At 47.2% G+C, this 71,609-nt stretch overlaps 1 protein-coding gene across 1 annotated transcript; it reads left to right on the forward strand.

Annotated features, from left to right (window-relative positions):
• Nucleotides 1-30,620: 30,620 nt before the first annotated feature.
• YWHAG (tyrosine 3-monooxygenase/tryptophan 5-monooxygenase activation protein gamma) lies at nt 30,621-59,710 on the forward strand (the record flags this gene model as incomplete). The annotated part of the gene is made up of 2 exons (XM_080704291.1): nt 30,621-30,707; nt 59,054-59,710. The coding sequence occupies 2 exons, from the start codon at nt 30,621-30,623 to the stop codon at nt 59,708-59,710; spliced, it is 744 nt and encodes a 247-aa protein (XP_080560417.1).
• Between the last annotated feature and the right edge of the window lie 11,899 nt (nt 59,711-71,609).

Here is a 71,609-nt window from a genome sequence, read left to right on the forward strand (position 1 = left end):
GAGCGCGGGCTGGACTTGGCGGGCTGGGGGCTGTTTAGCAGAGTGGCGGCCGCCTAGATGGAGGAGGCAGGCGGCCCCGGCAGGGGGGTCTAAGCAACGCCAGGCGCGGAGAAGACATAGGCGCGCAGTGTGGCGCAGTCCGCGGGCGGCGCGGTCCCATTCCAGCGGCGGGCGGTGTGGGCAGGCGAGAATGGCGGTTTTAGGAGGTCCAAGCAGCAGGCAGAGGTCCTGGCCCGTGCAGGAGGTCAGCAAGTAGAACAGGTGCCAGCATCACCCAAGGAGCCTGGCTCTGGGCGGGTGGAACTAGCAGCCTGGCGGCCGGTGGAGCCTGCACGTCCCGGCCGTGGTGGCCGCGGAAGATGGCCGCCGGCGCTCCGGAAGAGAGCACATGGGCGGGAAAAGATGGCCACCGGCTCTCAGCAGAGCTTGGGGCCAGAAAGATGGCTACCGGCTCTCAGCAGAGCGCGGGGCCGAAAAGATGGCCGCGAGCTCTCAGCAGAGCTCGGAGCTGGAAAGATGGCTGCAGACTCTCAGCAGAGCGCGGGATCAGAAAGATGGCCACCGGCTCTCAGCAGAGCTCGGGGCTGGAAAGATGGCCACCGGCTCTCAGCAGAGCTCGGGGCTGGAAAGATGGCCGCGGACTCTCAGCAGAGCCCGGGGCGGGAAGAAGGCCGCCGGCTCTCCCGGAGAGCGCGGGGCTGGGGAAGAAGGTTTACGGTCCAGGCAGGCACGGGGCAGCAGTGGCGGCAGTGGCGGGAGCAACGCCTGCAAGCGGAGCGCTGGTGTGGGACCTCACAGTCGAGCTGCTGGCGGGTCAGAGAGTCCGGGGCTCAAAAAGAAAGTAAAAATAAAAGGAGAAAAAAGGAAAAAAAAAGAAAAAAATGGGGAGGGACCCAAGAGTTCTCCCGGTTCGGCACCAAATGATAAGTAAAATAAAAAATTAAATGCGAGTAAAATAAAAATAAGTGAGTACGGCGGAGTGTGAAAAACACGAGAGAGGTCCGGTACACGTGGCATGTAAAGTTTTAATGGCACGGCTCTCCCGGGGATCAGGGCGAGGCACCATGGGGCCCGCGCGCCTGTCCGAAGCTAGAGGACGCGGGCTCTCCTTTTAAAGGCATGCATCTCGCGAGATGGGGGTTTTACTCGTGGGAACGCCCAATTCTCGCGGGGGGTTTCAGCCCCTCCCTTGCCCTGCAGAGGTCATGTGACACAAAGTCACATGAGTGCAGGACCCAACTTAACACTTGGGTCCTTTGCAACTCAGTGAACCCTTTTTCAGAATAAAAAAATAGGAGCCGAGCATGGTGGCTCATGCTTGTAATCCCAGCATTCAGGAGGCTGAGATCAGAGGATCACGGTTCGCGGACAGCCTCAGCTATTAGTGAGGCCCTCTGCAACTCAGTGAGACCCGGTTTCAAAATAAAGAATAAAATATAGGGCAGGGGGTGTAGCTCGGAGGTTAAATGCCCCTGGGTTCCATCCCCAGACCTGCAAAAAAAAGAAAAGAAAAAAAAGAAAAGAAAGAATAAAAAATAGGACTGAGGGTGTACCTCAGAGGTGGATTGCTCCTGGGTCCATCCCTAGTACATCAAAATAAATAAGTAAATAAGTAAATAAAATAGAAAGTAAAATAGGGCTGGGAGTATAGCTGGAAGGTAGAGTGCCCCTGGGTTCAATCCCCAGCACCACACATACAAAATAAAATAAAATAAAATAGGGCTGGGGGTGTGGCTCAGAGGCCTAATGCCTCTGGGTTCAATACCCAGCACCACACACACACACACACACACACACACACACACACACACACACATCTGCAAACTGGCTGGTTGGCACATACCTGTAACCCCAGCTACTAAATAAACAAAAAGTAAATAAATAAAGTTTTTCCTTCTCTTTCTTTTCTTTCTCCCTCCTCTCCCTCATTTTGTGATTCTGGTATGTATACTAAGCAAATGCCCTACCACTGCCCTACGTCCCCAGCCCAGTGACAGTTTTATTGAGCTATAATTTACATATCATAAAGTTCACCCTTTCAGTGTGCTACTAGTCAGGTGGTTTTTCGTATATCCACAGGATTGGGCAACCATTACCACTGCACAACCCCCTCACCCCCAAACCTTCCTACTCATTAGCAGAGTTCTCCATTCTCACCTCCCTCTAGCCCCTGACAGCCACTCATTTTTCTGTTTCTGAATTTATCTATTCATTGAAATGGGATTATACATTCAGGCATGGTGGCACACACCTAAAATCCCAGTCCTTGGGAGTCTGAGACAGGAAGATTGCAGGTTCAAGGCCAGCCTCGACAATTTAGTGAGGTCATGTTTCAAAATAAAAAATAAGAGCTGGGCTTAGTGGTGCATGCTTGTAATTCTAGTATTTGGGAGGCTGAGACAGGAGGATCACAGATTCGAAGCCAACCTCGGTAATTTAGCAAGGCTTTCAGCAATCTTGTGAGACGCTGTTTCCAAATAAGAAATAAAAATCAGGCTGGGGGTATAACTTGGAGGTATAAAGCTTCTAGGTTCAATTCTCATAACCTAGTTAATTAATTAAAAAATAAGATAAAAATAAAACAAAATAAAAAATAAGCCAGGTGTGGTGGCCTACATTTATAATCCCAGAATTTGGGAGGCTAAGACAGAATTGTAGGTTCAAGGACAGCCTCAGCAAGTAGTGAGACTCTCATAAACCTAGTGGAGCTCTGTTTCAAATAAAAAATAAAATAGGGCTGGCTGAGACTGTAGCTTGGAGATAGAATGCCCCCAGTTCAATCCCCAGCATCACAAAAAATAATAATAATAAATAAAAATAAGCCGGGCGTGGTGGTGCACGCTTGTAATCCCAGCATTTGGGAGGCTGAGACAGGAGGATCCGGGTTTGCCGATAGCCTCGGCTACTTAGTGAGGCCCTCTGTAGCTTAATGAGACCCTGTTTCAAAATAAAAAATAAAATCAGGCTGGGGATGTAACTCAGAGGTAATAGGCCCCTGGGTTTGATCTTCAGTACTGAAAAAAAATTTTTTTTTAATTAAAAAAAAAAAAGGATTTATGGTATAGCTCAGAGGTAGAATGTCCCTGGGGTTCAATTCTCAGTAATACACACATAAAGAAAGAAAGAAACATAGAAAAGTGGAAAGAAAGAAACAAACAAACAAACGGAATTATATAATGTGTAGCCTTTTGTGTCTACTCTTCCATTGAGCATGTTTTCAAGATTTGTCCATGTTCTAATGTTTATCAGTACTTCTTTTCTTTTCTTTTCTTTTCTTTTTGGTGGTACTGGGGTTGGAACCCAGGGGCTTTCTACCTCCGGGCTATACTCCCAAACCTATTTTATATTTTATTGGGAAACAGGGTCTCACTAAGTTGCTGAGAGCCTCACTTAGTAGCTGAGGCTGGCTTCGAACCTGTGCGATCCTCCTGTCTCAGCCTCCCAAGCTCTGGAATTACAAGCGTGCGCCACCACGTCCGGCTAGTACTTCTTTTCTTTTTTACAATGAAATAATATTCCACTGTATAGATTTACCAAACTCTGTTTATTCACTCAACTGTCAATAGATACTTGCTAGTTCCCGAATTTATTGCTTGCTTGATTGATTGATTTTTGCGGTGCTGAGGATGGAACCCAGGGGCATTCTACCTCCGAGATAAACCTCCAGCTCTATTTTTTATTCTCTATTTTGAAACAGGGTCTCGCTGAGTTGCAAAGGGCCTCACTAAGTAGCAGAGGCTGGCCTTGAACCCCGATCCTCCTGTCTCAGCCTCCCGAATGCTGGGATTACTAGCCACCACGCCAGGCTCCGAATTTATTTTTTCTCTTTTGCTGTACTCAGGATTGAACCCAGGATCTGAAGCATATGAGACAAGAGTTGTCCCACTGAGCCCCCTCTCTAGCCTGCACCTTTTGATTATGAATAGTGCTACAATAAACACGCATGTACAGAGTGCATTTGAGAACCTGTTTTTGTTGGGGTGAGTTCTCGGCTCAGGAACTCGGGGTCTGCAGGGTCCTTGCTAACGTGATGGAAAAGAATTTGAGCACGGCCAGTTAAGAGACATGGACAGAGGTTTATTGGGGAAAAGGGGAGGAAATACACATTCAAGAGAGAATGCGGCCCCTCAAGATGAGGAAGGCATTTTGGGGAGTTCAGGGTTCTCTTCTTCTAGGGGACTTTCGTGAGGGGTGGGCTAGAGAAGGTATGTGAGGATGAGCTCAGTCCGGTCATCCCAAGGCGGTTTATGGTGGGCAGGTGGTCTGGTCGGCCTCAGGGTGGATGAGCTCAGTCCAGTAGTCCCGAGGTGCTTCCTGATGGTCTTTGGTCTGGCAGCCTTAGGGTGGATGATCTGGGGTTGATTGGGGTCCTCATTAGTTGATTGGCGGAGAAGCTGGGATATCCTAAATTATAGGTTTTCTCAGAAGTATTGTTAACTCTAGGATCTTCAGGTTTCCCAAGAATTTATGGTAGAGTCAGGTCTGGGAAAGAGAACTGGTTTGTGGACTAGAGGCAGAAGCACTTCAGCTCCAGGTTCTTATATCAAAGTTATATTTTTTACTTTTCCTTCCTGTCTGTCTCCTTTCTACCTACTTATTCCTTCTATCCTACGTCATTTTCAATTATCTTAGGTTGTAATTAAGAGTGGCACTGCTGCCAGGTGTGGTGCCCCATGCCTGTAGTCCTGGTACTTGGGAAGCTGAGACAGGATGGCAGGTTTGAGGACAGCCTCATCATATAGTGAGATTCTCATCAACCTAGCGAGACTCTGTTTCAAAATAAAAATAAAATAGTGCTGGGGATGTAGTTCAGAGGTAGAATCTCTGAGTTCAATCCCCATTAACACACACACACACACACAGAGGCATTGCTGGCTCATGTACCAAGCCTGAGTTTCTGTGTTTAACACATTGAGAAACTATTCTGGGGGAAGAAATGTCTTTGGAAGAGGGTCCTGAGGATAAAGAGAGTAGGATAAAAACTTGGGACCAGCAGGGTTTCAGGGTTCTGTGTGTGAGTGGTGCTTGTGTTTAGTACTGAGGGATTGTGCTCAGGGGCATTCTACCTCTGAGCTACACCCTCAGCCCTATTTTTATATTTTTATTTTTGAAACGGGGTCTTGCTAGGTTGATGAAAGTCTCATTTGCTGAGACTGTCCTCGAACTTGCAACCCTCTTTGTATCAGCCTCCAAAGTACTGGGATTACAGGTGTGCATCACCAAACCCGGCTCAGCAGGGTTCTTGACATACATAAGGAAAAAGAATGTCAGCATACATATCAGAGGAGGCACGGATAGAGATTTATTTAGGAGAGCAAGGGATACACGTTAAAGGGAAGATGTGAGCCATTTTCAGAGTAAAAGCTATTTTAGGGGTCTGGCTCTTCGGTTATTTCTTTATTTATTTTGATACTGGGAGTTGAATCCAGGACCATTCTACCTTTGAGCTATATCCCCAGCCCATCTTCTTTTTCAAATTAGGGGCCTCCCTAGGTTGCTGAGGCTGGCCTGGAACCATCGATCCTCCTCTCTCAGCCTCCCAAGTACTGGGATTGCAGGCGTCCGCGACCATGCCCGGTTCAAAACTGTTTTTCCTCTTTGGGATTCTGCAGCTAACTGCGAAACCAAGTCCTTTTGGTTTTCCCCTGCATTTGCGAACACCATCTCTTTACACCTGCCCAACAACTTAAGAGATGGGGCTAAACTTGTTTCTGATTTTACAGATGAGAACTGTGGTATTTTACTGGCCAAAATCTCACACATTGAAAGGTCAAACCCCAAAGCTCCAGACTAGCGCCGTCGGGTCTCCTGATGCCCCGCCCGATATACAGGAGAACTAAAGGACAGAGAAGGATCGAGGGGTTTTCTGGGTCACACGTAAAAACCCAAGGCCAGGTCTCCAACCTCTAGCCTTAATAACATTTCCCTAGCCCCTCCCTGCCATAAACCCGGGACAGGCCTGGGCAGGGCAGGGCGCGGCGAGGCTCGGCCCTTCCGGCCCTGGTCGGCCCGCCTTCCCGCTGAGTCACCGCTTAGACTCGCCGAGGCGCGGAGCTGCAGGGGACCCGCAGGGACCTGGAGACCCGCCCTGCGTGGGAGCCGAAGCCCCACCCCTAGCTCCGCAGCAGCCTCCTTATTGGAGAGTTTGTGAACCGACCCAGCCAATCGCAGCAAACCTCAGAGCGCTCGTAGGGCGGGACCAAGGGTGAAGACACCGCCCATCCCGCCGCGCCCCTCCCGGCTTTCGGGAGCATCCCTGGCTTTGCCAGAGGAGGGGCGGGGCTGGCGGGACCTTGGGAGCTGAGTCTTGGTGCGGCTTCCACGAGGACCGGAAGAAAGGGTCGAGAAGGGTCTCTAAGGGCCTGGAATGTTTGGGACCTTTTCTAGTCTGTGTAGCGGTTCGCAGTTTACAAAAAACGTTCGACAACCCTCCCAACCTCCGGCTGGGCTGGGGTGTTTACTCTTATTTTCAGAGTGCATGATTAATCCAGAGAGGCCTATTTAAATTGCAAAGCCAGCCGGGGGTGGTGGCGGGCTTTTAATCCCTGTACTAGGCAGCCTGAGTCATGAGGATCACAGGTTAGAGGACAGCCTCGGCATTGTAGCTAGACTCTCAGCAACCTAGCAAGACCCTGTTTCAAAATAAAATAAGCTAGGTATGGTGGTTCATGCCTGCAATCCTAGTACCTGGGAGGTTGAGATGGGAGGGTCACAGATTCAAGACCAGCCTTAGTAATTTAGGGAGACTCCCAGCAACCTAGTGAGACCCTGTTTCCAAAACAAAATAAAAAGGGCTGAGGTTGGAGTATAGAGGTAAAATGTCTGGGTTCAATCCTCAGTACCACTTTAAAAAAAATGAAAGAGAGATAGCCTAGGGAAGGAATAAAATATGAGGTCAAAATGAGCATGGGGCCAGTGTGGTTCTGAGCTGGCCCGGATAGTCTGATGGGTTATTACTACTTCGTGGCAGAGGGGGAAACTGATGCTCGGAGAAGGTTCTGTTTTTTGTTTGTTTTGTTTTTGTTTTTGGTGGTACTGGGGGTGGGACCCAGAGGCTTTCTACTTCCGGGCTATACTCCCAGACCTGTTTTATATTTTATTTGGAAACAGGGTCTCACTAAGTTGCTGAGAGCCTCACTCAGTAGCTGAGGCTGGCTTTGAACCTGCGCGATCCTCCTGTCTCAGTCTCCCAAAGGCGGGGATTACAAGCGTGCGCCACCACGGCCTGGCTACGGAGAAGGTTCTGACTTGCCCAAGGTCACCCGCTGGAACAGAGGCCAACTTGGAACCTAGATAGGACTTGGAACCTAGATAGGCGGGCTCTCACTACCACTCTGGAGGTCCACCTTTGGGTTTTTTCAGCTCAGAGGTTCCCTCCATCACTATCAGGTCGGATGAGAAGCTGCAGACAGAGGGGCACCTGCTCACTGCTTCTTTGAGTCTCAGGATGCATATCACAGCCCACATCTTCACAGAGCATTACGGAATTGCTTGCCAGGGACTTTGCACACAGTATCTCTTTTGATCCATCTGGCCACAGTGAGAAGTGAAAATTATTATATCCCCACTTTACAAGTGAGGAAGTGGAGACTGAAAACTCTAATGGAGCCAGGCATGGTTGCATAGGCTCTTAATCCCTGTACTTGGGAGGCTGAGACAGGAGGATTGTAGGTTCAAAGCCAGCCTCAGCTACTTAGTGAGGCCCACAGCAACTTAACGAGATCCAGTTTTTCTTGCTTGCATGCTTTTTTATTTGTTTGTTTGTTTGTTTGTTTTTTGAGGCTCTGGGGATGGAACCCAGGGGCATTCAACCTCTGAGCTACACCTCCTGCCCTATTTTTTATTCTTTATTTTAAAACAGGGTCTTACTGCATTGCAGAGAGCCTCACTAAATAGCTGAGGCTGTCTGCGAACCACGATCCTCCTGTCTCAGCCTCCCGAAAGCCGGAATTATAAGCATGTGCCGCCACAACCAGCAGCTTTCTTGTTTGCTTGCTTGCTTTCTTTCTTTCTTTCTTTCTTTCTTTCTTTTTTTTTTTTTTTTTTTTTTTGAGGTACTGGGGATGGAACCCAGGGGCATTCTACCTCCAAGCTATACCCCCAACCGCATTTTTTGTCCTTTATTTTGGTGGTACTGGGGATGGAACCCAGAGGCTTTCTATCTCCGGGCTATACTCCCAGACCTTTTTTTATGTTTTATTTGGAAACAGGGTCTCACTAAGTTGCTGAAAGCCTCACTAAGTAGCTGAGGCTGGCTTTGAACCCGTGCGATCCTCACGTCTCAGCCTCCCAAGCTCTGGAATTACAAGTGTGCGCCACCACACCCGGCTTTTTATCCTTTATTTTGAAACAGGGTCTTACTGAGTTACAAGGGGCCTCACTAAGTAGCTGCGGCTGTCCATGAACTGTGATCCTCCTGTCTCAGCTTCCCAAATGCTGGGATTACAAGTGTGTGCCACCAAGGCTCTTTCTTTCTTATTTGTTTATTTATTTATCTTGTAGTACTGGGGTTGAAACCCAAATGCATTCTACCTCTGAGCTGTACCCCCAGCCCTATTTTATTCTGCTGCAAACCTGCGATCCTTCTTGTAACACAGGATTACAAGTGTGTGGCCACCATGCCTGGCTGTGAGACCCTGTTTCAAAATAAAAAATAGCTCATGCTTGTAATCCCAGCATTTGGGAGGCTGAGACCAGAGGATCATGGTTCACAGACAGCCTCAGCTACTTAGTGAGGCCCTTTGCAACTCAGTGAGATCCGGTTTAAAAAAAAAGAATAAAAAATAGGAGCCGGGCGTGGTGGCGCATGCTTATAATCCCTGCGCTTTGGAGGCTGAGACAGGAGGATCACACAGGTTCAAAGCCAGCCTCAGCTACTTAGTGAGGCTCTCAGCAATGTAGTTAGACCCTGTTTCCAAATAAAGTATAAAATAGGTCTGGGATTACAGCCTGGAAGTAGAAAGCCTCTGGGTTCCACCCCCAGTACCACCAAAAAAAAAAAAAAAAAAAAAGAATAAAAAATAGGGCAGGGGGTATAGCTCGAAGGTCAAATGCCCCTGGGTTCCATCCCCAGACCCGCAACAAATAAAAAATAAAAAAGATAGGGCTGGGGTGTGGCTTAGAGGTATAACTCCATTGGGTTTAGTGTGGTGGCACACACTTGCAATTCCAGTATTTGGGAGGCTAAGACAGGATGTAAGGACAGCCTCAGCAAGTAGTAAGACTTAAGACTCTCATCAACCTAGCAAAAAAAAAAAAAAAAAGAGCTGGGCATAGTGGCGCACGCTTGTAATCCCAGTACTTGGGAGGCTGAGACAGGAGGATCACAGGCTCAAAGCCAACCTCAATTACTTAGAGAGGCTCTCGGCAACTTAGTGAGACCCTGTTTCCAAACAAGAAATAAAATTGGGCTGGGGGGGCATGGCTTGGAGGTAGAATGCCCTTGGATTCAATTCCTGGTATCATACACAAAATAAATAAATAAATTAATTAATTAATTAATAGGATTGAGGGTGCATCTTAGAGGTAATTACCCCTGGGTTTAATCCCCAGTATCACCCCCTCCACACACACACTTAAGATAGACCAAATTGGTCATGGTGACACACATCTGTAATCCCAGTATTTGGGAGGCTGGGACAAGAGGATTGCAGGCTTGAGAAAGCCCCAGCAACTTAGCAAGACTCTGTTTCAAAATAAAAAATAAGCCAGGCATGGTGACACATGCTTGTTATACCCGCGCTTGGGAGGCTGAGACAGGAGGATCACATAGGTTTGAAGCCAGCCTCAACTACTTAGTGAGGCTCTCAGCAACTTAGTGAGACCCTGTTTCCAAATAAAATATAAAAAAAATAGGTCTGGGAGTATGGCCCGGAGGTAGAAAGCCCCTGGGTTCCACCCCCAAGTACCACCCAAAAAATAAAAAATAAAATAAAATAAAAAATAAAAAGTAAAAGGGCTGGGGGTGTAGCTCAGATGTAGAATGCCCTGGGTTCAATCCCAAGCACCATGAAAACAAACAATAAAACAAAACAAAAACAGGGTAGGGCATAGCTCAGGAGTAGAGCCTTGGACTGTATTTGCTACCTCTTAGTGAACCTGAAGTTCACCCTCATGCCCTGTTCTTACTCAGGTCCTGTCTCAGTGGGGCAGGTGAACACAGGTTAGAATTACTGAGGATTGTGGTGGTTGTTTCCATTTTCAGATGAGGATAAAAGCCTGCAAGGAACTCAGTGGCTGCCAAACCTCACACCTAGTGAGAGTCAGAGCTGGGGACCACGCCTCTGCAGTAGCCCTTTGTACAGCCTCATACTGCCTGCAAGGACCTTAGCCTGTCTGTGGGGAAACAGGGGCACTGGGCTGGACTTTCTGTAGCAGTCGGTGCACAGGGAAGAGACAGCCCTGCTTCCTGGCCTGGTGACCTCTGCCTTCCCAAAGCAGCCATCTATCTGGGTCCAGCCCAGCAGCTTCCGGGATGTCTCTTGGGCATCTAACCAGCCTGCTCAGCACCTTCTCTCCTGTCTCGGTCTCAAGCAATCTGTCTTCCTGTCTGTTCTGCGGTCAGATCCCTTTCTGTCTTTGTCCCTACCACTGTGTGTCTATTTCTCTCTCAATCTCTCTCTCTCTCTCTCTCTCTGGTTGGCCTTTAGAGTCTTCTTCCTGATCATTCTTCTTTCTGATCATTCTTCTGAATTGGACGTGGTGAGTGATGCCTGCCTGTAATCCTAGTACTTGGGAGGCTGAAACAGGATTGCAAGTTCAAGGCTGGTTTCAGAAACATAGCAAGACTCTCAGCAACCTAGTGAGACCCTGTTTAAAAAACAGAAATAAAAAGGGAGTGTCGAGGTAGACTGCCCCTGTGTTCAATCCCCAGTACCACACATGAAAGAAAGAAAGAAGGAAAGAAAGAAAGAGCTGCAATTGTAGCTCAGTGGTAGAATGCCCCTGAGGAGTTTGATCCCCAGTAAAACACACACACCACACACACACACACACACACCCTTCCGACATTCAGCCCCTTAGGAATCCTAACTGCCCTTGCTCTGCCTGGTGCCTCTGCTCAACCTCCTGCAAGAGCCAGCAGACAAAGCAAACTACAAAGGAGGGGATTTGTTAGATGGCTGGCCAGAGCAAAAGCAACTCCAGTTTGTGAAGGCTTTCCAGTTACTGGAAAAATCCTCTTATCTTGTTTACTGGAACTCCCCCATATCTTGGTTGGCACAAACTGCAAGGGACCTTTAGATAACCCTTTCCCGCCTTAAAGACTCCCTGTTTTCACACCTTAAAACTACCCACCAGAACTTGAACTTCTCTCCCCTGTAACCTATAGATGGACATGGGGGCCCATCCTTTCCTGGAGACCCCCTCCATAGGTTTTAATCTCAATAATTCCTGTTCTGCCATAAAGCTGAATCTGTCGACCTGTCTGTCTCTCTGTCCCCCAACCTTTTAGAGCCACCATAGTCAAGCTCCAATGGGGTCGAGCCTTCGGCTTCCTTTTCCCTCGTGATGAATGAAGCCCCAGAGGCCTGAATCGTCCCCATCTTACAGAGGTGGAGGCTGCCCAGAGGTCAGTTGTGGAACTGTTTCCAGGGTGGTGGGGCCTATGTCCAAGGCAAAACTGAAAGGTGAAAAGACCCAAGCCACACACTGCTCTACCTGTCAGGCTTTCCTTGAAAAGCCCCTGGGGAAAGCCCCTTCTTCAGGGGCCAGGTCTTGCAACTCTGAGATCCATGCCTTTGCCGCAAAAGCCTAGTCGTAGCTGGCATCCGAGGCCTTGGCCCCTGATGGCGGTTTTCCTCTCTCCCCAGGTCTTGCCTCACCTGGACGATCTCATCTTCAAACTGCAGGGCACAGCATCTCCCTCCAGGGCTCCTTAGGGTGAAACTGCTCAACCTTGGGCCTCAGCCCTGGTCTGTGCCACCCAGGGGTATGTGAGGGTCTTGGGGGACCACCCAGAACTATAATGCTCCACTGTCCTGCCCCCCACCCCCGTACTCCACAATCCATTGCCCCACTCTGCCTGTTCTTTAATGACCCTGAGGCCTCCAGCTCCTGACCGCTGCCTTCCTTCCTTCTTCACCTGGCCAATCCCAGCATTTGTTCCTTTGATGGATTGGGCTTCCAGTTCCCTGTCTCAGTTGACATCTGCCTGCTCTGGGTGGCTTGACCTTGACCTCTCAGTTCCCAGTCCATACAGCCTAAGGCTGCTGGAGAAAACCTCGGGGCTAATCAGATGCATGGTCCATGCCTAATCCCAGTACTTGGGAGGCTGAGACCAGAGGATTGCAGGTTCAAGACCAGCCTCAGCAATTCAGCAAGATCCTGAGCAACTTAGCAAAATCCTGTTTCAAATTTAAAAAAAAAAAAGAAAAAAAGGGCTAGGGGTTTTATCTTGAAGGTAGAATGCCCCTGGTTTAATTCCCAGAAGAAGAAGAAAAAAAGAAGAACAAAAGAAGAAAGAAAACCAATCTGGGCAAAGGAGAGCCCCTTAGCATGTGACCGTCAAGCCCAGCTGGTCCCCTAATGGCCAGTCCTTCCTCCCTCAGCTTGCTCCCCCACCCTCTCCGGAGGCTCCTGCAGACTGGCAGCCTGTTCTCCAGCCCCTCCCTCCTCCTGCCATGACTCAGCAGATGACTTCTGCTTCTCTGAGAAGCAGGTTCCCAGGAAACTCCTTGGTATCCACTCTGAAGTCCATCCCACTCCCCTTCCATTTCAGAGGACCCCCCTCTAGTGCTTCTGACCTCCCCCACCTCAAGCCATCTACCCATTCCCTTCCCCTCCAGTCCAGCCCTCTTCAGACTCCTGCATTTAAACCATCCCAGACCTCTTCCACCCTAATGAAACCACCAGCAACAGCATCTCCTCCCTTCATCTGACCATTAAGTCACCGCAGAAAACAAGCCATTTCTAAATCTGAATTCTTCACCTCTCTCTCTCCTGCCACTCGAACCACTGTAATTGGGCCCCACCCAAACTGCACTTGCCAAGGTCAACAAAGATGCCCTAAGTCACAGAAAGAAAGCCCTTCTCTTCAGTCCTTACATGACTTGTTTAGGGCCATTTGGTGCTGATGTAGCGCTCCACGGGCCACATCCTTCTGTGGTCCGTGGTATGCACTGCCCCCCTGGTCCTCAGGGTTCCTCCAGGTCTTGTGAGCCCACCTTCATTGACCTGTCACCATACCTCATCTCTGTCTCTTTTTGTCTTTGGGGCCCAAGGCTCCGCCTCCCACTGAAAACTCAAGTTTCTCTTTCCAGCCCCCTCTTGGGCCTCCCGCCTGTACACTAAGCACCTCCCAGACTGGACTCATTTATCTTTCCCTTAAGCCTGCTCTATCTTAGAGAAAGGACCCTCCCCACTCACCCATTTTCCTTGTGTCTGTACTGGAGATCTCCCTCCTCTCACGGGCACCATGCTACTGTTGCAGGGGATAGGTTGGGGGGGAAAAGGTGCGTGGTGTGTGTGTGAAGTAATCCCCCACCACCACACAGACACACACACAGACAGACAAACAGAAAAACCGTGGATTCTTGTCCTAAGCTAAGAATAAGTATTCATCGCTTGGACAGCTGCTGAAAATTTAAAGAAGTTTATTAGAAAGATAGAAATACAGAAAATAGAAATACAGCCCCATGCCAAGATGGCATGAGGGGATGACTCGAATGAGTACACCAAAGGGCTTACACGTGGACCAGACTTTTTATACCCATGACCTCCATCTTCTTCGCGTGACTCTGATGTGAACGTCCCTGTAAGGTACGTTCCCTAGCAAGGTGGGATAAGGTGTCTCCTTTCATGGAGGGCAAGGTCAAACCCTGCCCCATCCCCCCTAGATCATGTAGATCTGTCTTTAGAAAGAGGAAACCCTAGCTCTCCTCTATTGACTTGTTAAGTACTTTGAGCTAGGTTGATTTACACTGGAATAGCTACCTGTTAGGCCAAAACCAAGTCCTTTCTTTATCCATGTCTGCCTCCATTTTGACACAACTATTTTGAAATATACCAATTATTTTCTTTTGAAATATATTAATAATCAGAGCTTTCCCAAATCTTTCTAGGTCATTCCCCATACTGGCACACCACCCTAACCCCACTCTCACCACCTCCCCAATGGACTTCTTTCCTCCAGTCTCTTCCCCATCCCGTCCATTCTCTACCTTGCTGCCAGAGTTCTAAAATGTAAAGCTGACCCCATATTCCTTGGCTTAGAATCCCTCGTGGCTGACAAGTCTGAAGGACCAGCATCTAGTCTGTCTTCAGGCTTCCATCTTGGTACCTCTCAGGACCTCTTTAATTTATCCCCTCCTCCCTCGCCCCCAGGACCCAGGAAACTCCTGCTGTGTCACCCATAGCCAGGAAATCCCCTGGATATCAGAGTATCAGAGTGCTTCTAATCTGCATGGGATGACTGGAATTCAGAGGATTTCAGAAAGGACTAGACAATGTCAAGGGCAAGACAATGTCAAGGTGTGTTTTGGTTTTGTTTTTTGCAGTACTGGGGATTGATCTTCCAGCCCTACTTTTAATTACAAGTGTGGGTCACTTGCCTGACTTCAAATTTTTCCCCCCCCTTTGGTGGTACTGGGGGTGGAACCCAGGGGCTTTTCTACCTCCGGGCTATACTCCCAGCCTATTTTATACTTTATTTGGAAACAGGGTCTCACTAAGTTGCTGAGAGCCTCACTAAGTTGCTGAGAGCCTCACTAAGTAGCTGAGGCTGACTTTGAACCTGTGCGATCCTCCTGTCTCAGCCTCTCAAGCACAGGGATTACAGGCGTTCGCCACCACGCCCGGCCAGCTTCAAGGTTTTAGTGTTAACCCAAGTGGTTTGTTTTGAGCTCCTGTGTTTGTTTGTGGTTTTGGGAATTGAACCCTGGGGTGTTCTACCTCTCAGCTATACCCTCATTCCTATTTCATTTTTTATTTTGAAAGGATCTCACTAAGTTGCTGAAAGTTTTCCTAAGTTGTCAAGGCTAGCATCAAAACTGCAACTCTCCTGACTCAACCTCCCAAGTACTGGGGTTATAGGTGTGTGTGCCCCTATGCCTGCCTGATGGATCCTCAGGGATCCAGAGAAGAGAAGTCCTTTGGTTAAGTCATTGGTAAAGCCAGGTCTCCAGTGTTCTGTTTGCTGCCCAGCCTTCTGAATCCAGCACGAAAGCTGAAGCCTTGGGCACTACCCTGAGACACCGCTCTCCTTCTAACACCCCTCGTCGGCCTTTGGCTTTCACTTGCCAGACACGTACACAGCCAGAGACCACACTCCCCATCACCCCATGAGTGAGCAGGTCACTCACTTCTCCCTCTGCCCCCTTCCAGCCTTTCTCTGCGTCCTCGCATAGAGAGGAGTTAGAAACAAACCCAGCTGTGTAAGGAGCCACTGCCTTCGTTAGTTCTGAAAGAGGCCAACAAAGATGGAAGCCCCTCCACTGAGATGGTACTTGTAGCTGGTGGGATAAAGTGCAGAAGACACAAGGATCTGGTTCATGACCTAGCCCTCCACTTGCTAGCATATGGCTATAGACTTGCTGGGCCTTGGACTCCTCCTCTGTAGGGTGCCTTCCTGGCAGGGCTTGAGTGTGTCCATCAGTGTTCAAGTCCTTGTGGATGGTATTTGGAGGTGGGGCCTTTGGGAGATAATTAGGAAGAGATGAGATGATGAGGATACGGCCTCCATGATGGCCTTAGGGACTTTAATATTAGAGGAAGAGAGACTTGAGCTGATACATATGTGCTCTGTCTTGCCATGTGAAGCCCTTGGCCAGCCAGGTTCTTCCTCTTTCTTTCTTTCTTTCTTTCTTTCTTTCTTTCTTTCTTTCTTTCTATCTTTCTATCTTTCTATCTTTCTCTTTTTCTTTCTTGTACTGGGGATGGAACCCAGGGCATTCTACCTCTGAGCCATACTCCCAGCACTATTTTTTTTATTCTTTATTTTGAAACAGGGTCTCACTGAGTTGCAGGGGCCTCACTGAGTAGCTGAGGCTGGCCGCAAACCTGCATCCTCCTGTCTCAGCCTCCCAAATGCTGGGATTACAAGCGTGCACCACCACGCCTGGCTCTACTTCTATTCTTTATAAATTACTTGGTCTCAGATATTTTGTTATAGCCACAGGAAAAAGACAAAGACATTTCCTTTCTGTCTACTGGGACCTGGCTGTAACTGTGTTCTCACTTCTGTTTCTTCTCACTGATCGGCTCTTTGTCACCTAAGTGGTAGAGACTGAGATAAAGACTGGGGGAGGAGGACAGAACATTGATTGTAGACCCCAAGGGACTGAACTAAGAGGCTACAGTCTACCTCCGGAGCCACATCTCCAGCCCAGTTTTGTCTTTTATTTTGAAACAGGGTCTCACTAAATTGCTGAGGACAACTTCTTGCTAAATTGCGGAATCTAGCCGGGCGTGGTGGTGCATGCTTATAATCCCCGTGCTTGGGAGGCTGAGACAGGAGGATCCTGTTAAGTTGGGTCCTGCACTCATGTGACTTTGTGTCACATGACCTCTGCAGGGCAAGGGAGGGGTAAAATAAAAAATTAAATGCGAGTAAAATAAAAATAATGTGCGTACGACGGGGTGTGAAAAACACGAGAGAGGTCCGGTACACGTGGCATGTAAAGTTTTAATGGCACGGCTCTCCCGGGGATCAGGGCGAGGCACCGTGGGGCCCGCGCGCCTGTCCGAAGCTTGAGGACGCGGGCTCTCCTTTTAAAGGCATGCATCTCGCGAGATGAGGGTTTACTCGCGGGAACGCCCAATTCTCGCGGGGGTTTCAGCCCCTCCCTTGCCCTGCAGAGGTCATGTGACACAAAGTCACATGAGTGCAGGACCCAACTTAACATTCCGGCCTTTAGATGGTAGGGATAATGGATGACGATTGGACCCTCTAGCTTCTTCCTGCTGTCAAGGGGCGTCGTCAGGGGCCCCAGGCCGGGAGGAGTTGGGAGTCCAGTCCCCCAGAAGGGGGTGCAGGTGGGTGCATAGCTGCAGTGCGAATTGGAGGTTACCCTGGACAGCTTAGTGATGTGCGCTTGAGGAGGCTTGAACAGGCAAGGGCTATTAAAGAAAAAAACAAATCATGAGATTGAGCAGGCGACCAAAAAGGAGACTGGCTTACTCAGTACCTGGAGAGCTACCCTGAGCTGGCAAAGAGGATGGAGGTTGAGGGATCCAGGAGCCATCAGTCTTCAGCCAGGCTGAGTAGGGCCAGCGGCGGGGCCTGGTCTGGAAAGGTGCTCCCCCTGTGTTGAGGCACCTGGGGCTCACCCTTTTCCAAGGGCACTGTTCCAGTGGCCCTCCTGGCCGCACGCCGGGCACAGTCTGATTGGTGGGCGTGGCTTCGCCCCACTTCAGGCAGGCTCCTGGAGGTAGTTGTTGTTGCAGTCCTCCACACCTAGGTGGCGCTCCAGGGGGCTGAGCCGCCACCGCCAGCCAAAGGGCAGCTACCAGGGATCTGCTTTTTGGCAAAGTCGGAGTGTATGCTCCATTTCCGCCTGATTCTCTCTGGAATTAAAACTTAGATGCTATGTTAAGGTTCTGTCAGCTGCGACGGACCTATACTCACAAAGAGCACGTCCCGAGACGGGTGTCCAGCAAGAATGGCAACGCGGACTCCGCACGGGCAGACAGAGAGTGTTGCCCCAGCCCCGGCCTGTCATTTCCCGCAGCACCTAGGGCGCGCCCGAGCGGGCCACCCAGCAAAATTGCAGTCTGGCGCAGGCCAAGATGGTGACTGTGACATCACCAGGCAGTGACTATGCGCCATCACAAAATGGCAGCTGGCAGGAAAATAAATGGAAGCTGATGGGGGAGAGCATTTGGAGGGATACCAGACCGCTTATAAAAGTTCCTAACTATTCCTGGGCCACCGCAACCTATTTCCCAACTCGTATCAAGGCAGACAGGCTCTCAGGGCATCTGCTAGTATAAAGGTTCGACTCCCCATAATTGGTTCGCGGGCGGAAACGAAGAACAGGAAATGGGCGTCCCCGATTTCCCTGCTCAATCGTTCGGAAACAGAGGTTAAGAGATAGGGAAGAACGTCTTCATTCCTTCTCAAAACCGGAGGATGACCTGGTCATCCGCAGCGTGGTCCCAGTGGACCGGGGGACAATGGGTCACCAAGCGCTTGGATTTTTAGGTCCCAGTGGACCGGAAGACCCAAGTCCGGAACCCGCTAACCAAGGGAAGGAGGCAGTTTACCGGAGTATAGTGATGTCGGCCAGCGCTGGCTGTGACAGAAGCGCTGAGAAGCTGCTGGGGGCGCGGTGGAGCCAGGGCGCGCAGATGCCAGTGGCTGGTGTGGACGGCACTGGCGGCTGGCGCAGGTGGGATCAGTGGGGGTGCGCAGGCGGCATGGCTTGCCGGGCCCGCGGCGTGGAGACAAAATGGCTTCCAGGCACGCGCCAGATGCTGAGGCTGGGCCCCGAGGAGCACCGCCAGTGAGCCTGGCTCGGGGCGGGTGGGGCAAACCGGCCAGAGGTCCCGGCGGTGACCGGAGAACCAAGCTGGAACTGTGCTTTAGGAGGTCCAAGCGGCAGGCAGAGGTCCTGACCCGCGCAGGCGGTTGGCAGGCAGAGCAAGTGCCAAGCTGCCTGGCTCGGGCCGGAAAGATGGCCGCCGACTCCTAGGATTGGTTAGGAGTGGAAAGTGGGAGGGATTAAAGATTGTGAGGCCTCCAGTGAGGCCATGAGGTGGGAGGGGTTAAGGATGGCAAGGCCTCCAGTGAGACCATGAGGTGGGAGGGGTTAAGGATGGCGAGGCCTCCAGTGAGGCCATGAGGTGGGAGGGGTTAAGGATGGCGAGGCCTCCAGTGAGGCCATGAGGTGGGAGGGGTTAAAGATGGTGAGGCCTCCAGTGAGGCCATGAGGTGGGAGGGGTTAAGGATGGCGAGGCCTCCAGTGAGGCCATGAGGTGGGAGGGGTTAAAGATGGTGAGGCCTCCAGTGAGGCCATGAGGTGGGAGGGGTTAAGGATGGTGAGGCCTCCAGTGAGGCCATGAGGTGGGAGGGGTTAAGGATGGCGAGGCCTCCAGTGAGGCCATGAGGTGGGAGGGGTTAAAGATGGTGGGGCCAAGATGGCGGCCCCCCAGTGATTCCACGTGTCCAAGATGGCGGGCCAAAGCTGGCGACCCCCCCACCCAGTAATTCCATGTGGCTGCTTACCGGAATGGCCAGGCCCAGGCAGCAGGGGTAGGCAGGCACAGGGTGAAGGGCGCCAGGGCGCGAGTCCGAGTGGAGGAACCAGCTGGAGCGCGGGCTGGACTTGGCGGGCTGGGGGCTGTTTAGCAGAGTGGCGGCCGCCTAGATGGAGGAGGCAGGTGGTCCCGGCAGGCGGGTCTATGCAACGCCAGGCGCGGAGAAGACATAGGCGCGCAGTGTGGCGCAGTCTGCGGGCGGCGCGGTCCCATTCCAGCGGCGGGCAGCGTGGGCAGGCGGGAACGGCGGTTTTAGGAGGTCCAAGCGGCAGGCAGAGGTCCTGGCCCGTGCAGGAGGTAGTCCACGCAGGCACGGGGCGGCAGCGGCGGCAGTGGTGGGAGCAACGCCTGCAAGCAGAGCGCTGCTGTGGGACCTCGCAGTCGAGCTGCTGGCGGGTTGGAGAGTCCGGGGCTCAAAAAGAGAGTAAAAATAAAAAGAGAAAACAGAAAAAAAAAAAGGAAAAAAAATGGGGAGGGACCCAAGAGTTCTCCCGGTTCGGCAGCAAATGATAAGTAAAATAAAAAATTAAATGCGAGTAAAATAAAAATAAGTGAGTACGGCGGAGTGTGAAAAACACGAGAGAGGTCCGGTACACGTGGCATGTAAAGTTTTAATGGCACGGCTCTCCCGGGGATCAGGGCGAGGCACCGTGGGGCCCGCGCACCTGTCCGAAGCTTGAGGACGCGGGCTCTCCTTTTAAAGGCATGCATCTCGCGAGATGAGGGTTTACTCGCGGGAACGCCCAATTCTCGCGGGGGTTTCAGCCCCTCCCTTGCCCTGCAGAGGTCATGTGACACAAAGTCACATGAGTGCAGGACCCAACTTAACAGATCCCACGGGTTCGAAGCCAGCCTCAGCTACTTAGTGATGCTTTCAACAACTTAGTGAGACCTGTTTCCAAATAAGATATAAAAAAGGTCTGGGAGTATAGCCCGGAGGTAGAAAGCCTCTGGGTTCCACCCCTAGTACAACAACAACAAAAAAAAATAAATAAATAAATTGCTGAATCTGACTTCAAACCTGCGATTCTCCTGTCTCAGTCTCCCAAGTACTAGGATTACAGATGTGTGCCACCACACCTGGCTTCCTTTCTCTTATAGTATCAGAAGATAGCATAAAAAATCATGGGCAGAGAGTCAGGCAGAGGGCTGTCCCAGAGTAAGAGGGGGACCCTGGGAAATGGCACATTGCATATGGCTAGGGGTATAACAGCAAGGGCTGACCTTGGGGGGATGGGATGCTGCATAAACGATTTCCTTCCTTGCTGAACAGGCATCCCTCTGCTGTCCCTCCAGTCCACCAACCTGAAACTCCAGGAGAACAGGGAAGGCACTGGCTGGCTCAGAAACCTAGCTGACAAAGCAGGCTTAACGCCCCTGAATCTATCAACTCACTGTAGGCTTGGGGTGGAGAGGTTGCCTTTTTTTTGGGGGGGGGCACTGGGAGGTTGCCTCTTCTCCCTGCCTGTTCCCAGGCTTGGAGAGAGGAGTTGACCCTGGGTGTCTGTGCTTCCCTCCTGCCCCTGGTGCAGCCTGGGCTCCTGTCTGCCTGCTGCGTCAGCACCAGTGTTCCTATTACATGATGAAGAGGGATTTGTACCCTCCAAGCATTAGTGCTGGGCTGACTTGGCAGAATGGCCAACGCCAGAGAACGCCAACTCCCTCCTCCCACCCTGCCAGCTTCCCAAAGGCTCCTTTGCTTCCATTTATTTATTTATTTATTGGTGGTACTGGGGATGGAACCCAGGGGCCTTCTACCTCTGGGCTACACTCCCAGACCTATCTTATATTAAGCCAGCAAGGCTGGCTTTGAACCTGCAGGATCCTCCTGTCTCCGGCTCCCAAGCACAGGGATTACAAGCTTGCGCCACCATACCCTGCACTCTATTGATTGATTGATTGATTGATTGTACTGGGGATGGAACCTATGGGCATTCTACCTCTAAACTAGGCTCCAGCCCTATTTTATTTTTATTTTGAAACAGGGTCTCTTGAGGTTGATGGGAGCCTCGCTACTTGCTGAGGCTGTCCCGGAAGCTGTGATCTTCCTGTCTCAGCCTCCCAAGTATTGGGATTACAAGTGTGTGCCACCATACCTGGTCAGTAGCCCATTTTTAATTGGCAGCACACATTGACTTGGTAGAGTAAATTTTCAACTTGGATCTGTTCAGGGGAATGTAAAACTTAAAATGTAAAGACATACAGTGGCACCCTTTTTACATGGGGGATACATTCCAAGACCCTCAAGAGATGCCTGAAACTGAAGATAGTATTGAACTCAAGATATAACATTTTTTTTTATACAAACATATTTATGGAGCCAGGTGTGGTGGCACACGCTTGTAATCTCAGCATTTGGGAGGCTGAGACAAGAGGATAAGAGTTCTTGCCCAGCCTCAGCTACTGAGTGAGGCACTTTGCAACTTAGTGAAATCTTGTTTCAAAATAAAGAATAAAAAATAGGGCTGGGGATGTAGCTCAGATGTAGAATGCCCCTGGGTTCCATCCATAATACTGCCAAAAAAAAAAAAAAGTATGGTAGCCGGGCGTGGTGGCGCACGCTTGTAATCCCCGCGCTTGGGAGGCAGAGACAGGAGGATCGCGCAGGTTCGAAGCCAGCCATGCGCGCTGGCTTAGGAGACCCTGTTTCCAAAATGAAAATGTAAAAATAGGTCTGGGAGTGTAGCCCGGAGGTAGAAGGGCTTCCAGGAACCCCAGTACCACAAAAAAAAAAAAAAAAAAAAGTATGGTAAAGTTTAATTGATAGACACAGTAAGAAATTTAATAATACCGAATTATAAAATAATTATAACAATACACTGTAATAAAAGTTACGTGGATGTGATCACTGCTGTTTCAAAATATATATAAATTTTACCTTGAGATAGGGTCTCCTTATGCTGTCCAGGCTAGCCCTGAACTCCTGGGTTCAAGCAGTCCTCCTGCCTTGACTTCCCCAGTAGCTGGGTCTAAAGTGTGCACCACCATGCCTTACTTAGACTAAAAGATCTTTTTTTTTTTTTTTTCCCCTCTGTGGTATTGGGTCTCACTAGCTTCTTGAGAGTCTTGCTAAATTGCTGAAGGTGATCTTAAACATGTGATCCTCCTGTCTCAGCCTCCCAAATACTGAGATTATGCTGGGTGTGGTGGCGCACGCTTGTAATCCCCGTGCTTGGGAGGCTGAGACAGGAGGATCGCGCAGGTTTGAAGCCAGCCTTAGCTGGTTTAAGAGACCCTGTTTCCAAATAAAATATAAAACAGGTTTGAGAGTGTAGCCCGGAGGTAGAAAGCCCCGGGATTCCATTCTCAGTACCACCAAAAACAAAAAACAAAAAACAAATACTTAGATTATAAGCGTGTATCACCACGCCTGGCCACCCCATCAATTTAATGGCAAAGTCAGGACCCCAAAACCTTTGGGTCCTGCCTCCCAAGCACAGGACTCCTCTGCTGACCCAGGATCTGCAGGAGGAGAGGCAGATTCCCACTGAGATCCCCCTGTCCTCCTTTGCTTCTGAAAAGGGAACTCCATGGCATTCTCTGGCCCTACTGCAGAGAGAGAACTGCTGGGGCAGTGACAGGGAAGTGTTCCCAGGGGACAGGGTGTGGAGGCTCTGCTGGTCGGATGCTGCTGCTGCTGCTGCTGCTGCTGCTGCTGCTGCTGCTGCTGCCTGTGCACTTATCCATGAGCTTTCAGTCACAGGAGGAGGCCAGCAGCCACGGCATGGGGCTGCAGTGATTTATGACTGCACAGAAACAGCAGGACACTGCTGTCCCTGGCTGGCCTGCTTGTCTGCCAACTCAGCCGGAGGGTGCATTTAAATGTCTTGTCCTCCAGCACTGGAGAAGGGGATGGGGGGGCACTCTTGGGTCAGGTTGGTCCCCAGTGCGCAAGGCTCCTCCTTTCCTGAATAGATGCAAGGGAGGCTGAGCCTTGCAGCCTGAACAGGAAAGGACACCTTTCCTCCTGGAAACGTCTGCCTGCGTTTGAACTCGGGCTCTGTTAGTCACTGATTGTGTGCCTTTTGGCTGATCACACAGCTTCTCTGTGCCTCAGCTTTCTTGTCTAAAAATCAAGGATAATGTTGGGTGTGGTGGCGCACACCTATGATCCCAGTATTTAGGAGGCTGAAACAGGAGGATCTCAGGTTTGGGGATAGCCTCAGCAAGCAGTGAGATGCTCATCAACCTAGTGAGACCCTGTTTCAAAATAAAAATAAAATAGGGCTGGGAATGTGGCTTGGAGATAGAATGCCCCTGGTCTCAATCCCCAATACCACAATAAATAAAAATAAATAAATAATTAAAAAATAAAAATAAAAAAAATATAGGGCCGGGGATGTATCTTGGAGGTAGAAGGCCTCTAGGTTTAATCCTCAGTACCACAAAACAAAAACAAAAACAAAACAGGATAATGGTCCAGAAGGCCCATAATCCCAGCTACACAAGAGGCAGAGGCAAAGCAGGCGTGGTGGTATACCCTGTAAGCTCAATACTTGGGAGGCTGAGTCAGGAGGATCACAGGCTTATAGTCAGCCTCAGCTACTTAGTGAGGCCTTCTGCAATTTAGTGAGACACTGTCTCAAAAATAAAGATTAAAAGCTGGGCGTGGTGGCTCACGCTTGTAATCCCAGCATTTGGGAGGCTGACACAGAAGGACTGTGGTTTGAGGACAGCCTCAGTTACTATTTAGTGAGGCCCTTTGCAACTCAGTGAGACCCTGTTTCAAAACAGAGAATAAAAAATAGGGCTGGGGATGTAGCTCAGAGGTAGAATGCCCCAGGGTTCCATCTCCCAGTATGGAAAAAAAAAAAAAAAGGCAGGAGGATTGAAAATTTTAGGCAAGGCTGGGCAATTTAAGGAGACCCTAACTCAAATAAAATAATAATAATTAAAAGAGGGTTGGGGGTTAGCTCAGTAGTAAAGTATTCCTGGGTTCAAACCTCACTACCACTGAAACAAAAACAAAACCCACCAGAGATGAGTCTGTGTGTGTGTGTGTGTGTGTGTGTGTGTGTGTGTGTGTGTGTGTGCATGTGTTGTAGCTGAAGCCTATGGCATTCTAGCTCTGAGCTACATTCCTAGCCCATTTTTATTTCTTATTTGGAAACAGTGTCTCACTAAGTTGTGGAGGGCCTGATAAATTGCTGAGGCTGGTTTCTCTCTCGACTTTTGGGCCTCCACCACCTTCCAAGGCTGAAGGCAGAGACCCCTCCTCTTCACTTCCACAGCTAAAAATGTCAATAGCAGCTGGGCATGGTGGTGTGCACCTATAATCCCAATACCTGGGCAGGCTGAGAAAGGAGGATCATAGGTTCAAGGATAATCTCAGTAATTTAGCAAGTCCCTCTGCAAATTAGTTAGATCCTGTTTCAAAACAAAACAAAACAAAACAACAACAACAAAATAGGACTGGGAGAATGGCTTGGAGGTAGAATAGCCCTGGGTTCAACTCCCAGTACCACAAAAACAAAATAGAAAAAGAATGTCAAGCTGGGCATAGTGGCACATGCTTGACATCTCAGTACTTGAGAAGCTGAGACGGGAGGATTGCAGGTTCGCAGCCAGCCTCAGCAACTTAGTGAGGCCCTCGGCAACTTAGTGAGACCCATTTTCAAAATAGAAAATTTAAAACATAGGACTGGGAGTCTGGCTTGGAAGTAAAATGCCCCTGAGTTCAATTAAAAAAAAAAAAAGGAATGCCAATAGTTTCTATTTCAGAAAAATGTGTTGAATCTAGAACTATGACTCATCACAGTTGGGTGGGGAACTTAGTGCTCACTTAGTGTTTCATTTTTAAAGTTGGGTAAATTGAGACCCAGAGGGAGGACAGTCCTTGCACACAGAACCGGGGCCAGGCAGAAGCCAGAATGCTAATTCTCCACCTCCCAGTTCCAGATTTCTTGCGGCACTATCAGGCAGTGGAGGGGGAAACCAGCATATTAAACCATTTGCTCTGTGTCCCGTTGCCATGGCTCTGAAGCAGCCCTCTCAACGCTCAGGGCTGCTGGGCTGCTACGGCTTTAAGCCTAGAGCTTTAAAAGTCAAAAGGAAAGGAAGGCAGGGCCAGTTCTCCCCTGCACCATTGAAGGGAAGCCTCAGCGCGCAGACTGCAGATACCATCCCTGCTTGGCTCTGGAGGATCCTTTTCTTTGCATCTGCTTTACTTTTTCCAAACAGATTTGGCTGGAGCTGGCTTATTTATATTTTTCCACCTTTTCTTTTCTTATCCTTCTTCTCCTTCTCCTTCTCCTTCTCCTTCTCCTTCTCCTTCTCCTTCTTCTTCTTCTGTGCAGTAGACTCGTGGTGGAAGGAACTAGGGTGGAGAGGTCAAAGAGGCAGCTTGAAATGTGCCAGCAAGTCCCTGAGATTTAGCATCTGGAGCCCGAATCATTGACACATATAATTCAGATGTGGGCAACCAGGGTTGGTTGGAAGGGCTTGATCCCATGGACCTGTGATGGATGCACCAGGCCAGAGGGCTTCAGGTCTGGCCTGCAGGGAGGAAGAGAAAGGACGAGGAATGACTTGGCAGAGACTTCTGCGAGAGACAGAAGGAAGTGGGAGGGTGTATTCGCCAGCAGGACTGCATTTTGCTGGGTGGTGTGGTAAGAGAAGAGAGGCCAGGCCAGAACCTATGCTGGAGGAAGGGGAGAACAGAACTATTTCTAGACTCCCTCCCCACTCCGTCCCCCTCCTACACTCTTGCCAGAGCCGTCTCCCCAAAGTGCATTCATTCATTCATTCTTTCTTTATTTCATGTGTTCTATGTACTTACTATGTGTCAGGTACTGTGGTAAGCAATGATCAGTCAATGTTGATAAAGAGGACAAAACACAGGTCCGATTATTTTCTGCTGCTGTTAAACTGTCAAAACAAGCTTTCTGTTTATTTCATAAGAAAAACTTAATCCCTGGACTGGGGATGCAGCTCAGTGTTAGAACACTAGCCATGTAAGAGCAAGGCCTTAGGGTTGATCCCCAGCACTACAATCAACACCTCTTAGTTCCTTGGGCTCTCTTTCAGTGGCCCTCATATTCTGACCCCTGACTCTATCCCTCCTCCCACTATCCATCGCCAGAGACACCAGACAGCTCATCAAGAAGTATGTAACCAGGTGTGGGAGGATGCTTGTAATTCGAGTACTTGGGAGACGGAGACAGGAGTGATAAGTAAAATAAAAAATTAAAAATAATGTGCATACGGTGGAGTGTGAAAAACACGAGAGAGGTCCGGTACACGTGGCATGTAAAGTTTTAATGGCACGGCTCTCCCGGGGATCAGGGCGAGGCACTGTGGGGCCCGCGCGCCTGTCCGAAGCTTGAGGACGCGGGCTCTCCTTTTAAAGGCATGCATCTCGCATCTCGCGAGATGGGGGTTTTACTCGTGGGAACGCCCAATTCTCGCGGGGGGGGGGGGTTTCAGCCCCTCCCTTGCCCTGCAGAGGTCATGTGACACAAAGTCACATGAGTGCAGGACCCAACTTAACAAGGAGGACTGCAGGTTCAAGGACAGCCTTAGCAACTTAGCAAGGCTCTCAGCAACCTAGTGAGAACCTGTCTCAAAATAAAAAATAAACTGGTCTGAGAGGGTAGGTAGCTTGGAGGTAGAATATCCCTGGGTTCAATTCCTGGCACCCTCCCCAATAAGTAATTAAATAAAAATAAAGAAATATGTTCAGGAGGAACTTACTCTTGAGTCTTGCTGCCTGTCTCTCTATCTCAAACCCTATCTTTCTTTTGTGTGAGGTGGCACTGGGGATTGAACCCAGGGGCATTCTACCTCTGAACTACATTCCCAGCTCTGTTTTATTTTTTATTTTATTTTATTTATTTTTTGTGGCACTGGGAATGGAACCCAGGAACATTCTACCTCCAAGCTACACCCCCAGTCCTATTTTTTTATTCTTTATTTTGAAACAGGGTCTCATTGAGTTGCAAAGGGTCTCACTAAGTAAAGGCTGTCCCCAAACCACGATCCTTTTGTCTCAGCCTCCCAAATGCTATTTATTTATTTATTCTCAGCACCAGGAATTGAACCCAGGGGCGTTCTACCTCTGAGCTACACCCCTAGCCCTTTTTTTTTTTTTTTTTTTTTTTGTGGGGCTGAGGATGGAACCCAGGGGCATTCGACCTCCAAGCTATACCCCCTGCCCTATTTTTTTTTTTTATTCTTTGTTTTGAAACCAGGTCTTACTGAGTTGCAGAGGGCCTCACTAAGTAGCTGAGGTTGTCCGTGAACCGTGATCCTCAAGTCTTAGCCTCCCAAATGCTGGGATTACAAGCGTGTGCCACCACTCCTAGCCCTAGCCCTATTTTTTATTCTTTATTTTGAAACAAGGTCTAAGTTGGAGGGGGCCTCACTAAGTAGCTGAGGTTGGCCATGAACTGAGATACTCCTGTCTCAGCCTCCCAAGTACTGGGATTACAAGTGTGCATCACTACACCTGGCCTTTATTTTTTATTTTAAAACAGGGTCTAGCTAGGTTGATGAAAATCTCACTACTCCCTGAGACTGTCCTTGAACCTGTGATCCTCCTGTCTCAGCCTCCCAAGTACTAGGATTACAGGTGTGTGCCACCACACCTGGCTCAAACCTACAATTTTTTTTTTTTTTTTTTTTTGGTGGTACTGGGGTTCCTGAAAACCCTTCTACCTCCGGGCTACACTCCCAGACCTATTTTATACTTTTTTATTTGGAAACAGGGTCTCTTCAGCCAGCGCGGCTAGCTTCGAACTTGCGCGATCCTCCTATCTCTGCCTCCCAAGCGCGGGGATTATAAGTGTGCGCCGCTAGGCCTGGCTTTAATTTCTAATTTTGAGACAAGGTTGAATTTGTGATCCTCTCCTCAGCCTCTTGAGGAGCTGGGATTACAGACCTGCAACACCCACTGGCCTCCCCTAATTATACTTCTTATTGCTATTAAAGACAGTTTACATACTCACTTTTTTTTTTTTTTTTTTTTGTGGGTCTGGGGATGGAAGCCAGGGGCATTTGACCTCTGAGCTACACCCCCTGCCCTATTTTTTATTCTTTATTCTGAAAGTGGGTCTCACTGAATTGTGGAGGGCCTCACTAAGTAGCTGAGGCTGTCTGTGAACCGTGATCCTCCGGTCTCAGCCTTCCGAATGCTGGGATTACAAGCGTGCGCCACCACGCCCACTCACTTACTTATGTATTTTTTGGGTGCTGGACACAGCATCACAGAGCCACATCCCATGCATTCTTCTTTTTTGTTTTTGATACTGGGGAGTGCCCCCAGGGGCATTCTACCTTTGAGCTACACCCCCAACTCTCTTATTTTTAAATATGAAACAGAGTTAGGCTAGGCTGTTGAGAGTCTCATGGTGTTGCCGATACTGTTCTTGAACTTGCTTTTCAGTCTCAGCCTCCCAAGTACTGCGATTACAGGCATGCACCACTAAGCCCTGCTCCATGCCTTCCTATTTATTTATTATTTATTATTTTTATTTTTGGAGGTACTGGGGTCGGAATCCAGGGGCATTCTACCTCTGAGCTACACCCCTAGCTCTATTTTTTGTTCTTTATTTTGAAACAGGGTCTCACTGAGTTGCAAGGGGCCTCACTAAGTAGCTGAGGCTGTTGGCAAACCACTATCCTCCTGTCTCAGCATCCCAAATGCTGGGATTACAAGCATGAGCCACCACCACGCCCAGCTCTTCATACTTATTTTTATCTTGTCTACTTTATTTTGTGTGTGTGGGTCTGGGGATGGAACCCAGGGGCATTTGACCTCCGAGCTACACCCCCTGCCTTATTTTTTTATTCTTTATTTTGAAACAGGGTCTCGCTAAGTAGCTGAGGCTGTCTGCGAACTACAACCCTCCGGTCTCAGCCTCTCGAATGCTGGGATTACAAGCGTGTGCCACCACGCTCGGCTCTTTTTCTTTTGACATTGGGAATTGAATCCAGGGGCATTCTACCTCTGAGCTGTACCTCCAGTCCTTTTTGTTTTGAAGTAGGGTCTTGCTAGGTTGCTGAGTCTCACTATATTGCTAAGGCTGGTCTGGAACCTGCTATTCTCTTGTCTTAACCTCCCCAGTACTGAGATTACTGGCGTGCACCACCACACCCAGCTTATCTTGCCTGTTTTTTTGGGTAGGGAGTTTCATCTGTTTTTTTCACTGCTGTACCCCACTGCTTCGAACAAAGCTTGAAACATAATAGGTGCTCAATAGATAATTGTTTAATAGATGAAGCAAATAAAATGTGCCTTTAAACTATGGGGCATATGAATGTCAAAGAGGGGAGCACATGAACAAGAATGTCAGCTGACCTCCGCTGGTGACTTCAGTAGAGAGGGAAGGCTTGAACCACCCACCTCAATGACAGCCCTGTATTAGTCATGCAGTAGGTGCTTGGTCACAGAATCCAATACTTAATACTCCACCCTGGAGAGGAAGGAGTCCTCCAGGGTCAGCCTCAGACAGCTGCATCTTTTCTGTAAACCGACCAGTATGCCCAGCTGGTATTTGTCTTTCTATGATTTCACCTGGTCAAGCCCAAAACCTCAAGGCTCGGTGGGAAACTGTAACCTTTTTGGGGTGGGTGGTGACAGTTCTCCAGGGCTTGGGCCCTTAATTCAGCCATCCCACCGGCGGTACCCCTCTGGATAACGTGGATAAGCAGTTTGGATTTACAGTGGATGCTTCCCCTTTTCCTCAAACCCCCATGGCCAATTACTTTAAAACCTCGGAAACAGGTTCTAAGACTGAGGCCCGGGCCCTCTCCCCTTGCAGCTGGCGGGAGGAGATGGGGCGGGGCAGTGAATCAGCACTCGCTCGGACTGATGCAGCTCGCATTGCCGCCAGGGGTCCTCACGGCCGCGGGTTAGAACTCCAGCCTCCTCCGCCTGCGCGCTATGCCCGCTGGGAGATGTAGTCTCGACCGCCCCTTTGTCCTTGGTCTCCTCAATGCGTCAACCCGAGGCGGAGAGAACTACAACTCCCAGGGACCCATGCGCCGGAGGGAAAGCAGGGCGGGGGGCTGAAGGAGGAGGGGTGCCTGGACAATCTGGGGCGAAAGAACCCTAGTGAGTCGAAGAAACAGGTGCATTGGGGGCGTCGGGGAAGTGGGGGGACGCTCAGAAGTCCGCGGCGAGCCGCACCTACCCGGGGCTAGGAGCCGGAGTCGCGGAGGCCGAGGGGCCTGGGCGGGGCCGGTGGGCGGGGCCTCGCGTCACGCGTGGGCGGGGCCGCAGGGGGTCGTCCGCCCGCGGCACGCACAGCAGCCGCAGCCGCCTCGCGCCCGGTCCCGCGGTCGCAGCTAGTGCCGTCTCCTCCGCGCCGCCGCCTCAGCCGCTCGCTTCGTGGGTCGGTCCCTCCGGCACACGGGTTCCAGCCGAGCCGCAGCCGCCCTTCAGGCCATCCCGGTCTCCCTCCTCCGGCCCAATCCAGCCCGCGAAGATGGTGGACCGCGAGCAACTGGTGCAGAAAGCCCGGCTGGCCGAGCAGGCGGAGCGCTACGACGACATGGCCGCGGCCATGAAGAACGTGAGTGTCTCCTCCCCTCCCCCCGCTCGCCCGGCCCCTCCCGGGACGCCGTCCTCGGCGTGGAAGGCCCGGGGTGGTCGCCCGTCGCAGTGGCGGGGTGGCCGGCCCATCTCGTTCAGCCAGGGGGCTAGGGAGGGTCCTAAAGCGATCGGAACCGGGTGGTGACGCGGCTCTGCCAGCGTCCCGGGGCCCGCAGCGCGGCCTCGGAGGCCCTCCCGGGCTCGGGCTGGGGCGGGGTCTTGCAGGGCTGGGCTCGGGAGCGGGGTCTCCGGCCCCCGCGCCTCTGGGTCCGCCGGGGACCCGAGCGGGGGCCGGCGCATCCTTTGTGCCCCACTTCCCCTCCTCCAGCCTAGGCGTGGGGGCGGGGGACCGCATGGATGCGGTTCCTCTTTCTCTCCCCGATGTCTGGGCGGCGCCTTTCCCATTCACTCAGCAGGTCTCCCAGTTTTCCACCCCCCACCCCCAATCTTCCCCATAGTTTCTCCTGACAGATCTTTTAAGGAACCTTCCCGAGAAAAACTCAGGCTCTCCTGAAAACCTGGAATCGATGGTGCAAAATCGAAACCTCCTTGCTCACGTTTTTCCTTAACAAAAGGCTCCTCCATCCATTCCCCAAAGCAAGTCCTCTGGCAGTTAGGAAGGGGGGACGTTTGTCTCACTGGCATTCTCATTGATTGTTCTCCACGTGCCATCTCCATTTTTCTTAACGTTATTGTATGGAAAAGGGTAGGTATTGCCTTTAAAATAAAGGTTGTGAATGTTAGCTGACTGATTCAATTTGTGACATATGCTGTTTCTTCCTTGAATTTAAGCACGCGTATGTTGAAATTCTTATAAGTTGAGAAAACATATTCTGTCTGATCTGATATTGCAAACAAAGCGGTGGTGGGAGGCAGTATCAAGTCATTCCAGAAGATTCTGCATTTGTCATATTGCAGAGAGCCTAGACTGGGTGGAGGCTGGGAGGAGTTATTTTAAAGGGGAAAAAGTCTGTTGGTTAAAAAAAAAAACGTTAGATAAATCTGAGGCTTTTAAATTCTATTTTATTTTAAGCGAATGCATTTTTGTGCTGATGAAAAGAGAATACTGATCTCCAATTGTCGCATTTTATCTGGGATACAGATTCCTGCCTGTGTTGCACCATTTTGTCACTAGCACTACATTTATCTAGTGGGTTGGCAACCAGATTGATATTAATAGTGGGGGAAGTACTGAATATTATAAAATGAAACGCAGAAGAATTAATCTAATTAATGATTTAGGTCTTCCACTGTCTTAATATTTAACTTCCTGCCTTATGTAACAAAGGCTTAAAAATGCATCTCCAGTGTGAGGTGGATGCAGGAGTGTACCTTGCATGTTAAATCACATAGATGAAGCCGAAGAGGCATAGCAGATGAATTTTCACATAACTTTACTACATCTTAAGATGATGGTGCTGATGCTTTCATAATTAAGCCATCTGCATTAACAAAAAAGAATTCTTACCTCATTAAGGAAGAGAATTGGCTCAGAAATTGGGAATATTGCTGTATTAATGTGTTGCCACTGTTGATAAAACATTTTCATGCTACAGTAATACAAGCTGGGCTTTTTTAAAAAAAAATGAATATTAGAAATTTCTTTACTTCACGTTATTCAGATCCTTCTAACTTTTCCATATTTCTAGTTTCACAGGAAAGTGAGTGACCTCGCACCTATATCCATAGCAACCCAGTGATGTCACACACAATGACACAGAGGCTGCAATGCACCTAAGGGCTGGTAGGGAGTTTGCAAATGGCATTTGTCCAGGGTAATGCAGAAATTAGCTGATCAGCCAGGTGGAATTGAGTCCTTCATCTTCACCAGGGAAGAACTGGTCCAAAAAATAAGAATTTCATTTACCCTTAGACATGTAACTTAGTGACCTCTAGATGTGCCTTATTCACCTTCTCTAATTTTCACCTTCTCTTTCTAATTTTCTTAACAAAAAAAATTTAAGGTACTTTTGTTATTTGTAAATCTCACATTTTAAAATTAGGCAATGATGGAATAGAAATTGAGATTTTAATATATGATCATAGTGTAGGGGTGAGATGTATATTTGAGTTATCACAAATAATCTTGGGGGAATTTTAATAAAAACCTTTAAAAATCATGGCTTCCTACTGGGTCATTTCCAGTAACTGTTAGGGAATGAGATCCTCTTATAAAACATTTTAGATCCGGATTTGTCAGAGTTGTCTTTTGCTCTGTTTGACAGTATGGAGGAAATCACAGTAAAATATCTTTTTTTTGGGGCGGGGGTGCTGGGGATTGAACTCAGGGACATTTTAAGTCTGAGATATGCCCCCAGCCCTATATTTTATTTTATTTTGAAACGGTTTTATTAAGTTGCAGAGGGCCTCACTAAGTAGCTGAGGCTGGCCACAAACCTGTGATCCTCCTGTCTCAACCTCCCAAGTAGCCACCACATCTGGCTAGTAAAAATCTTTTTATAAACTTACTATGGTTTTGAGGAAATGGCTTATCTCCTAACCTTCATTTTCCTCATTTGTAAAATGAGGCAACATTTAATTGAAAAATTGGGGAATGTAGTTAATATTCTAAAATAATAGGGTACTTACACAACTGTTTCTTCCCCTGTTTAAAAAGTGATTGCGAAGCCGGGCGTGGTGGTGCATGCTTGTAATCCCCGCGCTTGGCAGGCGGAGACAGCGATCGGAGACAGGAGGATCGCGCAGGTTCTGTTTCCAAATTAAAATATATTAAAAAAAAAAATAGGTCTGGGATTGTAGCCCTGAGGTAGAAGGGTTTCCAGGAACCCCAGTACCACCAAAAAAAAAAGTGATTGTGAGCTAGGCAAGGTGGTGCACACCTGTAATCGCAATACTTGAGATTCAAATCATGGATTTGAGCCCAGCCTCAGCAATTTAACAAAACTCAAAAATAAAACTTTAAAACAAAAAGGTCTGAAGGTATAGCTCAGAGGTAGGATACCCCTGGGTTCAACCCACGTTACAAAAAAGTGATCAGGAATGGGGGGTATAGTTTAGTGATAGTGTGTTTAGCATGTTTGAGGAGGCCCTGGGTTTAGTACACAGATATATACACCTCATAATGAGAACTTGGAAAGTAGGAAGAAAAAAACTCAGCCTTACCACTTAGTTGAGCTCTTTGGAAGGCTGAAGTCTTTTGATGATGGGAATTAAATTTTACTTGCATTTACTGAAATTATCCTGGTAGTAACAGTGTTTGGATCTGTGCATTGATATGTGAGGTATAACATTTTGAAAAGGAGGAAGAGTTGGGCTGTATAAGATAAATGTGTACAGCCGCGCACAGTAGCCCTTACATGTAATTGCAATACTTTGGAGGCTGAGGTAGAGATTGCTGGTTTGAGGCTAGTGAGCAGTAACTGAGAGAGACCTTACTTCCAGAATAAGGTTCAATCCCCAATGCCACATATAACACTAAAAATAAATTTGTAGTCTTGCACATAAGGATAATGCAAATGAATAGGTGCTTCCTACTTGTGTAGTTTCCCAAACCACATTTTTACCTTCTGTGATTTCATTTACCTGGAACCAACTACCCTCCTAAAATATTATGTGGGAAATTCCAGAAATAAGCAACTAATCCTTTTATTTTCTTTCTTTCTTTTTGTGGTACTGGGGATGGAACACAGGGGCATTCTACCTTCGAGCAACACCCCCAGGCCTATTTTTTATTCTTTTATTTTGAAACAGGGTCTCACTCAGTTGCAATGGGCTGTCTGTGAACCTCGGTCTTCCTGTTTCAGCCTCCTAAATGCTGAGATTTACAAGCATGTGCCACCGTGCCCGGTTGCAACTAATCTTAAATAACCCTCATTGCAGTTTGTTATAATTGTTCTGTTGTATTATTATTGTTAATCTCATACTGTGCCTAATTTATAGATTTAAGCTTTATCATGGGTATGTATGTAGAGGGGGGGAATGATGAGGTATTTAGGACTGTCCGGTGTTAGGTATCCACTGGGGGTCTTGGCACATACCTTCTTTGGCCAGGGAACATACCCTCAGCGGGGGACCACTGAACTGCCTTGTGACTTTTTAATAGTCTCCTAAGAAGTTAATATTCTAAGTAGGCTACTGGTACTTGCCTCAGGGGGAAGGAAAGGCTCTGGGCTACTAAGTTCCTTGAAGATACCAGGTTAAGCAATCCAGCTGGGTAGTTGGGGGCATGGGTGGTAAAAGGCTGTCATAATTATGTATAAAAGCAAAACTTCCTAGTAGAATCAATAGACTTTAAAATTCATACTATCTGAAATATTCCATCGTTTTTGTTAGCTCTTCCAGGAGGCTAGATCGATAGTCATTATCACTAATGGAATAAGGACATCTTAGATCCTTTAGAGGTGGAGTTCTGCCAGCCATTATTCTAAGTCATGTGGTTTGAATTGTTCTCTTATTTGGGGTGGAGAGAACACAGATAACAGTTTGCTTTTCATGTGGTATCCTTCACAATACTGAAATGAATATTAAGTGCTTTTTTCAGTAATTTTTAAAATCTCATGTATCTTTCGCATTTTGAGATTAAAGATGTTGCTAACTTCACATCCTCATTACAGTCCTCTAACAGCAAACCCCAGGTAGGATTTCATCCTTAGTACTTGGGGAATCATTATTTATTAAGTCAAACTCTGAATTATTAAAAAGAATAGAAATGGGGCATGGTGGTATATGCCTGTAAGCCTAGTACTTGGGAGGTTGAAACAGTATTGCAGGTTTGAAGCCAGCCTCAGCAACTTAGCAAGACCTTGTTTGAAAATAAAAAGGGTTGGAGGTACAGCTCAGCATTAGTGTGCCCCTGGGTTCAATCTCCAGTACTATTCACACACATAAAATGGAGAAATTTTTTTTAAAACCAAACTGTAACATTAGCATAACATAATAAAAGCAATTTCAAGTGTGCCGTCGAGTAAGTACATTGGTTTAGTACATTCCACAGTGTTGTGCAACCATCACCTCTGTCTAGTTAAAAATATGAGCTGGCCGGGCGTGGTGGCGCACGCTTGTAATCCCCGCGCTTGGGAGGCAGAGACTGGAGGATCGCGCAGGTTCGAAGCCAGCCGCGCGTGCTGGCTTAGGAGACCCTGTTTCCAAATAAAAATGTAAAAATAGGTCTGGGAGTGTAGCCCAGAGGTAGAAGGGCTTCCAGGAACCCCAGTACCACCAAAAAAAAAAAAAAAAAAAAAAAAAAAAAAAATATATATATATATATATATATATATATATATATATATATATATGCTGAAGCTGGGCATGGTGACACATGCCTGTGATTCCAGTACTTAGGAGGCTGAGCCAGGAGGATTCCAGGATCCTGGCCAGCCTCAGCAATTTAGCAAGGCCCTCTGAAACTTAGACCATTTCAAAATAAAAAAATGAAGTAGGGCTGGGGTTATAGCTCAGAGGTAGAATACTTCTCAGTTCAATTCCTACTGCCAGTTTAAAAAAAAAAGGTGATGCTGGTCTGGACTAGAGCTGGCTGGATTTCAAACTGATAACCAGTTTAGGAATATGTAAATAGTGAAGTACCTACAACTCACAGCCAGTGATAATTGGTTATCCCTTTGTCTTTGTTTTCAAACATCTGAACCTTTATAGAGTAAATTGAAAAAAATAAAAGGCTTCACCTAGGTTTGTGTTATAAGTCATAGGACTTAAAAGCCGTATGACTTTCACTCAAATAAGAGCAATTTGCCTGAGATCTGAGCAAACAATCATTAACTATTTGGAGATTACAGAAATACTCCTAGTGTTCTGGGGACTCATTTGTAACCCCAAGGGTGACTGTATTAAAAATGGCTTCCCTGCTGGGCAGCATAGTAGTCCCCTAGCGGACATTGCACAGCACTGAGGGTGGTGAGCTGTTCAAGCCTGGCCCTTCTGAATACATGGGACTCCAGTATAAGAGCTTAAATGAGTTGTTTTGCTTACCAGCTTGCTCCGAAGGCTGTGGGGCTGAATAAGTGGATGAGAATTATCCTCTTTTTTTCTTTTCTTTTTGTCCCCCCCCCCCCCCTACTGGGGATGGAACCCAGGGACATTCTACCTCCCAAGCTACACCCCTAACCCTATTTTTTATTCTTTATTTTGAAACTGTCTCACTGAGTTGCAAGGGACCTCACTAAGTACTTGAGGTCCTTAGTGAGGTCCCTCCAAGAATGCTGAGATTATAAGCATGCGCGCCAACACGCCCAGCTCTCCCTTCGGTTTCTGGATCCCAGTTCCACCATCCCTAACCCTTTGTCAGTAGGGCATTTAATTAATTCTGTATTCCTACCAGATTCCATAGGATATGGAAGAAAGCAAGGACCACTATATGTATGTATATATGTGTGTGTGTATTTGCATATGTATGTATAATACCATATGCCACCATGCTCAGCTATCTTTCAAATTTTGATTTTACTAAATATAAATTTGAAAGTGGGCTGGGCATGGTGATGCAAACTTGTACTCCTAGTACTTGGGAGGCTGAGGTTGAGACAGGAGGATTACAGGTTTGCGGTCAGCCAGCCTCAGCTATTTAGTGAGACCTTTGCTTGGCAACTTTGACCCTGTTTTTTTTTTTTTTTTAACTGGGGATCGAACCCTGGGCAGTGCACTTGCAAGGCAAGTGCTTTGCCACTGAGCTACATCCCAGCCCTTGTTCCTGTTTTAAAAAAATAGGGCTGGGGGTGTGGCTTAGAGGTAGAATTCTCCTGGGTTAAATTCCAGTACTGCCAAAAAAAAAAAAAAAAAAAGAAAAAAAGAAAAAATGGTTACATGAGAGGTGATCAAAAAGCCAGCTGTGTGGCACAAGCCTATAATCCCAGTACTTGGGGGATTGAGACAGGAAGATCGCAGGTTCAAGACTAGCCTTGGCAATTTAGCTAAGTACTCAGCCATTTAGTGAGGCCCTGTTTCCAACTAAAAAATAAAGCAGCCCAGCTGGTGTCATGGCACATGCTTGTAATCCTAGTACTTGGAAGGCTGAGACAGGAGGATTGCTGGTTTGGAGCTAGCCTCAGCTACTTAAGGCCTGCTGCAACTTAGTAAGATCCTGTTTCAAAAGAAAGAACAAAAAATAGGTCTGGGGATGTTGCTCAGAGGTAGAAGGTCCCTAGGTTCAATACCCAGTATTGCATACATAATATAAAATAGAACTGGGAATATGGCTCGGAGGTAGAAAGTCCCTGAGTTCAATACCCAGTACCAAAAGGAAAAAGTGATAAAGCCGAGTGTGGTGGTGCACGCTTGTAATCCTAGTATTTAGGAGGCTGAGGCAGGAGGACCACAGATTTGTGTCCAGCTTCAGCTGCTTAGTGAGATGTTATTTTAATTTAATTAATTAATTAATTTTTTTTGGTTGTACTGGGGATGAAACTCTTCTACCTTTGGGCTATACTTCCAGACCTATTTTATATTTTATTTGGAAACGGTCTCTTAAGCCAGCGCGGCTGGCTTCGAACCTGCGCAATCCTCCTGTCTCCACCTCCCAAGCATGGGGATTACACGTGTGTGCCACCACGCCCAGCGTGAAATCTTACTTTAAAAAATTAAAAATAGGCCGGGTGTATAGCTCAGAGTTAGAATGCTGGGTTCACCCCAGTACCACACAAAAAAGTGATCAACAAAGGCCCCCAAAAAAGTGCAGTGGCATGTGACAAAAATCCCAGCTACTTAGGAGGATGGAGCAGGAGGGTCAATTGAGCCCAGGACTTGGAAGCCACAGCCTGGGCAACATGGGGGGAATCCCCATCTAGAAAAATAGTCATGTAGCTGGGCGTGGTGGCGCATGCTTGTAATCCCAGCATTTGGGAGGATGAGACCAGAGGATCGCAGTTCACAGACAGCCTCAGCTACTTAGTGAGGCCCTCCGCAACTCAGTGAGACCCTGTTTCAAAATAAAGAATAAAAAATTTGGCAGGGGGTGTAGCTTGGAGATCAAATGCCTCTGGGTTCCATCCTCAGACCCGCAAAAAAAAGAAAGAACAAAAGAAAAATAGTCATGTATACATATTGTGTGTGTGTGGGGGAGGTAGGGAGGGAGGGGGATACTAGGAATGGAACCCAGGGGCCTTGTACCTCCAGGCTGCATCCCAGACTTATTTTATTTTTTATTTGGAAACAGGGTTTTGCTAAATTGTTGAGCCTAAGTTGCTGAGGCTAGCTTTGAATCTGTGATCCTCTGGTCTCAGCTTCCCAAGTACTGTGATTATAAGCTTGTGCCGCCACGCCTGGTTCTCTAATTTCATTTTATTTTAATTAATTTATTTTGCGGTACTGAAAATGGAACCCAGTGGCATTCTACCTCTGAGCTACACCCCCAGCCTTATTTTTTATTCTTTATTTTGAAACCCAGAGTCTCACTGAGTTGCAAAGGGCCAGCTGAGGCTGTCCTTGAACCGTGATCCTCCTGTCTCAGCCTCCCGAATGCTGGGATTACAAACCCAGTTCTAAATTATTTATTTATTTATTTATTTATTATTTATTTATTTATTTATTTATTTTGCGATGCTGGGAATTAAACCCAGGGGCATTTCTACCTCTGAGCTACATCTCCAGCCCTATTTTTTATTCTTTATTTTGAAACAGGATCTCACTTAGTGAGCTTAGGGCCTCACTAAGTAGCTGAGGCTGTCTGTGAACTTCTATCCTCCTGTCTCAGCCTCCCAAATGTTGGGATTACAAGTGTGGGCTATCATTCCCGGCTTCTAATTCAATTCTCTCTTTCTTTCTTTCTTTCTTTCTTTCTTTCTTTCTTTCTTTCTTTCTTTCTTTTTGTCTGGGGATGGAACCCAGGGGCATTCGACCGCTGAGCTACATCCTCTGCCCTATTTTTTATTCTTTATTTTGAAACAGGGTCTCACTAAGTTGCAGAGGGCCTCACTAAATAGCTGCGGCTGTCTGTGAACCTGATCCTCCTTTCTCAGCCTCCTAAATGCTGGGATTACAAGTGTGTGCCACCACGCCCGGCTCTTCTAATTTCTTTTTAACAGAACTGTGTCAATGTAAGCCAAATTGCCATCAGTCTTGTTTGTAAGGGTGCATTCTACACTGAAACATCGTTTTGTGTGTGTGTGTGTGTGTGTGTGTGTGTGTGTGGCTGAGGGTGGAACCCAGGGGCTTTTCTACTTCCGGGCTATACTCCCAAACTTATACTTTTTTGGAAACAGGGTCTCATTAAGTTTCTGACAGCCTCACTAAGTAGCTGAGGCTGGCTTCGAACCTGTGTGATCCTCCTGTCTGTTTCCCAAGTGCTGGGATTACAAACACAAGCGTGCACCACCATGCCTGGACGCCCTGTGGCTACCATCCATCTTATTTCTTGATCCTGGAGGTACAACCAGTGACTTTGTAAGTTCTAGTTATACCACCAACCATATTTTATTTATTTTAAAACAGGGTCTTGGCCAGGCATGGTGGTGCATGCTTGTAATCCCAGCATTCAGGAAGAGGAGACTGAAGGATTGTGGAGGGCCCTTTAAAAATGAGACTCTGTTTCAAAAAATAAAAGACTAAAAAATAGGACGGGTGGGGTGGGGCAGGGTGGGGTGGTGTAGCTCGGAGGTAGAATGCCCCCTGGGTTCCATCCCCAGTACAACAAAACAAAAACAGAAAACAGGGTCTTGGCTAGGTTGATGAGGCAGGCTTTGAACCTGTGATCCTCCTGTCTGTCTCCCAACTATTGTGATTACAGGTGTGTGTTACCCTCTCAGGCTAAGAACACTTTTTTTTTTTTTACTTGTTAAATGCTGGTAATGTGCCACATGACACCCAAGTTTGGTTGTGAAGAGGTGAATAAAAGAGTGTTCCTGTGTGTATAGATTCTTAACATGGCATTAAATAAAATTCCAGGTAGCCTCACTGTTAACCCTCTTCCTCTTCGGAGAGCTCAAAACCCTACCTGGCTGTAGGGCTGAGCACTTGCTCAGCTTTCCTCCTCAGCGTGTTGCTAGAACAGAGGCGTTCGAGTGGGGACTGTGCATTGATGCAGCGGCCTGCAGAACGGGCACTGGCAGTAGCTAGTCTCTTACCCACCCTCCCTAGCTGAGTGGGAAGAGCAGCTGCAGCCATATAGAGGAGTGAGAAATAGCCGAGCGGTAGCAAGAAGAGAGCTTTCAAAACAGATTTCAGCTGGGCGTGGTGGTGAACACTTCATTCCCAGTATTTGGGAGGCCGAGACTGGAGGATCACAGGTTCAAAGCCAGCTTCGGCAACTTAGTGAGGCTCTCAATAACCTAGTGAGACTTTTCAAATACGAAAAGTGGCTGGGTGTGTAGCTTGGAGGTAGAATGCCTCTGGGTTCAATCCCCAGTATCCAAAAAAAAAAAAAAAAAAATACATTTCAGCAGGGCATGGTGGCAGGTAACTACTAATCCCAGCACTTGGGAAGCTGAGGCAGAAAGACCACAGGGTCCAGGCTAGCCTGAGTAATTTAGCCACTTAGCAAGGTCCTGTTTCAAAAATTTTTTAAAAATTTGGGTGTGGTGGTACATGCTTGTCATCCCAGTACTTGGGAAGCTGAAACAGGATCACAGTTTCTAGGACATCCTCAACAACATAGGGAGATTCCCAGCAGCCTAGTCAGACCCTGTTTTAAAATAAAATAGGGCTGAGCGAATTGTTCAGAGGTAAAAGCCCCTGGGTTCAATCCCCAGTGCTGAAAGTCAGTATATAAATAAATAATGGAAGGAGCCAGGTGTGGCGGCATGTACCTGTGGTCTCAGTCAGTACTTGGGAGCCTGAGTAGGAGGCTAGTGGGGTTGAAGCCAGCCTCAGCAATTTAGGGAGGCTTTTAGCAACCTAACAAGATCCTATTTCTAAATAGGAAAATAGAACTGGTGATAGCGATGGGTGTTAGGATGCCCTAGCTCAGTTCCTAGTAGCTTGGAGGTAGGAATACTTTCTCACTTAAGTCACTGCGCACGGGCCTCTTAACTTTCAGTCCTCTTAGCCTTCCACGTATTAGGATTACAGGTGTGTCCTACCTGTATTTGGCTCTAAACTGCCATATTTAAATATCCTAGCTCTAGGAAACAAAGGTGCCTATGGTGCTGGCACTTTAAGGATTTAGAAATAAAATATTTTCCTTTTGTTGCTGGGGATTAAACCCAGGGCTTCACACATGCTAAACTCATGCTCTGTCACAGAGCTGCATCCCCAGCTCTCCTTTCCCCCTACTCTTTAGAAATGGAAGGGAGGGTATTCTATGTTGCTCAGAGTGACCTTGGACTCCTAAGCTCCAGGATTCTGCTCGGCTTCCTGAGTACAGGTCCACACCTCCATATCCTGCTAAGCCTAAGTGTTTTTTTTTTGAGTGAATTGTTTCTATATCCTTCAGTCATAATCTAGCATGAGGTAAGGCATGTCCTTGCCATGGAGGCCTGTGTGGATGGCAGCCATGCAGTTAACTTCGTGCTCCCTGATGTGCTACTTGTATATGAGGCCCTTAGTGTATAAAGCAAGGGGGGCTCACAGGACAGGGAGGGAAGAGCAGTGAGAAGGTCATTCTGAGGCAGTGAAATCCAGTGGGGGAGAGTAGGGAAGGGACATGCTAGAGTATCTTGGGTTTTGGAATGCTGTGCTTCTGTAGGAGTCCATAGTTTGGAAGGCCATCTTCAACAGGACTGAGTACCAAAGTAAAAAGTATCTGTGGCCTTTAAGGTACTGCAAACTATTTGTCTATTGGGTGCTAGGGATTGAACCCACGGTCATTCTTCCTCTGAGCTATACTCCCAGCTCTGTTTTATGTTTTTTTCAGGGGAGGTGCTGGGAATTGAACTAAGGCATTCTACCTCTAAGCTACACCCCCAGCCCTATTTTATTTTTATTTTTTCACTACTGGGGATTGAACCCCAGGGACATTATACCTCTGAGCTACACCCCCAGCCGTATTTTTTTTTTTTTAACAATACTGGGGTGGGGCATTGTACCGCTGAGCTACGCCCCTAGCCCTATTTTTTAAGCTTTTTATTTTTGAAACTGGGTCTCACTGAGTTGTGAAGGGCCTCGCTAAGTAGCTGAGGCTGTCCGGGAACTGCGATCCTCTGGTCTCTGCTTCCTGAATGCTGGGATTACAAGCGTGTGCTACCATGCCCAGCTTCCCCAGCCCTATTTTATTTTCACTTTAAAACAGGGTCTTGCCAGGTATGGTGGCGCATGCTTGTAATCCCAGCGCTTGGGAGGCTGAGACAGGAGGATCGCACCGGTTCAAAGCCAACCTCTGCTATTTATTGAGGCTTTCAGCAACTTAGTGAGACCCTGTTTCCAAATAAAATATAAAATAATTGGTCTGGGGGTATAGCCTGGAGGTAGAAAGCCCCTGGATTTCATCCCCAGCACCACAAAATCACTCAATCAGTCACTCTTAGTAAGATCTTAATGCATAAAACAGGGCCTCAAGCTGGGCGTGGTGGCGCATGATTGTGATTCAAGTACTTGGAAGCCTGAGACAGGAGGATCTCAGGTTCAAAGCCAGCTGTACCAGCTTAGTGAGGCGCTAAGCAACTTAATGAGACCCTGTTTCCAAATAAAACATAAAATAGATCTGGAGGTATAGCCCGAAGGTAGAAGGCCCCTAAGTTCCATCCCAAGTACGACACAACAAAACAAGGTCTTGCTAAGTTGATGAGAGTCTCACTACCACCCCCCCCTTGCGGTATTGGGGATTGAACCCAGGAGCATTCTACCTATACCCTTAGTCCTATTTTGAGACATGGTCTCATTAACTTGTAGAACTAAATAGCTGAAGCTGGCACAAACCTGGAATCCTCCTGTTTTAGCCTTTCAAAGTACTGAGATTACAAGCGTGCGCCACCCTGGCCGGCTCCCAGCCTGTCTTTTAATTTTTTTATTTCATTTTAGTTTTTATTTTATTTTTGTAGTACTAAGGATTGAAATCGGGGGCATTCTACCTCTGAGCTACTACCCCCAGACCCATTTTATGTTTTATTTGGAAACAGGGTCTCACTAAGTTGGTAAGAGCCTCACCAAGCTGCTGAGGCTAGCTTTGAACCTGCGATCCTCCTCTCTCAGCCTCCCAAGTACTGGGATTACAAGTGTGCGCCACCATGTCTGGCTTTATTTTTATTTTGAAACAGGGTCTTGCTAGGTTGATGAGAGTCTCACTACTCGCTGAGGCTGTTCTTGAACCTGCAATTCCTACTTTCTGATGTGTGACATCAGGTCTGGCAGTTCGTTATTTTGAAACAGGATCTTGCTTAATTACTGTGCACTAGCCTCCAACCTGTGATCCTCATGTCTCAGCCTCCCCAGTACTGGGATTACAAGTGTATGCTACCACATCTAGCTACATACGTTTATTATGTTTTTTGTCCCCCCAAAGTCTACAGCACCTCCATATTACCAGAAGGTCTCCCATCTAAGTACCAGGTTCTGAGGTCAGATACATTCAGGGAGGTTTGGCCGTAGGCTATGCCCCAAATTGTCCCTGATTTGCTACAGATGCTCAAATTATCAGCAAAATCTCTTTACATTCTAAGTTGGCCACCTCAAAGTGTAGTTTCTTGCTTAAGGCTTATAGTCCAGATGGCAGATAATTTATTTTCTCCCTTTTTATTTTTTGCAGTACTGAGGATAGAACCCAGGGGTGTTCTACCTCCAAGTTGCACCCCCAACCCTATTTTTTATTCTTTATTTTGAAACTGAGTTTCACTGAGCTTCAAAGGTCCTCACTAAGTAGCTGAGGTTGTAAGCAAACTGGAACCTTCCTGTGTTGGCCTCAAATGCTGGGATTACAAGTGTGTGCCACCATGCCTGGCTTTCTTTCTCCCTTGATTTTTTTTTTTTTTTTTTTTGGCACAGTACTGGGGATGAAACCCAGGGGCACATTCTACTTCTGAGCAACACCCCCAACCCTATTTTCTTTAATTTTTTTTTCTTTTCTTTCCTTCCTTCCTTCCTTTCTCTCTAGTACTGGGGATAGAACCCGGGGGCATTCTACCTCTGAGTGACACTCCCAGCCCTATTTTTTATACTTTATTTGGAAACAGGGTCTCATTAAGTTGCCGAGAACCTCGCTAAATAGATGAGGCCGTCCACAAACTGCAAACCGCAATCCTGTCTCTAGCGTCTCCCAAATGCTGGGATTACAAGCAAGCGTTTACCGCCACACCTGGCTTTCTTTATCCCTGCATTTTTATTTTTAATTTTTATTTTTTGTGGTACTGGGGTTGGAACCCAGGGGCATTCTACCTCCGAGCTACATTCCCCAACCCTATTTTTTATTCTTTATTTTGAAACAGGGTCTCATTGAGTTGCAAAGGCACTAAGTAGCTGAGGCTGGCCTCTGAACCTGGATCCTCCTGTCTCAGCCTCTCAAATGCTGGGATTACAAGCATGAGCCACCATGCCTGGCTTCCACCTGACTTAAGAGGGGTGCTTGCCTTTGGTTGACATCCCTCAGCCTGCACTCCCATGAGGGTGAGTGCAAACCTGGTGGCCCAGTGTGTGGAGAGGGTGGCACAACACCTGGAGGCGTGTGTTCTGCTATTTGTTCCACTGTCACCTGTCCTTACAGGGCTGTTCTGGTCCCAGAGGTTGCTGCCTATCTTTTTCTTTTTTTTTTCTTTTCTGGAACTGGGGATTGAACTCAGGCATTCTATCTCTGAGCTACACCCCCAGCCCTATTTTATATTCTTTATTTGAAAGCGCCTCACTAAGCAGAGGCTGGCTGTGAACCTGCGGTCCTGTGGTCCTCCTGGCTTAGCCTCCCATGTACTGGAATGACAAGCATGTGTGGTCACACCCCCGCCTTTTTTTGAGTATGATACTGGGGATTGAACTCAGGAGCATTCTACCTCCAAGCTACACCTGCAGCCCATTTTATTTTTATTTGGAAACAGGGTCTCACTAAGTTGATGATTGCACTAGAGATTGAGCCCAGAGGTGGTCTACTTCTGAGCTACACATTTATTGGCATGGGTCTGAACAAGGGGCATTCTACCTCCGAGATACACCCCCTGCCCAATTTTTTTAAATTTTGAAACAGGATCCCAGTAGGTTAATGAGAATATTGTTATTTGTTGAGGCTGTCCTTGAATCTGCAGTCCTCCTGTCTCAGCTTCCTAAGTATTGGGATTACAAATATGCACTACCATGCCCGGTTTTTATTTAATTATTTTTTTGTGTGTGGTACTGGGGATGGAACCCAGGGGCATTCTACCTCTGAACCACACCCCCAGCCCTATTTTTTATTCTTTATTTTGAAACAGGGTCTCACTGAGTTGCAAAGGGCCTCACTAAGTAGCTGAGGCTGTCTGTGAATGCGATCCTCTGGTCTCAGCCTCCCAAATGCTGGGATTACAAGCATGAGCCACCATGCCCGGCTGTTTTTATTTTTTATTTTTGGTAATGGGGGGTGGAACCCAGATTTCTTTTACCTCTGAGCAGCAACACTTCCAGCGCTATTTTATTTTTTATTTGGAAACAGGATCTTGCTAGGTTGATGAGAGTCTCACTGCTTGCTGAAGCTGTCCTCGAACCTATGATCCTGCTGTTTCAGCCTCCCAAATACTGTGATTATAGGCATGCATCACCATACACAGCTAGACTTACTAGCATATTTAAAACTGGCACATAGATTCTCAAGGTCTTGCTGAATGAATTATAACAAGCTCTTATTTTTTATTTCCAGTACTCTGTTGCATTTTGACCTTGGGTGTTGTTCATTTATTTATTTATTTATTTATTTACTCTTGGTGATGGGATTGAACTCAGCTCTATCTTATTTTCTCCTTCTTTCCTTCCTTTATTCATTTTTGTGGTAATGGGGGTGGAACCCAGAGGCTTTCTACCTCCAGGCTATACTCCCAGACCTATTTTGTACTTTATTTGGAAATAGGGTCTCACTAAGTTGCTGAGAGCCTCACTAAGTAGCTAAGGCTGGCTTCGAACCTGTGTGATCCTCCTGTCTCAGCCTCCGAAGTGCTGGGATTACAAGTATGCACCACCACATCTAGCATTTTATTTTTTTGTGGTACTGGGAATGGAACCCCAGGGGTGTTCTACCTCAGAGTTATACCATCAGCCCTATTTTTTATTCTTTATTTTTAAACAGGGTTTCACTGAGTTGCAAAGGTCCTCACTAAGTAGCTGAGGCTGTCAGCGAACCATGATCCTCTTGTCTCAGTCTCCCAAATGCTGAGATTACAAGTGTGGACCACCACGCCTGGCTTTCTATTTTATTTATTTTATTTTACCTTTTTTTTTTTTTTTTTTTTACAGTACTAGAGATGGAACCCAGGGATAGTCTACCTTTAAACTACACCCTCCAGCCCTATTTTTTATTCATTTTGAAATAAGTTCTCACTAAGTTGTGGAGGGCCTCATTAAGTAACTGAGGCTGTCCTTGAACAGCGATCCGTCTGAAAGGGTATCCTTCTGTCTCATCCTCTCAAGTACTAGGATTACAAGTGTGTACCAACACATGGGGCTTTTTATCTTTTATTTTGAAACAGGGTCTAAGTTGCTGAGGTTGACCCTCTCTAAGTAGCTAAGGCTGGTTTCGAACCTGTGTGATCCTCCTGTCTCAGCCTCCCAAGCGCGGGGATTACAAGTGTGCGCCACCATGCACGGCCAGGGGAGACCCAGTTTTTTTTTTGTTTTGTTTTGTTTTTTTTTTGGTGGTACTGGGGTTCTTGGAAGCCCTTCTACCTCCTGGCTGCACTCCCAGACCTATTTTTATATATTTTTTTGAAACAGGGTCTCTTATGCCAGCGTGGCTGGCTTCGAACCTGCGCGATCCTCCTGTCTTCGCCTCCCAAGCGCGGGGATTACAAGCATGCACCACCACGCCCGGCGGGGAGACCCAGTTTTAAAATTTAAAAATAAAAATAGGACTAGGAGTGTAGCTCAGAAAAAGAATGTCCTGAGTTTAAATCCCACTACCACAAAATGTGCCCTCTACAATTGGCACCAAAGTAGTGCCTGGATAAGGAAGACCAAAAGTATATAGCGACGTAGGCCAGGAAGAGGCAGCCAGGGAGAACTGTCAGAAAGGGGTGCTGGCCATGTGATTGTGATTGGCCTTGTGATCTGTGTGGTTTGGTTTGGTGATGCTGGAGATGGAATCTGGGGCCTTGTGCATGCTAGACGAGCACTGTACCAGTGAGCTGCATTCCCAACCCCTGTGGACTAAAATACAAGGCGTAAACAAGAAACACACTGGATATGTGTGGTCAGAAGGCCTTTGAGGGCTTTAGCGTGGTCACAGTGGAAGTAGAACCAGGAGGAATGGAAAGATTGAAGAAAGGATAGGAAGTATAGACTTCTTTCCAGAACATTGATATTAAAGGAAACAAGGACGAGTGGGGATTGACGGGCATCTTGTATTTAAACCTGGACTTGGAATGTATGTTAATGGGAAGAGGGGAGAGCAGGGAGAGAAGAATGATGAGAATTTATGAAGGTAAGAATGTCTCCTGAGGCGTTTGGAGAGGCGGCAGTGAGATCCACACGGTAAGAAAGGCTCATCTAGGCACCTTCCTCTGTGAAGGGTGGGAGTAGATAAGGATCATCAGGCAGTTTGTTGAACTGTGTTCTTTCTCCAGCCTGGCACCTTGTTCCTTACCTAAATCTTGGCACAGGAGTAAAAGTAGCATGGCACATGTCTAAAATCCCAGCTATTTGGGAGACTGAGGCAGGAAGATGGCCAGCTTGGGCAGCTGACACCTCGGCAGTTCAGTGAACTTGGTTTTTGATTTGTGTTGTATATGGTACCAGGGATGGAACCCAGGGGCATTCTACCTCCTGGCTACACCCCCAGTCCTATTTTTTATTTTTATTTTGTAACAGAGTATCACTAGGTTGATGAGAGTCTCACTACTTGCTGAGGTTGTCCTTCAACTGGAACTAGCAATTGATCCTGCTGTCTCAGCCTCCCCAGTACTGGGATTACACCCACTCAAATGTTTAAAAATGAAAAAAAAAAGATGAGGTTAGGAGGGGTGTGTAGCACAGAAATAGAGTATCTATAGATAAGCAAACCTGGCTGCAGAAGAAAAATTACACTTAATTAAAAATAATTGAATTGATTGAATGTGTGTGTGTGTGTGTGTTTTATGGGGGATTAAGCCCAGAGGTGTTTGTCCTCTGAGCTATACCCCCAGTCCTATTATATTTGGAAACATACTCACTAGGTTGAGAGTCTCACTTGCTGAGGCTGTTCTCAAACCTGTAATCCTCCTGTGTCAGCCTCCCAAGTACTGGGGTTATAAGCATGTGTCACCACACCCCACTGAATTGATAGAGCTTGATGACCCTTAAGGAATAAACACTAAAGAGAGGACTGAGAGGAAAAGGATTCAAGCACATGTCCAGTAGGTAATAATGAGGACTGAAATGATTGGAGATTGAAGTGTCTGACTTTAAATTGTGCTAGGAATTGAGCCCAGGGCATTTTGCCTCTGGGCTACACCCTCAGCCCTACTTTTAAAATTCAGAACAGGGTTTCACTAAGTTTCTGAGGGTCTCTTAAAATTGCTGAGGTTGACCTTGAACCTGCAGTTTTCCTTTCTCAGCCTCAAGTATTGGGAGTACAGATTTGTGCCATTATGTTCAACTTACTTATTTCAAAAAATTGTGTTATAGCCAGGGTTACAGCCAGGTGTGGTGGCACACACTTGTAATCCCAGCGCTTGGGAGGCTGAGACAGGAGGATCACACAGGTTTGTAGCCAGCCTCAGCTACTTAGTGAGGCTCTCAGCAACTTAGTGAGACCCTGTTTCCAAATAAAGTATAAAATAGGTCTGGGAGTATAGCCCAGAGGTAGATAAGCCCCTGGGTTTTACCCCCAGTACAACCAAAAAAAAAAAGTGTTATCAAGTTGCTAAGGCTGGCCTTGAAAAGTTTGATTTTTAAAATGAATGATTTTACAGTGGGTACTTGGTGGCACAGGTTTGCAATCCCAGTACTTAGAAGGCTGAGATAGGATCTCAGGTTTGAGACCAACCTATGCAACTTAGCCTTTCAGTAACTTAGACCTTCTTATTTGTGTGTGTGTGTGGGGGGGTACTGGGGTGGAACTCCGGACTATACTCCCAGACCCATTTTATACTTTATTTGGAAACAGGGTCTCACTAAGTTGCTGAGAGCCTCATTAAGTAGCTGAGGCTGGCTTTGAACCTGTGTGATCCTCCTGTCTCAGCCTCCCAAGCGCGGGGATTACAAAGTGAAAAATAAAATAGATTTGGGTGTGGTGGCACACGCCTTTAATCTCAGTAGTTGGGAAACTGAGACAGGATGGTCACAGATTTAAAGCCAACCTGAGCAATTGAGTGAGGCTATTAGCAACTTAGTGAGACCCTGTTTCCAAATTAAAAAAAAAAAATGAGCCAGATGTGGCACACGCTTGTAATCTCAGAACTTGGAAGAGTGAGACCAGAGGATCTCAGGTTTGAAGCCAGCCTCAGCAACTTAGTGAGGCCCTCCACAACTCAGACTCTTTTTCAAAATAAAAAATAAAATAGGGCTGGGAGTATAGCTCAGTGATAGAATGTCACTAGGTTCAATTCCCAGCATCACATACACGCAAAATAGGGCTGGGGTATAGCGCAGGTATAGGACACCCCTGGGTTCAGTCCCAGTTCAAACAAAAAAACAAAATGATTCTGAATGTTAAGGTTGTCATTTAGGGTAAATGTCACCAAACTTAATTTTTTTTTTTTTTTTTTTGGTGGTACTGGGGTTCCTGGAAGCCCTTCTACCTCCGGGCTACGCTCCCAGACCTATTTTATATTTTTGAAACAGGGTCTCTTACGCCAGCGTGGCTGGCTTCGAACCTGCGTGATCCTCCTGTCTCTGCCTCCCAAGTGAGGGGATTACAAGCGTGCGCCACCACGCCCGGCTCAGCCCCACTTCTTCTTCTTCTTTTTTTTTTTTGGTGGTACTGGGGTTCCTGGAAGCCCTTCTACCTCCGGGATACACTCCCACGGGCTACACTCCCAGACCTATTTTTTAACTTTATGTGGAAACAGGGTCTCTTAAGCCAGCGAGGCTGGCTTTGAACCTGCGCGATCCTCCTGTCTCCGCCTCCCAAGCGCGGGGATTACAAGCGTGCGCCACCACGCCCGGCTATCATTTATTCTTATTTTGAGACAGAGTTTAGCTATTTTGCCCGGGTTGATCTCAAACCTGCCACCTGCGTCATCCCCCTGAGAAGCTGGAATTCCAATCGTGCCCGCTCTGGTATCTTATTAGCAGAGGTTCCGTGACTTCCCCTCAACCGTGTAAGTTGGATTTCCACCAAAAAAGATTTGCTCCTATGGGTGAGCATCTCACTGTGGCACATGCCTGTTATCCTAGTACTTAGGAGGCTGAGACAGGAAGATTACAGGTTCGAGGTCAGCCTCAGCAGCTTCGTGAGACCCTATTTCAAAATAAAAAAGGACTGGGAGTATAGCTTGGAGGCAGGATGGCCCTGGGTCAATCCCTGTCTCACTCACACACACACACACGCACGCACGCACGCACGCACGCCACCACGCCTTTAATTTTTAATAATAATGGAGCCGGGCGTGGTGGCGCACGCTTGTAATCCCCGCGCTTGGGAGGCGGAGACAGGAGGATCGCGCAGGTTCGAAGCCAGCCGCGCTGGCGTAAGAGACCCTGTTTCAAAAATATAAAATAGGTCTGGGAGCGTAGCCCGGAGGTAGAAGGGCTTCCAGGAACCCCAGTACCACCCAAAAAAAAAAAAAAGTAAAAATAGGTCTGGGAGTGTAGCCCGGAGGTAGAAGGGCTTCCAGGAACCCCAGTACACACACAAAAAAATAAATAAACATGGCAGTGGAACCAGAGTTCTAGACATAGGTAACAATAGCATTGGAGGCGAGCGTGACTGAATCCTAGAGAAATTACAGAAGCCAAGAAAAGGCTTGAAGGAGATTACTAGGAAGATCTTCATACTGCGATGTTTGGGGACCTTATTAGCTAATTTGATTTCCTGAATTTGGGGGATAGGGTTATTTAACTACTAGGCAAGGGAATCCTAGAATACGACATGTTTGGATTCAAGACACTTGATGAGTTCCTGATTGTTAGGTGAGCTGCAGGGCTTTGCGATGTGTGTCCTGCAGGTAAAAACAGATCGAACTGCACCGATAGTTGAATTTAGATCAGTGAACTGTCCTCATTGTACTTTGGTCCCACAATTCAGCTGTTCATTACATTGAACCTAGGGGGACTTGACAGCACTTAAGTACAAAGCTTTGATGTCTTTCATATGACTTATTTTCAGAATTTCGTCTAGTTTGGAGCTGTAGAATACAAGGTTAAGTACAGTAAACTTTTGCCTGTTTGCCTGTATCAGACCACCCCAAGACAGGCATTCTTAGAGCTGTGTGGATGGCTGAGGGGGCAGGTTTACTCATGGAGGCTGCGTGGACCACAGCGGCCACCTCACTCAGTCTCCACCCTGAACCCGGCTCTTCCTAAGGGGCCGGTGTGTGCGTGCTTGTGCAGCAAGCACGGTGCACAAGCACCCTTCAAGCTTCTGCTTGCTTCTTGCTTACAGTTGCTCCCTTAGTTGGTGCACAGCATATGACCAGGCTTAGATTACGTGGTGGGAAATCATTTCATCCCTTGAGGTAAGAAGGTGCAGAGTCATTGAAAAGGGAGGGGGTATCCAGGTTTGGGAGGGATTATTAGGGCTGTTTTTGCAAACAGTCTGGACTGTAGAATCCAGTGTAGATTGGTGTTAGTTGACATATTCCGAAGTGACTGTATGGAGACCGTAATGATTCACTGCCGATCGATATGACCAAACTTGATTGCAGGAGTGGGGCATAACCATGACACTAATGTGAAAATACAGAGTTGTGCATTTAAGTATTTTTGCTGCTACTATGAAAAAGTAGAGAGGGGTATAGCAAGAAGAATCTGGCTGTTAGAGCCTAGGTATTGTTAGCTTGGAGCAGAATCTCTTACCTCCGTGATACTGCCATTGGGGTGGGGTACATCATTCACTTTTGGGAAGGACACTGGGGTTGAAGGAGGGCATTGTACCCACAAGCTACACCTCCAGACCTTTTCATTTGAAGATAGGTCTCAGCTGCTGACGGTCTCCCTGATTTGATGAGGTTGGCCTCGAACCTGCGATCCTCTCGTGTCAGCCTCCCAAGTACTGGGATTATAGGCATGCGCCATCATCCCCACCCCGAGTAAAGTTCTTAAGACTCCTAGGAAACTCAGTGTTGCTGAGAAGTTGGAATTTGGGTGGGTGAGTTCTGGAGGGGGAGGGTCTGGGCTTCAGAGGGTATTTTTCTCTTTCCTCATAGTGGCAGAGTGTTTCATATTGAAAAATACTCATAATGGGAAATGTAAATTTCCTAACCCTTTTCATTGTGTGTGTGTATGCATGTGTATGTTCTTAGGGATTGAACCCAGGGGCATTCTGTCTCAGAGCTACACCCCCCGACTTTTTTTTTTTTAAGCTTTGAAACAGGGTCTCGCTAAGTTACTGAGGCTGTCCTCGAACCTGTGAGCCTCCTGTTTCAGCCTCCAAAATACTGGGATTATAGTCATGCACTACCATACCCAGCACCTTTTTTCACTTCTTTTACCATACCTGTATAATAAATATGAATCATCATCTCCTTTTTAGAGAAATATTGAGAAATATTTGCCTGCATCAGACTATAGAGGTGTTTTGATAAAAAGTCACAGGATGATTAAATATAATAGTCCTGGTTATTAATAATCATTATTAATCCTTGGGAGGCTGATCACTGGTTCAAGGCCAGCCTCAGCAACTTAGCAAGAACCTGTTTCAAAAAAAAAAGAAAAATAGGGCTGTGAACTTAGCTCAGAGGCAGAATGGAAGAAATTTACATTCCCCATTATGAATATTTTTAATTATGAAATACTCCTCTACCACTATGAGGAAAGGAATATTTGTAGGCTAGACCCCCCCCACACACACACACACAGAAGTTGCTAAACTTGGGTTCAAAAGATTTTTTTCTCTAGCTGGCCATGGTGGCACAAGTTTGTAATTCCAGTTTGTAATCCCAGCATTTGGGAGGCTGAATCCAGAGGAAGGCGGTTTGCAGACAGCCTCAGCTACTTAAGTGAGGCTCTGCAACTCAGTGAGACCCTGTTTCAAAATAAATAATAAAAAATAGGGCAGGGGGTGTAGCTCGGAGGTGGAATGCCCCTGGGTTCCATCCCCGGAGCCTTTTCTCCATATTAAGTCTTAGGGGAGAGCAGTTGACAGCTAATTAATAACTGCTTCCTTAGTGGGATTTGGGGTTTTACTTTTGAAACTAGTAAGAATTATAGAATTTCATACCTTTTAAATGAAATTTGACACCTTTTAATAGTCATTAAATATTTTCCCCGTGCTGGGACGGAGCCTCTCGTGCATTTTAACAAGTGCTCTACCACTGCACTACGTCTCCAACTCTTTTATGCATTTAATTTTGTGCTGGGGGTCAAACCCAGGGGTTTTCTACCTCCAGCCTTTTTTACTTATTTACTTACTAATTTATATTGTGTGGTACTGGGTATTGAGCCCAGGGACATTCTACCTCTGAGATAAATCCCTATCCCTGTTTGTTTCTTTCTTTCTTTTTGGTACTGGGGATGGAACCCAGGGGCATTTTACCTCCGAACCACACACTCAGCATTTAGTTTTTATTTATTTTGAAACACTGTCTCATGAAGTTGCAGAGGGCTTCACTAGGTTGCAGAGGCTGGCTGCAAACCGGTGATCCTCTTGTCTCAGCCTCTCAAGTACTGGTATTACAAGCTTGCACCACCACACCCATCTTATTCTTTATTTTTGAAGCAGGGTCTTAATAAATTGCAGAGGGCCGCACTATAAGTAGCTGAGGCTGGCTGCAAACCTGTAATCCTCCTGTCTCAGCCTCCCATGCACTGGATTACAAAGGGCACCACCACGCCTGGCTTTGTTATTTTTAATTTTACTTTTTATTTTGAGACAGGGTCTTCCTAAGTTGTTGGCCTCGAACCTGTAATCCTCCCGTTTTAGCTTCCCAAGTACTGGGATTACAGGCAAGCACCACCACATCTGGCCACAGGTTAATTCTAATGCAAGTCATTTTATCTAAGGAATTTTTTTTCAGTGTTAGAAAAGATTCTGACTTAGTTTTTAAAGAAATTTTACTTTCTTTTGAGTAGGTTTTTTTTTTTTTAGAGCTCAAAGTTTTCCCTCTAACTTAGTTTTTCACTGGCAGACAACATCCCAGTGTGTTCCAAATGTGGCTGAGTTACTCTATCTAAAGGTGGTTTTGGCATTTCATAATCTGTGTTGCAGTTTGTCTGCGCAACTAGACTAGCTTTACATAAGCACCACTTGCCGCCTCTGGGCTCTGGAGCCAAGACTCCCTTGCAGCAAGTGGACACATAGTGGTATAGTGCTCTGGTGAGGTCACTTGAACTTTAAATAGCTCCTGGCTCTTGAAACAAGGACAGCATGATTTAGGGGAAAGGCCAGAACTTGATCTCCACGGCCTGGGGCACTCAAGCTCCTTCTGGCATCAGAGATGATTGGTAGGTCACTCAAGGAGCGGGGCAGTGAGAAGAGGCTAGAGGTGGTGGTATCGCCATGGGCCTGTGATGTCTCCGCCTGCTGCACAGCCAGTTTGTGGGTTCTTCACAGGCTGATGCTCAGGTCATGGAAAGGAAGTGATGTAAGGTGGCTAAGAAGTATCAGGCTAGAGCGGAGGATAAAGTAGAGGAGAGATACTCATATAGGCAGATAAGCTAGGAGATTGTATAAGACATGTAGACAGTTCCAGTGGGGAGAAATAAATGAAGGAAGAGTATTCAGGGTATCCTCAAAAGTCCTTACACCCCTACTGGCATGTTACTGTATGACAGCACTTGAGTTCGGGTCTTATTTATAACCCGCCATGCTCCTTGTAAAACAGGGAGGAAATAAATGGCTTGCTCCCCCACCCCAGGTTATTTAACAAATGGTGGAGTCAGGAAACCCATCTTCTGGGATATTGGTACTGTGTAGGTATCAGAGCCCAGCAGGGGTGAGGGTAGTCTGGGGTGTAAAAAACAGTGACTGTAGAAAGCCTTGGAAGAAAGACGAGAAACGGCCATTCTGGAGAAGTGGTGTTGGTGTGAGGGGTGGCACAGAAGGTCTTGGAGCAAAAAGCACTTCGTTGCTGACTTCTCTCTGCTCTGAAGTCTAGCAGCACTAAAGCCCAGTTCTTTCTTACTCTTATTTTATCCTCTAGCATTATAATGGAGATTCAATAATATGTAATACAACTCAGTGAGACCCTCTTTCAAATAAAGAATAAGAAATAGAGCTAGGGGTGTAGCTCAGAAGTAGAATGCCCCCTGGGTTCCATCCCTAGTACCTCACACGCACAAAAATTATTACATATTTTTTTTCTTTTGCAGTACTGGGGATAGAAGCCAGGAGAATTCTATCTCTGAGCTACATCCCCAGCCCTATTTTATTTTATTTTTTTATTTTGGAACAAGGTCTTTTTAGGTTGATGGGAGTTACTACCTGCTGAGGCTGTCCTCAATCCCACAATCCTCCTGTCTCAGCCTCCCAAGTACTGGGATTACAAGTTGGCACTACCATGCCTGGCAAAGGTTAATTTAAAGCTACTAGTCAGAGAAATATTTGTGTGTATACCATTTCTTGGATATTTTGAGAATTAGGAAGCAAAACATAATGAAGTCATTAAATTATTTGCTTGTAGTAAACTAATAAGTATGATTTGGTTTACCTTTTGATTTCGTTATCGTGTGTGTGTGGGGGGGTTACTGGGGATGGAACACAGGGGCATCCTACTTCTGAGCTACACCCACAGGCCTATTTTTTATTCTTTATTTTGAAGCAGGGTCTCACTGAGTTGCAAAGGGCCTCACTAAGTAGTCTGAGAACTGTGATCCTCTCATCGTAGCCTCCCAAATGCTGGTATTTCGTTATCTTTGCCTAGATAGGGTTGAGATTAGGGACTACAACCAGTTTCACTCAATACCTCCTACACACACACACACACACACACACACACACACACACACACACAGTGAATGCCTCAAATGTGGGGAAAACAGTTTCTTGGTATCCTATCCTCCCATAGATAATTCAGTTGGTATATCTTTTTAGACTACTCCCACTGGCCCCCTACCTCATACCTGTAATAATTCAGGGTTACACAGATGCTGTGGTTGATCTTCACCAGGAACAGAGGGTACTCAATGGGAGGAAGTGGCCAGCTGCCCTGGGGTAGGGGAGAAGAGTAGGGAAGGGAAAGTTTTACAGAGGATATGAGTACTCACATACGCAAGGCAGGGCAGAAGAACAGACAAAGGATGGAAGTGTGAGGTTTTTGCAGCTAACTTGTTAGGACTGGCGCACAGTGCTTGAGGATGAGGCTTGGGAAGTATATAGTCTTCTGTAAGACTGTAAAATGGAGAATGATGTGGTTTAGCCATTGACTCAGTCTAGGCACTGGAGGCTGCAGTTAGCCAGCCAATAATGGTATGTGACCTCCGAATCAGAATAAAAGTAAAGAGCTTCATTTGTCTTGCAGAGTAATCATTTTGATACGGTTGTCAGAGACTTAATGTCTGATAGCACACAAATAAGGTAAATTGAACAAATGTAGTGTTATAGTCTTAGGGATGGTGAAGACAAACCTTTACCAATCTCATATTGAAAATAAAAAGCCTTGCCGGGCGTGGTGGCGCACACTTGTAATCCCCGAGCTTGGGAGGCTGAGACAGGGGGATCACACAGGTTCGAAGCCAGCCTCAGCTACTTAGTGAGGCTTTCAGCAACTTAGTGAGACCCTGTTTCCAAATAAAATATAAAAAAAAAGGTCTGGGAGTATAGTCCGGAGGTAGAAAGCCTCTGGGTTCCACCCCCAGTACCACCAAAAAAAAAAAAAAAAGAAAGAAAAAAGAAAAAGCCGGAGCCGGGCTTGGTGGCACACATTTATAATCCCAGCATTCGGGAGGCTGAGACTAGAGGATCGTGGTTCGTGGATGGCCTCAGCTACTTTAGTGAGGCTCACTGCAACTCAGTGAGACCCGGTTTCAAAATAAAGAATAAGCCAGGCGTGGTGGCACACGCTTATAATCCCAGTATTTGGGAGGCTGAGACCTGGAGGATTGGGGTTCGCGGACAGCCCCAGCTACTTAGGCCCTCTGCAACTCAGTGAGACCTGGTTTCAAAATAAAGAATAAAGAAAGAAAGAGAAAGCCGGGCGTGGTGGCGCACGCTTGTAATCCCCGCGCTTGGGAGGCAGAGACAGGAGGATCACGTAGGTTCGAAGCCAGCCGCGCGTGCTGGTTTAGGAGACCCTGTTTCCAAAATGAAAATGTAAAAAATAGGTCTGGGAGTGTAGCCCGGAGGTAGAAGGGCTTCCAGGAACCCCAGTACCACCAAAAAAAAAAAAAAAAAAAAAAAAAGAGAGAGAGAGAAAGGGGAAGGAAGGGAAGGAAAGAATGAATTCATTCATTCTAGCTGGCTACCTCAGCACAGAAATACTCGATGAATCCCCCAGGCACTGCTGCAAATGTGTTTCCCCAAGTTGCTAAACTGTCACAGTGGTCAGGTATAATCCCGGGTCCTCAGTTTTGACTTCCTTTGTGAGGTTTGTCATTCATCTGGTCTTACCTTATAAGAGGAAAGCCACTCACACTTGTAATCCCAGCATTCAGGAGGCTGAGACAGGAGTATCATGGTTCACAGACAACCTTGGCTACTACTTAGTGAGGCCTTTTGCAACTCAAAGATCCTGTTTCAAAATCAAAATAAAGAAAAATATAGGGCTGTGGGGGCTGTAGCTCAGAGGTAGAATGCCTCTGGGTTCCATCCCCAATACAGAAAAGAGTCAACTTGAAATTGGCTCATTATATTCTCACACAGAAGGGATAGCACTGGAGGTTCGTGGATAGGTGGAAGCAGAGGAGGAAGCTGGCAATCATTCTGTTCCTAGAAACCCCTGGGATTGGTCTGTGTGCTGCTTTGTGAGGACTGTTGGCGGTTTGCAGATTAGTTTGAGTTGTCAGCTGGACGTGTTGTGGCACAGAAGCTTGACTAGGTATCTAAGACCTAGACTTGATGGTTCTTTCATCGAAGAGTGTTCAGAGCTGGTCCTTCTCTAGGGAGTGAGGCAGTGTTCACACTCATCACCATCCATCAGCTGCATCGTTTTCTTCCCGTCACCCCTTCCCTGGGCCCGTGCAGCACAACTTGCCTTCCCGTTAATTGCTTCGATTGAGTGGTGGTCTGTTGTGCTGTAGTAGCACGGTTTGGTTAGCCCAGTTGACAGCATCTGTACCATAACAACTCGTATTGTTTCTTCCTAACAGGTGACAGAGCTGAATGAGCCGCTGTCCAATGAAGAACGAAACCTTCTCTCTGTGGCTTACAAGAATGTCGTGGGGGCGCGCCGTTCCTCCTGGAGGGTCATCAGTAGCATTGAGCAGAAGACGTCTGCTGATGGCAATGAGAAGAAGATAGAGATGGTTCGTGCTTACCGTGAAAAAATCGAGAAGGAGCTGGAGGCGGTGTGTCAGGATGTGCTGAGCCTGCTGGATAACTACCTGATCAAGAATTGCAGTGAGACCCAGTATGAGAGCAAAGTGTTTTACCTGAAGATGAAAGGGGACTATTACCGCTACCTGGCTGAAGTAGCCACTGGAGAGAAGAGGGCGACCGTGGTGGAGTCGTCTGAGAAGGCCTACAGCGAGGCCCATGAGATCAGCAAGGAGCACATGCAGCCTACTCACCCCATCCGATTGGGCCTGGCGCTTAACTACTCCGTTTTCTACTATGAGATCCAAAACGCCCCGGAGCAAGCGTGCCACTTGGCCAAGACCGCTTTCGATGACGCCATTGCCGAGCTCGACACTCTGAATGAGGACTCCTACAAGGACTCCACTCTCATCATGCAGCTCCTCCGCGACAACCTAACGCTCTGGACAAGCGATCAGCAAGACGACGAGGGCGGAGAAGGCAACAATTAAGGCCCCAGGTGGACTGGCAGCGCACGCTGATGCTACTACTGCAGTCTTTATTTTTTTCCCATGAGTTGGGGGTCGGGTGGGGGAGGGAAAGGGAGGGCTGACCTTCCCAGGGAGAAACCCACGACCTGTCCTGTCTTTGATCGCCTCTTTGACATTTTTGCCAAAATACCACTAGTGGAAAGTCAGCTAGCTGTGCTGGTATTGGAGTAGCAGCCTCACACGGGCAAACGGACTGTTCTGTAGGTTCATGCAAGTGGAGCTGTCTGTCTTTAATTTAACTTATTGCTAGATGATAGGGTGTTAAGATGACACGAAAACATAGATGGAGTGGCCCTCATTCAGTAAGTTCTGTGGTTCCAGTAAGGATTTGTGTACATACGCTCTTGTCCTCAGTTCTGGGTACCCTCTCTCTCCTCTGTTGTAGCTGTGCATTTCCTTCAGGGTGTCCTCTACCGACACGGCATCGTTAAATAGTTAAGTTCCCAGTGGACAGACTTGGCACATAAGGTGTGTATACCCTTATGGTTTAGGCCTGGCTGGTTGCTGAAGTCTGATTAATTGACAGTATTAACACTAAATTGCAAGTTTACAGTATTTCTACATTACAGCCATATGTGACATCAAGCCATTGATTGTGAGTTTTTCTTTGCTAGTTACTTTGGCTTTACGTCCTTGTTCAGCCGTGTCCAGGTTGGTTTTGCTGTTATCCTTTTCCTAGGCTAAAAGATGGGCCTCAGGAGAATCAAAGCTACTTTCAGTTTTGGTTAATAGGTGCTTGGCAGGTGGCTGTGGGATTTTTGTCTTTTTTCCCCTCTTAACGTTAATTCACCACACAAGTTATTAATCATTTTAATAGAAATGTTACACACCACAAAAATAGAGAAAATTCAGGTCTGTATGTCATTTATCATGTTGGTATTTCCCAAGACTAGCCTGCTTTCCCAGCTGCCTCAGCTCCTTCCTCAGGGATCGCACTGCCATCCTTTCCCCTCTGCACTTGAGTCTCCTCCTGTACCTCGTGCCGACGGCACACAGGTGGTTAGAGAGGATGATGGAATTTGTTTCCACAAAGTGTGGTGCAGTATGGAGAGTCAGGTGCTAGGAGCTGACCCGGTAGAAAATCCCATAGGAAGCACTCCACCTGCAGCCTGTCCAGTTGGGGAGCCCGCACGCCTGTCAAGTTTTCCTCCGATGCACTCCGTCCCCGAGTACTTTCTGTAGGAAGAGAACTAAAATCGTTGATGAGTAGTAATTCCTATTGACTGAAACTTTTCCTCTGTATTTTTGTTTTCGGTGAAAGCATAGAGGTTGGACATTCACTTCTCTCTTGTGCAGTCAGTACACGTTTTGCATTTGAAGGAATCTACATTGCTATTTACTATAAATTTGCTTTTGGTCAGCTGTAGGTCCCTTATTCTCATTTTGGATAAATCTGTAAAAATGACCCACTTAGTTTACTTTTTTAAGTAAAATCAATAACTCTGGATGCCCAAGATGGGTAACAACACCAGACTTGCTTTGTTTCTTTGCTTTATTTAGGCAAGGAGAGGTGTGAGTAATAGTTGGAGGAAACCCAAGAGAGGCTTTTGCTGATACTCAAATCATGCTTACAAGTGTGACACGAGTGTGTTAAACAGGATGCAGGTGGCAGTGACGGTAGAGGAGCGATGGTGATCATGGAGTCAGGATGCTCCGACGTTGCAGTTTACCCAGCATAGCCTGCCTTAGAGGGCCTCCTCACACCAGAGCGCAGAGGACTGACTGGAGAGAGCCTGGAGTCACTGCGGTGGGTGGGGAAACACTTGGGGAGGGGGCAGTGGGGCTTTCCCTAATTTATCTTCATGTCCAGTGAGCAGTGTCCTGTCCTTCCTTGTAGCATTTGGAAATGATTTACTGGAATTACAAAACCTATTTTTTCCTTTAAATTTCAGCTTTGGCTCTGGCTGCTTTTAGAATAATGCAAGATAAAATCATACCGGGGGCTAGAACTGAAGAGGGAACGGGAGACTTGATATTTAAGCAGCTTGAATGGTTTCGTTTCTTTTCTTTATTTTAAAAGAAATGCACTTGCCTATGATACTGTCTCTCCAGTGAAATGATTACTCCTCCATTACTCTATTGATACAATATTGTGCATGCTAGTGTTGTATTTCTATACAGTAGCTTGAAATTTATTAACTTATACTGTAGGTGTTATGTATTCCTATGACAAAAAAAATAAGTCTTCAAAATTTTTTAAAGTTTTTTTAATTTAATTTTTCCTTTTGGGGGTAAAGTTTGCTCTACCAAATAGTGATCGTAACAAATTGATCTGTTTTGGATGTTGCTATAGTGACATGCAGTTATATATTTTGTTTTTTTTTTTGGGGGGGGCAAAAGAAACACCAGTGTTAGCTTAATCTTAATGTCTGGTGTTTGTCATGGTGAAATTATAACTATTACAGTGTAGGAGAACATTTACTTCTGTTCTCTGAATGAGCCTTTGTGCTTTTTGTCATGTTATGCAGTGAACTATTTTTAAGGTCTAATCAGTGATTATTTTTCCAGCTCCGTGTTTCTCTAAGGAATTATTTCGCACACGGACCATTCTTAGCAGTTTTCCTCAGTGATGGAATACCATGAATGTGAGTCATTATGTAGCTGTCGTACATTGAGCAAATAAACTTACAGATCTGAAGTCAGTGCTAGTTTCATTTAATGAGTTCAATTTTTCCTGTGCTTTGAAGGTACAATTGGATGTGGGTGTTATCCTCCTCCACCAACGGAGTGAAGTTGGGGGTGGGGCAAGACTAAAGAATCCAGGCCTGGGCTTGGTGACCCTAAGAAAACCAAGGGCTGGGGGTATAGCTCAGCGCATGGGGTAGAGCATTCGCCTAGCATGCCGAAGGCCCTGCGTTCCCTCCCTAGGGCCATAGGGGCGGGGAGGAAATCTGTGCACCCTTCGAGCCTCCCTTTATCTCTTACAAAATGAGCATGTTCCACTAAGTCTCAGGAGGCTCCTGGGGTACCGCTGGTGAGAAGCATAAAACTGAATTTGAATCATGGCTCCTGAGCTCTCACCAGCCTGTTGCTGCTACTAAAGGTGCCTGTAGTGTGAATCCCGTCTCTGCATATAGGGCATTCTTTTTTCTTTCTCTTCCTTCCTGTGGTACTGGGGGTTGAATCCAGGGGCATTCTATATCTGAGCTACACCTCTAGCCCTATTTTTATTTTGAAACAGGTCTCTCTAAGTTGCTGAGGTTGTCCTTGAACCTATGATCCTCCTGTCTCAGCCTCCCAAATACTGGGATTACAGGGGTGAGCCATCACACCCATCCATCTCTGGTACTAGGGATTGAACCAAGGGACATTCTACCGCTGATCTAAAACCCAGTCCTCTTTTACTTTTTTATTTTATTTTTTTTATTTTTTGGTGGTACTAGAGGTAGAACCCAGAGGCTTTCTACCTCCGGGCTATACTCCCAGACCTTTTTTTTATATATTATTTGGAAACAGGGTCTCACTAAGTTGCTGAAAGCCTCACTAAGTAGCTGAGGCTGGCTTCGAACCTGTGCGATCCTCCTGTCTCAGCCTCCCAAGCGCGGGGATTACAAGCGTGCGCCACCACGCCCGGCTTCCCAGTCCTCTTTTAAAATCATTAAACAGGGTCTCAGTTGCCAAGGCTAGCCTCAACCTAGGATCATCCTGTCTCAGTTTCCCAAGTAATGGGATTACAGGTGTGTGCTTCCGTGCCTAGTTGTACAGATACATGTGTGTTAGTGTTACTAGGGATTGAACCAGAGACATACTCCGAGCTCCATCCCTAACCTGATTTTACTACTTTTTTTTTTTTTTTTTTTTTGGTCTGGGGATGGAACCCAGGGGCATTCGACCTCCGAGCTACACCCCCTGCACTATTTTTATTCTTTATTTTGAAACAGGGATCTCTAAGTTGCAGAAGGCCTCATTAAGTAGCTGAGGCTGTCTGCGAACCGTGATCCTCAGGCGTGCGTCACCATGCCCAGCCCGATTTTACTTCTTATTTGGAAACGGTCTCACTAGGTTGGTGAGTGTCACTTCTAGCTGAGGCTGTCCTTGAGCCTCTAATCCTCTGGCCTCAGCCTCCATAGTGCAGGGAATACAGGTGTGCGCCACCACGCCCGGCACAGACACCTGTTTTTGAGATGGTTCCACTGTGTTATCCAGGTTGGCCTCCTCATTAGCTGAGACTATAGGCACATGCCCTCATGCCTGGCTGTCTAGCTTTAGGATTTCCTTCATGCAGTGCTTTTCAGACTTTTTCATCTCAGAACCCCTTTACATTACTCTGAAGAAGTTTAGTTTTGTGGGGTTGAATCTGTCAAAAGATAGAAATTAAGCCAGACCTTGTGGTGCATGCTTGTAATCCCTGCGCTTGGGAGGCTGAGACAGGAGGATCGCACAGGTTCGAAGCCAGCCTCAGCTACTTAGTGAGGCTCTCAGCAACTTAGTGTGAGACCCTGTTTCCAAAAAATATATAAAATAAAAAAGGTCTAGGAGTATAGACTGGAGGTAGAAAGCCTCTAGGTTCCACCCCAGTACCACCAAAAAAAAAAAAAAAAAAGGCTGAGACAGGATTGTAGGTTCGAGGCCAACCTCAGCAACTTAAGACCATTTCAAACTAAAAATTAAAATATGGCTGGGGCTGTAATGATTACCCCTGGGATCAATTCCCAGTACCCCAAATCCAAAATTGTTTTCCAAAACGAGAGGAGGAGTAGCATTGCTTCACAATTTCAGTCTCCTGGCTGAGTCATCTGGACTTGGCTGCTCCTGCAGGCTGTCTGTTGTGATACATAGAGTTGAAGTATTTGAAAAAACTTGGTATCACAGACAGGTGGTTGGAGAGGACGGCCCCGAGGAGTGGAGGCAAATGGCAGAGGTAGGATAAGGTAAGAAATTTCTCATACTTCATACTCTGGGTTGGGTACCAAGGAACTTTAAAAATAACCAGCACAGAGCAGTAAAGGAAAGGTGCTGGATACAGGCATGGGCGGCAGGGAGCGCCTTGGGCTCTGTGTTTGGCACAGCCATGGAGGAGAGCTCCAGGTCCTGAGGGCAGACACCATCAAGGAAGGGGATTGAGTGGCCGCTACCTTCTAGTGCAGCAACTAAGTCGCCGTTGAGAGCGAGGCAGTTTCCCTCCGTTCTATTTCTGTGTGATGACCACATGCGCTGGCCTCTGCCCTGGTCGGCTGAAACTACTTGTTGACTCACTCTGGGTGATCGGAGTGGCCGAGAACGGTGGCCCGAATCTTAAAGCAAGTTTGGGGAGCACGTTCTGAAAACTAGCTGGCTAACACTGTTCTCCATTCCTGAGAGTTGATATTAAGTGGCCACCAGAGCCGGGCTTGGTGGCACACTTAGACCCTCTTTCAAAATAAAGAATAAACCAGGAGTGGTGGCACATGCTTGTAATCCCAGAATTTGGGAGGCTGAGACAAGAGGATTGTGATTCAAGGACAGCCTCAGCTACTTAGGGACCTTTGCAACTCAGTGAGACCCTGTTTCCAAACAAAGAATTAAAAATGGGGCTGGGGGTGGAGCTCAGAGGTAGAATGCCCCTGAGTTCCATCCCCAGCACTGCAATAAATAAATTTTAAAAATTAGGCTGGGGGTAGAGCTCAAGAGGTGGAATACCTCAGAGCTCAGAGGGTTCAATATCCACTACCACCAAAAAAAAAAAAAAAAGTGACCACCAGCTTGCTAATTAACCTGCTGGTTGGATTTTCCAGTTTTGGTGTTCATGGATATGTTAAAGTCTAAGTAGCTGAGGCTGGCTTCGAACCTGTGCCATCCTCCTGTCTCAGCCTCCCAAGTGCAGGAATTAAAAGCATGTGCCACCACACCCGGCAATATGTTAAAGTTTAAATGGTCACAAGATCTACTTCTCATGCCCCATGGATACCTGTGGTCAGTAATGAGTCGGGAAAAGGGGGTGGCTCTCACACAGGCCAAATGCATCAATATTTCCCAGGTTAGCCAGGCGTGGTGGTGCACACCTGTAATCCCAGTACTTGGGAGGCTGAGAAAGAATCCGGGTTCAAGGACAGCTTCAACAATTTAGCAAGGCCCTCAGCAACTTGGCGAGACCCTGTTCCAAATTAGCATAGGGGTTGTAGCTAGGAAGTATAATGCCTCTGGCTTCAATCCCCAGTAGAGCACACAAGATTTCTCAGGTTAAGAAAAAGGTATGCTGGGTGTAGTGACGCCCGCTTGTAATCCCCGAGCTTAGGAGGTTGAGAAAGGAGGATTGCGCAGGTTTGAAGCCAGCCTCAGCTGGTTTAAGAGACCCTGTTTCCAAATAAAAATATAAAATAGATCTGGGAGTGTAACCCGGAGGTAGAAGACCCCTGGGTTCCATTCCCAGTACCACACACACACACACACAAAGGTACCATTTAGGCACTCAGGTTCCTTAGTACTGGAGAGGAAAGTCATTAGGAATTACCTTGAAGAACATGATTTTTTTTTTTTTTTGGTCTTCAAGTTTTTGAATGGCACATACATTACAAAAGGGTGTAGTCTAAGCTAGTCTTTTCACTAAGAATGGTTTTTACATTTTCAAAGGGTTTTAAAGAAAAAGTGAAGGGCAATAGGTGTCCCACAAAGCTTAAAATAATTATTTTGTAGCCTGAGTGGTGGCACATGCCTGTAATCCCAGGACTTGGGCTGAGTTTGAGCCAGCTTTAGCAACTTGGTGATGCCCTGATAATAAAAGGGAGTGGGTGGGTGGGGTTCTAGCTTGGAGATAGAATGTCCCTGGGCTCAATCCCCAATAACACACATGTGCGCACACACACACACCCCACACACCCCAGGGAAAAAAATCACTATCTGGCCAGTTACTACCAGTTTACTTGGTTTATCAGTATCCCCACCTCCACACCTGTCCACTGGCCACCCATTCATTGCCCCTTAGCTGTAGCCACTATTTTCTCCCTTCTAATCTATCTCATTTTGAAATACACTTTTTTCTTCTTTTGAGCACTATCTTTTGAGACAGGTTTTGCCTTGTGATTTTTTTTTATAAATACTTTTTTTTTTCTGGTACTGGGAATTGAACCCAGAGATGTTTTGCCACCAGGTTACAGCCCCAAACCTTTTATTTATGTTGAAACAGGATCCTGCTAAATTGCTGAGGCTGGTCGGTAACCGAGATCCTGTCTCAATCCTGTCTCGGCCTCCCAAGTACTGGGATTATAGACGTGTGCCACCATGCCTGGCTTCGCCTTTTGATTTTAAATATGGACAGCTGAAACTTGGTAGCCCCAAGAAATAACTGCTTAGATTACATTAAGCCTCAATGGGAGGAAGGGTAATTTTGGGGCTGGGGTGTGGCTCAGTGGTAGAGCACTTGTCTAGCATTCATGAGGCCTGGGCTCCATCCCCAGCACTGCTTAAAAAAAAAAAAAAAAAAAACAAGGTACTGGTACACTTTCTTCCAACCTTTGATTTTGAAAAATTTCAAACACCAAAATTAGAATGGCAGTGATTTCTGACATACTCATTACTTGATATGGGAACATTTTGACATGTTTAATCTTAATATTTCTCTGTAGAACCTTGGAAATAAGTTGTCACATGCCACACGTGCCTTTACTTCCTGTTTTCATCATATTTCTCCTAAAAATAAGGACATTGTACTGTGTGCCCATGTTGTCACACCACTCGGCAATTCCCTAGAATCAGCTCTCTGTTCAGATCCTTCCAACTTATCCCTCGAATGCATTTGATAGCTCTTTCTACAGACACCCCCACAAATAGGATCTAATTAAAATTAATTAATTGCATTCATTATTGTGTTTCTTTTTTTGAAACTGGGGATTGAGCCCAGGTATATTACACCTCTGAGCTACACCCCTGCCCTTTTTTGTTTATTTTGAAACAGGGTTTTGCTAAATTGCTATGGCTGGCTTCAAACCTACAATCCTCCTGTCTCCGCTTCTCAAGTACTGGGATTACTAGAGCATATGCCACCACACCTGGCTTTGTAGTTGTCAGTTCTTTAAAGCCAGACTGGTAGCTGGGCGTGGAGGAGCACACAGGGAAGATCGCACAGGTTCGAAGCCAGCCTCAGCTACTGAGTGAGGCTCTCAGCAACCTAGTGAGACCCTGTTTCCAAATAAAATATAAAATAGGTCTGGGAGTATAGTCCGGAGGTAGAAGAGCCCCTGGGTTCCACCTCCAGTACCGCGCGTGCATGCACGCGTGCGCGCGCGCACACACACACACACACACACACACGCACCTATTTATTTATTGCGGGTCTGGGGATGGAACCCAGGAGCATTCTACCTCCGAGCTACACCCCCTGCCCTATTTTTTATTCTTTATTTTGAAACCGGGTCACACAGTTGAAGAGGGCCTCGCTATGTAGCTGAGGCTGTCCGGAAACTGGGATCCTCTGGTCTCAGCCTCCCAAATGCTGGGATTACAAGCGTGCGCCACCACACCTGGCTTGACAAGGCCTATTTATAACCCTGCATGGTAGTTTATGCCTGTAATCTCAGTTCTTGGGAGGCTGAGACAGGAAGATTGCAGGTTCAATACCAGCCTCAGCAATTTAGCGAAACACTTTCAAAACAACAAAAAAACCGGTGGTGGTGCACGCTTGTAATCCCAGCATTTGGAAGGATCCTGGTTCGCGACCAGCCTCAGCTACTTAGACTATCATTACAACTCAGTGAGACCCTGTTTCAAAATAAAGAATTAAAAAATTAGGGCTGTGGCTGTAGCTCAGAGGTAAAACGCTCCTGGGTTCCATGGGGGGGGGGGACTGGGGGTGTAGCTTGGAGGTAGGATGCCCTGGGTTTAATCCTCAATTTCAAAAAAAAAAAAAGCAGATTTAGCACATAAAGACTGATGAAATGGTGGTATAAAGGATGGAACGACTTGTAGTTGACTGCAAGCAATTTGGGTGAGTCCTTTCCCCTGTGATCTAAATACTTCCACGTCCCCAAGACCAAGATGCTGTAACTGCTGGGACAGAAGCAGAGTAATAATCATGACTGCCTGTAGTGAGTTAGGAAGCTACGAACACTTTGGCCCATCCTTCGAGGTTTCAGAACCCAAGAAATGCACGAACGAAAACTGGTCTGGCCGCCCCTGTCCACCTGGTTACAAAATGCTAAAAATGCTGGTTGGAGGTCTGGGCTCATCCTACCTCCACCTGGAGGCTCCAGCGCTACTGTCTTCTGCTGCCACCTGGTGGCCCCTGCCAGCCGCTCTCCTCCCGGGGAGGAGAAGCTGATTGCTCCCCCCAGGCAGCAGCCACCCTCAAGCCCATCCAGCCCTCGACCTCAACCCATCTGGGGGCCTCTGCGCATCTCCCCGCCCCAGACGCCAGGACCCCAAGTTAAGGATTTGGCAGCCTTGTTTCCCACGAGCCGGCCAGGGTCGGCTCCCGCTCATCGTCGACTGAACATCCCGGTTGCTCTGACCACTGTAGCAGCCCAGGTGCCCGGATGTGAACCGGGTGGGGCCGCGACTTGCCCACAGCCCCGCCCAGCGAGGCAGCCGCCCGGAACGTGGCAAGAGCCAATCACAGGCCAGGCTCTCCCCGCACCGCCAATGGTCAGCCTGTTGCTAGGGCTCGGTCCTCTGCTGCAGGATCTGCCTGCCCTGCAGCCGAAAGGCTGGATTCGATCCCAACTGAGTCCGCCTTTCACCACAAGGATTTATACCCCCCATCTTACCACTCGCCTCTCTGCCCGCACCTGCGTAACCTGTCTGGGCCGTGGAGGACATGATAAGCCCCTAGAGGCCTTAGTGACCTTCACGGGCGCTGTCCCTGAAGGAGCTGGCGCGCGAGGGCGGAGTCTGGGGGTCTTGGTGGGTCCTGGATCCCTGCGGGTGCCCAGTGTACCCACGGGAGCAGTGGCCCGGTGGCCCCTTCCGCAGCAGGCTTGCTGTTCGCAGCTGCAGATCTCATTCTGGAAACAGTTCTAGGAGGGCACCGAGGCTCTGTACACCTCTCAAGTTCTTAGCCTATCGGTTTCCATATCTATGCAATGGGATAATGCAGTCTACCTTATAGAAATGCCATTGACGGGGCGCTTACTTTTCGCTCCAGGCCCTGTTGTAAAGACATTAAATGTATGAATTCGTATAATCTGAAAACTGAGACTTAGGAACTTGCTCACAGTCCCACAGCTAGAGAATGGCTAAATGGAGATTTGAACCCGGCAGTTTGATACTGGTGTCCACAAACATTATATTACCCACGGTCCTCGGCTGCCTCTTAGTGGCCTAGGGTTGCTAAGAGGATTTAGTCAGCTAGCAGGTGCCCAACTGCCCGACACCTGCGAGTTCTGAACAGCGCCTGACACAAGATAAAGGCGGGGCAGCAGCCTAGGACTCGGGCTTTGGCTGCCAGACCTGAGAAAGCGGAGGAGGCCGGGGCCTGTAGCGGAGAGAGTGAGCTGGGTCCTCCAGGAGGGAAATTCTCTGAAAGGCTGAGGACCCCTGGAGCCCTAGGCTCAGGGCAGAGAACTGGGGGAAAGGCTGGTGAGTGTGGGGCTGGGCGGGGGTCAGTGTTTTCCAAAACTGGCACTTCTTTTCTTTTTGATGCTGAGAATTGAACTCAGGGGCCTTCTACCCCTGAGCCACGACTTCAGCCCTGTCCTTTATCCTATCATCCATCTGTCATCTGTATCTATCTATCATCTACCTATCATCTGTTTTTGTTTGTGTGGTACTAGGAATTGAACCCGGGGACATTCTGAGCTCTACTCCTAGACCTATTTTTTATTTTATTTTTTAAAACAGGGTCTCAGCCTGGCGTGGTGGCGCAGGTTTGTAATCATAGCATTCGGGAGGCTGAGACTGGAGGATCTCAGTTCGCAGGCAGCCTCAGCTACTTAGTGAGGCCCTCTGCAACTCAGTGAGACTCGGTTTCAAATAAAGAATAAAAAATAGGGCAGGGGGTGTAGCTTGGAGGTCGAATGCCCCTGGGTTCCATCTCCAGACCCGCAAAAAATAAATAAATAAAATAAAATAAAATAGGGTCTCGGCTGGGCATGGTGGCGTAGGTTTGTAATCCCAGTATTTGGGAGGCTGAGACTGGAGGATCACGTTTCACGGACAGCCTCAGCTATTTAGTGAGGCCCTTTGCAACTCAGTGAGACCCAGTTTCAAATTAAGAATAAAAAATAGGGCTGGGGGTGTAGCTTGGAGCTCGAATGCCTTGGGTTCCATCCCCAGACCTGCAAAAAACAAAAACCAAAACCAAAAAATAGGGTCTCCCTAGTTTGATGAGAGTCTCACTACTTGCTAAGGCTGTCCTCAAACCTGCAATACTCCTGTCTCAGCCTCCCAAGTACTGGGATTACAAGCGTATACCACACCACCATACCCAGCGCGCGCTCTCTCCTCTCTCTCTCTCTCTCTCTCTCTCTCTCTCTCTCTCTCTCTCTCTCTCTCTCTCTCTCTCCATATATATATATATATTGCGGTTTTGGGAATGGAACCCAGGGGAATTCTACCTCCAAGCTACACCTCCAAACCTATTTTTTATCATTTGTTTTGAAAAGGGTCTCACTGAGTTGCAAAGGACCTCACTAGGTAGCTGAGGTTGTCCTCAAACCACGATCCTCCTGTCTCAGCCTCCCAAATGCTGGGATTACAAGTGTGAGCCACCACGCCTGGCTTTTGTATTTATTTATTTGTTTGTTTCTTAGTTTATTTATTTATTTATGTTTTTTATTTTGTGGTATTGTAGATGGAACCTGGGGGAATTTTACCTCTGAGCTATACCCTCAGCCCTATTTTTTATTCTTTAATTTGAAGCAAGGTCTCACTGTCTCACTTGGTAAGGGAAAGAGCCTCACCAAGTAGCTGAGGTTGGCTGTGAACTGCGATTCTCTTGTCTCGGCTTCAC

The sequence above is a fragment of the Muscardinus avellanarius genome, assembly GCF_963383645.1.
Source record: "Muscardinus avellanarius genome assembly, chromosome: 10".
NCBI lineage: Eukaryota > Metazoa > Chordata > Mammalia > Rodentia > Gliridae > Muscardinus > Muscardinus avellanarius.